Source organism: Hyperolius riggenbachi, chromosome 8 (genome assembly GCF_040937935.1).
Source record: "Hyperolius riggenbachi isolate aHypRig1 chromosome 8, aHypRig1.pri, whole genome shotgun sequence".
In the NCBI taxonomy this organism is placed as follows: domain Eukaryota; kingdom Metazoa; phylum Chordata; class Amphibia; order Anura; family Hyperoliidae; genus Hyperolius; species Hyperolius riggenbachi.
In genome coordinates this window covers 107826668-107898756 of record NC_090653.1, presented here as the reverse complement: position 1 = coordinate 107898756, position 72089 = coordinate 107826668, and the positions used below count along the sequence as shown (strand labels likewise).

Sequence of the window (72089 nt, the reverse complement as noted above, 5' to 3'; positions counted from 1 at the left end):
CATCAAAAATGAGATTTTTGAGAGGCTGGAGGATACCTTCTCCATGGTGGTAGTGGAGAGATCCATGGTATAGAGGTAGATCTGGGTGTCTTCTGCATATAGGTGGTAGTTGAAGCCCAATTTGTTGATGGAGGCAGTTTGAATTGAGAACAACAAGGGGCCATGAACAGAGCTTTGAGGGACTCCGACTGCGAAGGGGGTGGAGGATGAGAAAGAACCATTTAAGGAGGTCTTAAAGGAATGATTTGAGAGGTAGGAGGAAAGCGAGGGCTTGGATGCCTGCAGATTGCAGGGAATGGAGGAACAGGGAATGATCAAATGTGTCAAATGCTGATTAGGTCCAAGAGGATGATGGAGTATTTGCATTCAGCCTTGGCTTACGTGAGGTAATTTACAACCTTGGTGAAGGCAGTCTTGGTGGAGTAGGCAGGCCGAAATCCTGAATGTAGGTGGTCGAACAGGAAGTTGAAGCTAAGATAGTAGTAAGTTCCAAGCAGAGGAGGATTAAGAAAAAATGGGTCCCTAAGGAAGATAACAGTTTTTGTCTACTGCTAATGATCTACTAGCTTTTTTTATAAGATGTGGTGGGGGCTAATATCCACCAGGCCAGCCGCTAGACTCTCTCCAGGCCTTATGCAACTGCCTAAGTTTGCCTTGTGGATGATCCGGCTCTGGTTTGGAGTTCTGCCTATACTTGTCATACATTTTAAAGCAAACATGTGAACCATCTGAAAGTTTAAGTGGATTACATGAAATCAATCCAATTTCAAAATCGTAATTACGTATAATCGTAAATTGCGAAATTTTCTGCAAAATTTGGCGTAAGCAAAAAAAGCACATTACAATCATTACTAGGACAGAAAAAGGTGCAAAACGGACAGGGGGTACTGAGGGAACAGGGAGGCAGAGGTGACACAGTGGGAGGGCAGAGGTTTCACAGAGGGGAACACTGAAGGCACAGGGGAATAGAGGTAACACAGAGGGACACTAGAGGCATGGGGGCACAGAGGAGATACAGGGGACATTGATGGCACAATGTTGCAACTTAAGAACAGATTCAGGATGAGAATAAACATATAGTCCCTGTCTCATTCGTTAACCAGGGACTACCTGCATAGATATTAATAAAACCTTATTATACAGTTTACTTTGTTTGAAATATAGCTGGATGTTTTTCCCACAATAAGTCCAGTGCTGCAAGGCAGTGGAACTAATCTCATTAGAGGTCTCCCATAAGTCCATCTGATCATGTTGCCACATAGTTATACAGGAGCTCATACAGAGTTGTTTTTTCACAGCAATAGAGATGAAAAGGACCAAAAAGTTCCCACTACAAAATTTGCAGATGGACAAAAATCATTTTAATAAAAAAACCTTCCTTTTTTTTCCTTTTTCCCCATAGTAGTATATTCTGACCAACGTATTTCTCTGAGAACGCTTTCCTCTTTATGGAATCTCTAATATATTTTGCTTGATTGGAAACAGGATGACATTCTTCAGAATACCCTTTCCTAATTAGTTGCAGCATCCATCTGTCTGTGTTAGTACTCAACCATTTTTCATGGTCCTGCCATTCTCATCTTCCTGTGATGTTTGAAGACATTGTGTCTGTTTTCCACTTTCTATGAAAAGTATGAATACATTTATCTGGACGGCTCTCTCTCGTGTTATCCTTTAAATTAAGCTCAGTTGTTTGTATAGTCAGTTTACGTGTATAGGAGGCGGGGGGTATACTGGACATCTATGGCAAGATAAAAGATGAGATTCCTGACTCCTTGAAATTTTTTTTTCTCTTTATCACGTTGAGTCTGCCAAAAAAAGAAAAAAAAAAGAGCAAAGATGTTCAAAATCAAGTTGTGAAGAAACTTTTCAAACATGTTTTCTTTGAAAGTGATTCTCATTATTAATATATATATTTTTTACAATTTCATAACCGTACATGGTAATTCAGCGACCAGTGCCGAGTGTGACTGTAAATGGTTAACTTGGGTTTACTTGCATAAGGAGACTTATATACAAACATATCCTATTCAGAAAAACCTGGGAAGAATTAGGGTCACAGGTCTCACAGCGGGTAGCCAAACAGACAAGTGAGCTTTCTATTTGCTACTTGTAGACATATAGATAAGTAGACAGATCAACCAACTGGCAGGTTATACTAGCTTTCTTGTAACACTTTTGAAAGACTCCAACGAGTAGATTCAATAGCCAATAAGTATTCATGAATGTGCAGGAAATACATTTTGGTGCAGCCTGGGAGGGGGTAGGAGCCATTCTCTTATATTTTTAAGGAAGTTTTAAAGAAAAGCCCCATTTCTGTTAAAAAATAAATACATACATTGCATATTATTGCTATGAAAGGAGTTTTTAGTTAATGTAATATAAAAGCACTCTGCTGTTTGAATTTACCATCTAGGTTTGGTTGTGTAAAAGTGGAAAAAGTTGGATAATGTGCTTCTGTGCAACCATGGCAACTGTGGGCTCAAGGCCGGATTTATACTTTTTATGTTCCCTAGACCAAGTATGTTGTGGCTTCCCTTTCTTGTGCAGCAGCGACCCTCCTATTTCATGTGCAGCCACCTCTTCCATGTGTATCCTCCATGTATGTAGCCCCTCTCATCAACAGCTTCCTTGAGCATCTATTTCCCATTTCCATGTGTTGCTCCCCACTTTCAGCCTCCTCTTTTATATAAAGCAACCCCTCTCATGTCCAGGTGCCCCCTTGGGCTTCAGCCACCTATGGCCCGGGCCTTTGTGGCCTTTCCAGAAATCCGGCCCTCAGTGTGCTGCTTGTATGCAGGACTTCCCAGAGTGCTAAACCATAACTAGACACGCACACAATTATTCCAGGGAATTTAACGTTTTGTTGCTATGGAGAGGAGGAAGGGGGCACGGGGCTCATAAGCAGCTTCTGGCAGATGTGGTCAGTAAAGAGAACAAGAAGAACGAGGGTGGATTGGGCATGGACATTACTAAAGATCTGGTATGACAAAACTTTAGGCAACAGCGGGGGGCTCCTGTACACAGGCTAGATTCAGATGCCTGGAGGAAGAAGAGTCCCGATACAGTGTGGACATGGACTAGATAAATATAGCAATGCTCTGTTGGCTTGCTCTGCAGGGTGGGGGTGGTATTGTTACGCCGTTACATGGGGCCTCTCAGCAAAACTTTGATGTTCACACCCTTCCTTTGCCTCTTCTTGGTGATTATCACAGCCTAGGGGCCCATCATTCAAGGGTCATAAAAGAAGTGTCTTCACACCCATACAAGTGTAGACATAAAAACACCTGATCTGGAAGCTGTATAAGATTGAAGTAAGGTTGGTATTTATTATTATTATTATTTAGCCTTTATATAGCGCCAACATCTTATGCAATGCTTTACTGAGGAGCAGGTGTTACCGACAGGGCTGCAGTTGAGCTTCACCTGAGGGGCAGGTGAAAGACTACAGATCCCTCACCAGTGGCTAGGCCCACTGGCGAGGACAGAGAGGTCAGACAAGCAGAGTAGGCAACGTACGAACAGATAAGGTACAAAGACAGAAGACTGATTCAGTGTTGAGTACAGGCAGGGTCGGCAACGTGAATCTGATGGGCAGAGGTACAGAGTCAGTAAGCAGGAAAATAGTCAAAGGAAGCAGAAGGTCATAACAGATAATACAATGATTAGTACTTTAAGCTATCAACAGAATCTGATCCCCATCTCCGGCTGGTTCTAGGAACACTTTGGGATCTGACTAAGGTCTGAGCACTCACACGTTAGCATTTGCAACAGCAGACACGGACACGGAGCAACTGACAGACTACCACTATATATACACAGATGCTCCACAGCGCCGCCCCAGTCACTCAGCCAATCCGAGGTAGCGTCTGGAGTCAGCTGACCAGGCATATCAGCTGACTCCCTGTGTATTCGCATAACGGTCCTGTCGCCGAGCGCGCGCGCACACGTGCGTAGCCCTCAATCTATGTGCAATAGAAGGACCAGGCAGAGCACCAGCATGTAACTGCACGGCCGAAGCCGCCGGCTGATACGCGGAGATAGCCGCCATGCCGCTTGTCTCTGCGGCGGCATCTCCGCTATCCTTTACACACTGCAAGGTGAAAGTGCTATCCACTACACCACCGTGTTGCGTATTTAGGGTCCCTGCAACAGTATTATTATTTATTGGGTTTATATAGCGCCAACATATTACGCAGCGCTGCACAATACATAGGATTACAGACAATGATAACAGGGGTGGCCAACAGCACAATAATGGTAATAGACAATAGATACAACAATACTGGTAATAAAAAAACAATAAGACGTACAACACAGGTAGTAATACAATGTAACCTCCTCATCCTAACTATTAACTCTATCCTGCCCCTGCCTTTTCCCCTAACATTATCCTGTCTAACATTAATACTAAACTAACTAACTTATGACCCTGAAGAACTACCCAGAGCTCAGCTATATAGTAGTCAAGCTATGGTATCTGGTAATATATTGTTACTGGTATCCAGTGCTTAGCTGTATACAGTAATATCTGTTGCTCTATCAATCATAGCACTGGGTGCCCAGTTTAACTGAACCTCAGGTAGGTCCTTTTGCTAGGGTCCCATTAATACATTAATATATATCCTATAACTTCTACCCTGCTGCAGTCACTCTTATGTCAATGGTATCAAACTGCTATTTTAGCCCAAATCCTGGACATTTAGCCAAGAGCCTATCAGAGCAGCTCTGCAAAAACAAGCTTTCTGATTGCCTGGCATTGGTAATGTCGGTCTGACCAAGTGATAAGCCTATGTAAATACAGACTTCTCACTGTGCATCTGTCGCTCTTGATCTGCAAACAAAGAAAAGTAGTATAAAGGTCCGTACACACGCCGGACTGGAGGCAACGACGGGTCCGTCGTCACCTCCCGCTGGGTGGGCTTTCCAGCGACAGTCCGGGGTGTGTACAGTCTGTCGGCGGACTGATACGACGGGCGGATCGCTCAGAAACAGCTGTATTAGTCTGCAGACAGACTGTACACACGCCGGACTGTCGCTGGAACGCCCACCCAGCGGGAGGTGACGACGGACCCGTCGTTGCCTCCAGTCCGGCGTGTGTACGGACCTTAAAGGTGACAATAGGTATCGTTATAATTATAATAATTTAAAAAAAAAAGATTTTAAAAATACAAACATGAGTCTACTATAATAAGCAAAACAAGCATAACAATTAATTCAAATAATATTTTGAAAACATTGCAAAAGCATCAGTTTAAACCACATATAGATATTTATAGTTAAATACTTTTTAGTGTTTAGCATTGCGCATTGAGGTTGAAACAAATTTGGCAGTTTTTAAAATACTAGATACCATAACAGACACCAAATTTAGTTAATCTATGCATAAAGATATTCAAATGATTATTTGGGACAAAACGTTCACCCATACTGAATGAAACACCCAAATTGTTGGTATCTTAGAAATCAGCAGGATAGGAGAATGTGTTCATGGCCAGTTTTAGGGGAAATGAGCTCTGTACGAATATAAGCATGGACTGTACTAGATGTACTAAGTTTAAACGAAGAGAACACAGGGATGCCGAGAGCCCGATATAGTGTAGAATGTATGGATTCAAGGGAGAGGAGGTGATAAGTAAGTATAGAATGCTCACAAACCAGGGTTACCTCACAGGCAACCACTGTAACGGCAGGTGGGGAGAATAAGCCTGTCCCCACTCAGGGTTAAGAAGTCGCTCTCTGTAGATAGGAAGAAACGTAGAACGCTTTCCACCCTTCCACCAGGGGTGGATTGTCAATGGATGCAGTCGAACAGAGGCGCCAATAGAATAAAACAATAAGATAAAAGGTTTAAAACACGGACATGGTAGAGGTGGATACCTAGCCACTCCAAAGGACACTTTAACAAGTGCGTTTTAAAGTATAACACAAAAAGGAATTTATTTATACACTCCACAATATCACAACGCGATCCATGGGCGTGACCCCACTTCTTCAGGCAATTCAAATAGGAGTATATAGCAATTATCGTTCGGGTCCATGGGAGGCGCTTAGACTGGACCCGGATGATAATTGCTATATACTCCTAATTGAATTACCTGAAGAAGTGGCATTTGTCCCCTATCCCTCCACACAAACAAACACACACACTCCCAGAGAGCAGCATTACGTGGCCTTTGTGCATCACCTCCCCAGGCTACAGTTGTTTGATCTTTTATCAGGATCCTCCTCAGCAGTGTCAGCCAACCATGCAGGTTTCTTTCATGAAGAACTGGGTCATCACTGCTGAACCTTCGCCTCCCTCTGTACCCCCCCCCCCCCACTCCTCCGATGTCTCCTTCGGGTTAATAGATGGTGCAAAGTGCGACTAGTGGCGCCGTAGTATGGCAGCCTCGGTTCTTGGCTTTGGGACACTATCCCCCCCATCCTTCCAGAACCTGTATGAGCCAAAACCAATTCTGGGTACTAACCAGTACTTGGTGAAGTAAATGATTCTGATCTTTGTGCCCCTCATATAGCAGTATTGATGTAGACTTTGTCGTACCCCCTTCAACAATGCAAATTGCACAGAAGAGTATTTGCGCCATATGTCCCCTGTCTCATGCTACACACTCTGTTCCTCCCTCCTTCCTCAGCGCATTCCAGCCTCTTGTATCTCTCTGCCAGCACTTTTTCTTCATTTCTTGCGGCCATATACGCACTGGCCAGACAGATAGTGATGTGATGATCTCTTGTGCACATTGCATTATTGCCTACCTTTCTGATGGTGACAACCAGTGAAAATGGCACCCCAATGCTGACACCTTTTAATGTGGTAGACTTGGGGCCCCCTACAGGTTCTTGGGCCCTGTGTAATTGTCCAGCTTGTCCCTATGGAAGTTCTAGCCCTGAATATGAATATAATAGTATCTAAGCTATACTGTAGATGATGTTGTTGAAGTCCGGAGTGACATCACGCGGCGGACAAAGTAAGTGAAGAGAGCAATGCTATCCGCCATCAGATGACCAAAACTATCCACTAGGCAGATCGCCGGCCGAGTGACCAAGAAGGATTGGAGTCTGCTGAACACACGGGATCCTCGGCAGAGGGGGTCATTAACGACCGCCTTGGTCCAGTTTCTCCTAGTGTGTGGATAGGGCTTGAGTACTAAAAAGTATCAAACTCTGTTCTCAAGACCAAGGAAGCCAATAATGTCATAATGAAGAACTGAGTCTATTGTGCATGAATAGTTTGCTCTGCAAAAAAAGTTTTTCTTGACTGTCATTATCAAAAAAAAAATAGTTAAGAACATGGTTTAAAAAGTAGTGCTATTTTTTTCATGCAAAAATGTGCTGAAAATTAAAAGTCAAAATAAACCTACACACGTCATACTTCCCTCCCGCATAGTCTGCTCATGAATCTTTTTCTCCTCTCCTGCGTCCTGCTTGTCCACTGCGATCAATGGAATTCTCCATCCTCCATTTTAAAAATGGTGATGACCCTGTAAAAGCTTCCAGGTAAGCACACTGCTAAACTGTAGTATTTTGAGCCTTGAGGAAATATGGACATTATCTTGCACATCAGTTGTCCTTTCAGTTATAACTGACAGCAGCTGTTATATACTGTAACTGAGTGCAACTGATATTTCAGTTCTGAGAAAATCTTCTCAGAATTGGAAGGAATCATTGTTAGAAGAAAATGGTGAGCTTCTGAGAGCAACTGAGGGCGTGGTAACTAGCATGTAATATTTATTTGCAGGTCCATCATGTGTTTATTTTAAATAATTTTACTCAGTTCAGGTTCATTTAACTAGTCATTTAATCCCCCATGTCATATCTGTGGTGTAATTTCAATATTCGGTAGCAGGAAAAAATGGCGCCGGCTGAGGATTGACGAAAAGGGCGCCGCCATAGACTTTAAGGAAATTATCGTTAATACGGCGGAAAAAGCAGAAAAAAGGGCGCCGCAATAAATATCGTTAACAACATTAGAACATTAAAGTTTTTGAACTAGGTATCGTTTTAGAAGCTTGCTACGTTATAGTTTTTGTCATATTATTTTGTTAGTATGTAAAGATTTTACATTATCAAAGATATTATCGTTTCTATGTGTAAAAGGGAGTTTCTGCGGAGGGAGTGGTTAGGGACCACCAGGGGGAGTGGTTAGGGTTAGGCACCACCCGGGCAGCGGTTCGTTTTAGGCAACACCGGGGGGGGGGGGGTTAGGCTTAGGCATCACCAGGGGGGTGGTTAGGGTTAGGCACCACTGGGGCGGTTAGGGTTAGGCACCACTGGGGGGGTGGTTAGGGTTAGGCACCACCGGGGGGTGGTTAGGGTTAGGCGCAACCAGGAGAGTGTTTAGTTTTTGGCACCACCAGGGGTAGTGTTCTGTGTGAGAGTAGGGTTGGGTTAAGCTGTATTGTTGAATTACGTAGCGATTTTTAACGTTATTATATTTTCCTTATTATTTCCCGTCTGTTTTTACAATGATATTTATCGTTAACCAAGTTTGACAATGATGTTATCAGATTTCATTATCTACCAGCGCCATTTCGTTATCCAGCTGGGCCCTTTTTTCACTGCGCCCTTTTTTCATGCATGCCTTAAAGAGACACTGAAGCGAAAAAAAAATTATGATGTTATGATTTGTATGTGTAGTACAGCTAAAAAATAAAACATTAAGATCAGATACATCAGTCTAATTGTTTCCAGTACAGGAAGAGTTAAGAAACTTCAGTTGTTATCTCTATACAAAAAAGCCATTAATCTCTACGACTTTCAAAGTCGTGGAGAGGGCTGTTATCTGACTTTTATAATCTCAACTGTTCCTTAACTATTTACTTTTTCTCTGCCAGAGGAGAGGTCATTAGTTCACAGACTGCTCTGAAAGAATCACTTTGAATGCTGAGTGTTGTGTAATCTGCACATATTATAGAATGATGCAATGTTAGAAAAAACACTATATACCTGAAAATAAAAATATGAGAATATTTTCTTTGCTGCTAATCTTCTAGTAATTATTCATAGTACACAACCAATTCATTATATCATATATTTTTTTCGCTTCAGTGTCTCTTTAAGTCTTTTGCATTCAGATGGACACGCAGCAGAGATTCCCGAGTATATATTATGACGGCACCGCTCAGGTAGGCGCAGGGAGAGCCGAATTACGGCTTTCCCCACTGCCGCTAAACTCCAAGGCGGCGTTAAATACTATTCCCCCTCCGAGTTGTCACAACTCGGAGGGAGATGTAATTCGGGGTCTGGCAGCCACCAGAGCACCGAATTACCGCTACGCGGGGCGTGCATCATAGCATTGCTGCTATGACGGTGCCCAGCTTCGGCGCTCGGCTCTCAGAGCCACGCGCCGAAATGAACTGATCCGGAGATTCCCTGTTTGTCTTTGATGAGTTTGATGCACAGCTCCTTACCAGTGAAGCCTTCTTTCAGTATTCAGCTCAGTCCAATTAGACTGCATGTTCCAATGACCACAGCAAGCTGCTACTTTACAGAAACTCTGTAACAAAAATGTCATCCTTTTTTCTACTATCCTACAAGTTCCTAAACCTATTCTAATGTGCTCTTGCTTACTGCAGCACTTTCTACTATCACCGTCTCTGTAATAAATCAGCTTATCTTTTCCCTGTCGGACTTGTCGCCCTGTGTCTGGAAGGTTGCCAACTCTTCAGTGTTCATCTGCTATGCATGCCCCCCTCCAGGGCCCTCTATGCACACTCCCCTGTGTGTTATTTACAATTAGGCAGCCTCTCTGCTCTCTTATCTTTTACAAGCTGGATAAATCTCTTCCTCTGTTAGGCTGTGAAAGGAGCTAGCTGGGCTTTCACATACTGAGGAATTACTGCCTGTCACTCTTCAGTGGATGAGAGCTGCAGGGGAAAGAACACACAAATGATCTGTTGAGATTCAAAAGGAAGGCTGTATACATCCTGTTTGTGTATGGATGTATTTTCTATGTGTGGACATACTGTACATCAACCTACTTCCTGTTTTGGTGGCCATTTTTTTTGTTTATAAACAAACTTTTTAAAACTGTTTTTGACTACTTTTAATGCAGCGGGGAGCAGCAAAATTGTGACAGAGGGGAATAGGAGATGTCCCCTAACGCACTGGTATGTTTACATTTGTGCAATTTTAACAATACAGATTCTCTTTAATTTTGTCACAAAGTGTCTGAGGATAAATAAACATGTGGAAAGTGTTCTAATGCACTTGGAATAAGAACTGGAAGCTCAAATCAAATCAAATCAAATATAGCTTTATTGGCATGATCAAGCTTTATTGGCATGACCAAGCTTCAATACAGGCATTGCCAAAGCAGGGGGAATAAGGGACATGTTCCTTTCCTTGCCATGTACAAATGTAAGTAACTTTGGTCAGCTGCTCCGATTTAATAGCATTGCTTATTGATGTTTATGCAGAGCTTCTGTTTGGTTTCAAGGTGCATTTGTAGTTTCTTGAGGGGGCTCAGTGCACTTCTGATTGGTGGCCATTCGGAGGCGGCCTGGTGATGCGCTGATCCACCTTTGCGCAATTTTGAATTTTTATTTGGTATCGCACCCAGGCTATGCATATGCATAATTTAGGATTAGTTAGTGTTAGGGCCCCTCCCATGGGGGATGACTTATTTGCAGTGGGAGGGACGAGTATTTAATAAGTTGCATGCAAGCTATTATGGAAACCAACATCCTCCAATGGTAGACAGGTGCATTTTACTTGAATGCTGGGTGTGTATTTTATCCCACTAGTGGGGCTTGCGCTCTCAAGCAGGTAGTCATAAGGATGCAATCTGTATTTAAGTAGCGCTGTTCCTTTCCTCGCCATGTACAAATGGGATGGGATTAGAGATGGTCCAGTCTTGGAGAACTCATGGAGAAGCATGTGATCAGTTTGATCAGCTGATAGATTTGTAAGCCTCTGATTTGCTGTTATGGCTTCCTGGTTTAACACATGATCATGAGTAGCAACTCAGAGCCTTACAAATCTATCAGCTGATCAAACTGATCACATGCTTCTCCATCAGTTCTCCAAGGCTGGGCTATCCCTAGATGGGATGGGGTGAGGGTGCAGTGAGTTAGCAGTTCGTGGACATTTGGGGGGGGGGGGGAGTTTACAGTTCATTTATGCTCCTCTCAGTCTGTGGCATGCTGTGACAGTGTGCAGCGATTGTCACTGTGGATTTCTCTTCTCCTAGTAGAATGCCGTGTTTCCTCTCATCCTCTAATGTGTGAAAGTCTGGAAATAGTTCCATCAGTTTCTTAAATAAGGTTCCCCTAATAGTGGTATATTTGGGGCAGTGCAGCAGGAAGTGAGTTTCGTCCCAGAGGGTCTTCTGCTCACAGTGTTTGCATAGTCTCTCCTCCCTGGGTTTGTATGTCTGTCTGTGTTTCCCAGACTCTATTTCGAGGTTGTGAGCACTGTCTGTAGATGCTCAGGATTTTCCTCTCTTGAGGGTTTTGGAGCTTTTCCAGGTATGGAGCTGTTTTATATTCTCTCTGTAGAGACTGGTGTATGGTTAGCTTTTGTGACTGTTTTATTTCATTCCTCCGTTTATCTACATAGTCCTCTTTGCTCTTGGCTGTGGTGTGCTTTATCTGGGCTCTTGATGGGACTTGTGGATCTGAGTTTGGAGGGACCAGAGAGTATACAACGTCTTTCAGGGCACATGGCTTTTCTTGGTCTTCATTGTGCAGCATGGCTTTGTAGTGGGGCGAGTCTGGCCTGCTGCTCTGTAGATGGGCCCAGTAGGAGAACACTCTCTTCTGTATCTCAAGCAGTAGTGGGAATCTACCCAGCTCAGCTCGGCAGGCATTGTTTGAGGTACTCCGATTGACCTGGAGGAGGTGTCTGCAGAATTCCAGGTGGAATATTTCTGAGGGGCTAGATTCCCATTTTGATTGATCTGGGTAGATGATGGGGCCCCATATTTTGCTTCCATAGAGTAGGATTGGGGTGATGACACTGTCAAAGACTTTCAGCCAGACCTTCACTGCTGGTTTGAGGTGGTACAGTTCTTTCCTGATGGCATAGCATGTTCTGCAAGCTTTGGCTTTCAGGGCCTCTATGGCTGATTTAAGACTTCCAGTTTGGTTGATTTCCTGATCAAGGTAGGTATATTTGTCAGTTCTGCTAATTTCGCAGTCATTTAGTGTAAAGGATGGGCTCTGGGCTGTCCTTGTGTTTTTCCTCTGGAACACCATGGTTTTGATTTTCTTCAGATTAATGAGGAGTGCCCATGTTTCTCCAGGATTTCTAGGCTGTCTTGTAGACCTTCTTTGGTTGGTGATAGCAGTAAGAGGTCATCTGCGTACAGTAGGAATTTCACTGTTGTGTCATGCAGGGTGAGTCCTGGTGCTGGTGAGCAGGGATGCTCAAATTCGGATTCGGGAGATACCCGGATAGTTGCAATCCGGATATCTCCCAGTAATGCTGTGCGGGCTGGGCGGGGGGGTCAAGCTTACCTCTCTGACATCTTCTTCGCTCGTCCCTCGGCGCCTCCCATGATGCGGTCCACGCACATCACATGACTACAAACACTTCCTCCTTCAACCCAGAAGGAGGAAGTGTTTGTAGTCACGTGACCGCCTCGTGGACCGCATCGTGGGAGGTGCCGAGGGACGAGCGAAGAAGATGTCAGAGAGGTAAGCTTGACCGCCCCGCCCAGCCCGCACAGCATTACTGGGAGATATCCGGATTGCAACTATCCGGGTATCTCCCGAATCCGAATTTGAGCATCCCTGCTGGTGAGGCCTCTAGGGCTGAGGCTAATTTGTTGATGTATATGTTGAAAAGTGTTGGACTCAGGCTGCAACCCTGTCTTAACCACTGACCCTGGAGGAAAAAAGGTGTTCTTTTCCCATTCACTTTCACACTGCACTTGTTCCCAGTGTTTGAGCTCTTTATGACATCATATGTTTTTCTTCCTATTCCACTCTCTAGGAGTCTCAGGAACAAACCTGGATGCCACACTGAGTCAAAAGCCTTTTTAAAGTCCACAAAGCAGGCAAATATTTTTCCCTTTCTTCGTCTGTGTACATGGTGCTTGATAAGGGTGTGCAAGGTGTAGATGTGGTTGGTGGTGCAATGGTTTGGTATAAAACCTGCTTAGCTCTTACTGATAATATTGTGCTGTGTGAGAAAGGTGAGGATTCTCTTATTCAGGATGCTGTTGAACAGTTTTCCCAGTGTGCTGCTCACACAGATGCCTCTGTAGTTGGCTGGGTCATAGCGATCTCCACTTCCACTCTTGTAAATGGGAGTTATAAGTCCTTCATTCTAGACTTCAGGGAAGTAACTGGCGTACAGGAGCAGGTTGAATAGTTTCCACATTGCAGCATGGATTTCTGGGGTGCCAGATCTGATCATTTCTGATAGGATTCCATCTGTGCCACTAGCTTTTTTGCCTTGCATGGATTTTATCTTCCCTTTTTTTCCTCCAGTGTGAAAGGTGTGTCAAGTGGGTTTTGAAAATCTTTCACCTTCTCCTCCAGGTTCTTTAATTTGCTGAATATTTGTGCTTGTTCTGGGCTGAGTTATTTTATAGGAATATCTCTGTAAAGGTCTTTGAAGTATTGTAGCCAGACTTGGCCATTTTGGATGTGCTGATTATTTTGTTTGGGTTTTTTGCCAATTTGTTTCCAGGTCTCCCACAAGGAGGGATTCTTCAAGCCATTGGAGTCGATTTTGGACGTGGTTTTGTTTTTTCTTTTTAATGGTCGCTTTATACTGACGTTGTGCGGCGTTATGTGCTGTCCTCCATTCTATGTTGTTTGGATGTCTGTGTTTTTTGTTTGATAGGGCTCGTAGGTTGTTTCTTAGTGACTTGCATTCACTGTCGAACCATTTGTTTGAGTTTTTCTTTGATGGTCTCTTTTGGGCAATCCTTCTTATGTTGGCCATTTCTGCAATGGTGTGTAATATCTGGTTGAAGTCCTTTGCTGCTTGCTGCACACCTCGTTGATCAGGGTTGTAGGCATATGTTTGATAGTCCAGAAGTAGCTGTATTGCTTCTGGTCTGTTGAGAGTCTCCTTGTACTTTATAGTTGATTCTTTGGACCATTTAAAAGTGGGTGGTAGGTTACACAGGCTTACTGGATGTTGTTGTATGGAGGGTTTGCTTGAGGAATTGATGTATAGTAGGATTTGGTTGTGGTCTGACAGATGTGATTGTGGGGTGACTATGAGAGCACGGATGCTTGCAGGGTCCATGTCACTGATAGCATAGTCCACCACACTACTACCTTCATGGGAGTTTAGTGTATATCTCCCTAGAGAGTCCCCCTTGGTCCGGCCATTAAGGATGTGAAGTCCTAGAGACCTAGACCTTTGCAGAGGTTCAGCAGAAGCTAGCGAGGCGGTTAATGGACATGGGAACCACAAAGCCCGCCGTTTGTCCATGACAAGCTGGTGGAATTCTCACCTTGAACATGAACTGTCCCTCTAAAAAGTCTCAATGCTACTTTGGCTGCGCAATGTAAACAAATTAAGCTACAGCCTAAACCACCAAGCTGGGAGATTTATTGCCAGCTATAACCTCTTTGCCCCGGGGTGAGACTTTTTTTTGTGAAATAGTAGTTGTGTTTAGAATGGAAATATAAGACATCTCCTGGGAGTCCATATAAGATCATTTCCTCCACAGTTTGGATTTTACTTGTTGTCACTTGTTTTTGTCTGCTTTTATTTATTTATTTATCTTTGCTTTGTTTTGTTTTGTTTTGTTTTTAAATCAGAAGTTAGCAAAATTTTACATACGTTAAACTATTCATGATTCATGAATAAAGCAAATTATAATATCAGACCTCCAGTTTTTTTATACACAGAAACAATATATTTTAGCGTTTTGAGATTTACATCAGTGTTACTTGCAAATTTTCGCCCAAGTCATTTTCGCATCGAAAATCCCGTTTTCGAATTCAGTAAATTTTTGTGAAAATCTTCAGAAATATTCGCGTTTTTGACCAGCATCGAAAATTGAAAAAACTTCCCTGTATGAGTACGCTTATGCCCTTATGCGGAAAAATGTCCACAATAATCCGCAAGAAACATCGCTTTATGCAGACGCTTATGCCCATATGCGGAAAAATGTCCACAATAATCCGCTAAGACATGCATGGCAAAGCTTCGCATAGCAGTACTACGACTACGCGGAAATACGTACGCGATGAACTACTAATTTAACGTGAAAATAATGGGCATTAGGCGAAAATTAACGTGAAAATATTAGATCAAAAATTCGCCTGTCAAAACGAAATTAGGCGAAGATTTGGCAAAAAGAATTTTTGCATTTTAGCTCATCACTAATTTACATGATGATAAGCTAAAATCCGCCCAGGAAAGTCAACACTGTTATTCTGATCACCATTTGCAGCTGTTTGAAAATACAATTTTCAAGTGCATTGCATTACAATTTATCATGCAATCGTCAATATGTGCTGCGTGATTGCGATTTTTTTCAGAAGACAAGGAGTGGAGCTTCACGCTGCATAGATAAATTGCAGAAAAATTGCAAAGTGCCCCACAGGGACATACTTAACAGGGCAACCTCCTGCAAAAATGATAGCATGGGGCCCCCTCGGGTCCCGAACCCCATGCGAATCATGTGACTGGGAGCCGGCGAATGGCAGCAGAGAGTCTTCTGCTGTGAAGCAGCCTCTGGAAACAGGAAAAAATGACACATGCTTCTGCACACGGTTTTCGTGAGCGATCAGGGAGGGGTTTTTCTGCTAACTGGCTGAACTTGCGGTTGGGGAGCGGGAGGAGGAGGGCCTCCCAAAGCCTCTGGGCCCCCATGTGATGGCAGGGGTTGCAGGGGTGATTGTTATGCCCACTGTGCCCCATTTGCTATGCAATTGATTTTCATCTACCCCCATAGACTAATAAGTGCATTTGCACGAAAAACTGCAACAGGCAAAGCAATTGCACTCAGGTACAAATCGCAACGCATGCACAGCTGACACAGTAGAAATTGTAGTAATCATCATGGTGCCTTTGCAATTTCCAGAATGTTGGGAAAGCACAGGTAATCCAATTTTCCGCTCACAACTTGCCTAGAGGAAAGGGGCTTAACCTCAATCTCAATTCCCCACCATGTCACCTATGAAAACAACCAGTGAAATTTCAGTAAAAAATGATGAATACTCTTTTTCATTCCAGAAAATAGCATTGTTATGTTATTCTACTGCATCTTCTACTGTCAAGAAAACTGCACCTTATATTTTGTACCTGTAGTCTATGGCTCCAGAGGAAGGAAGAAAACATTTTTATCACTAATTTTCGTTATGTTTTTATTTCATTTTATTTGTAGCGATGATCGGAAAGAGCAAATTCCGTTCCACCGGAATGACGCCAGCGCTAAATTCCGTCGCCATACATTTTCGTCGCCATTACATTTCTGCGGAATTTTGTGAATTTCTGTGGAATTCCGCATTCCAGGCGGAGGAGGAGGAGAGAGAGAGATTTTTTCTGCTGGATCATCCTTACTCCGACTTGAAAACATCCCTAGAAGAAATCTTGTTGTTTAAACTTCTTCTAGGGGCTTTCTTGTGATTGGCGAACGAAATTCCGCATTCCACCAGAATTACACATCGATCCGCGGAATTTCCGCTATAGCTCTACGGCAATTCCGTTCCGTTGCGACGGAACGGAATCATCAAATTCCGTCCGGAATAGCTGAAAATGGAATTCTGCGGAACAATTAGTGTTGGGCGAACAGTGTTCGCCACTGTTCGGGTTCTGCAGAACATCACCCTGTTCGGGTGATGTTCGAGTTCGGCCGAACACCTGATGGTGTTCGGCCAAACCGTTCGGGTTCGTCCGAACTACTAAATGCCCGGCCGAACAGGGCCGAATACCGCCCCCCTATGGGGTCGCAGGCATAAGGGGGGAGCATGCCCCGATCGCGGGGGGGGGGGGTCGGAAATTCCCCCCACCCCCTCCGCTAGCGCTCCCCCCTCTGCCCGCTTCCCCATAAAAAAGTTGGCGTAAAGTTAAATATTACCGGTGGTGGCTGCTGCAGTGGCTGGCTGGCAGTGGTGTGAATGAGGAGGAGGAGTCCGAGTATGACGCGTTGAGGCCAGGCAACGGGCGGTTCAGCGGTAGTACCCTTGTGGTACTTCCGCCCTTTCTCTGACCTCACGTCCTCTACGTGATGACACATACGAGGGTACGCGTCACGCGTACCATCGTATGCATCATCACGTAGAGGATGTGAGGTCAGAGAAAGGGCGGAAGTACCACAAGGGTACTACCGCTGAACCGCCCGCTGCCTGGCCTCAACACGTCATACTCGGACTCCTCCTCCTAGTCCTCACTCACACCACTGCCAGCCAGCCACTGCAGCAGCCACCACTGGTAATATTTAACTTTACGCCAACTTTTTTATGGGGAAGCGGGCAGAGGGGGGAGCGCTAGCGGAGGGGGTGGGGGGAATTTCCGCCCCCCCCCCCCCGCGATCGGGGCATGCTCCCCCCTTATGCCTGCGACCCCATAGGGGGGCCGTATTGCGGCATGTTCGGGTCCCCATTGACTTGCATTGAGTTCGGGGTTTGGGCCGAACATGCCGAACATCTGGCCCATGTTCGGCCTGTTCGGCCCGAACCCGAACATCCAGGTGTTCGCCCATAACTACGGAACATGGTGAGCATCCCTATTTATTTGTCATTTCTGTATTGGTAGGTGATCAGGCAGGGAATTGTGTTTATCATTATTATGTTGTCCTTGTAGGTAAAGGAAGATATTTTGCATTTCTCCTTGTCCTTTTAAAGGGAACCTAAACTGAGAGGGCTATGGATGTTTCCTTTTAAACAATACCAGTTGCCTGGCAGTAGTAGTTGAATCACACACCTGCAACAAGCATGCAGCTAACCCAGTCAATCAGAGCACCTGATCTGCATGCTTGTTGAGGGGTTGTGGCTAAAAGTATTAGAGACACAGGATCAGCAGGTAAGCCAGGTAACTGGTATTATTTTAAAAGGAAAAATCCATATCCTTCTCAGTTTAGGTTCCCTTTAAAGTAAACCTATACTCAAAATTGGAAGCTTTTTTTTACAGCTTTATTACCCTGTAGGATTTTGGAAAAGCAACCCAGTGGCTAACTCTGTAATCTTTAGTATAGTTTGCCTTCTTAAAACAGAAGGTATTTGTGATAATTCGGCTTTAAAGAGACTCAGAAAAGACATAAAGTCCAGCTCTGATATTTTTCCAAAAAGTAGCCTGCGCTCATTCCATGCAGCCAGGAGTTAACTTGTTCCCAAAGTTTCTTTTCCTCTCCTAGGCACAGATACACCTCAGACACAAATGAGAAAAAAACAAATAATAGTGCAGACTGTTATTTAAAGCAAACACCCTTACTGGTGTAGATACGCTGCAACTTCACACTACATGTGAGGGTATGGGGGCGGGGACCACCACCACCGACCTAGCACAGACTCTCCCCTCCGTTTAGTTATCCACCCTGCTCACCCTCAGGATTTGCATAAGTGCCCAATACAGAGTAGTGGAGTTCAGCCAGCTGCTCGATCTATTCACAAGTCATATATCCAGTCACAATCCGTATCCTTTATACAGCCTCAAAGCAAAGCACAAAAGATGTCCATGTGTAAAACCATAACATTTAATATCACCAATAAAAAGTATTATGCGTACATCAAGTTAGAGTTTAAAAAGCATGTCACAAGCATACTACCGATCTCCCCTCCAGGGCCACGGCTCAGCTCGTTTCGGTATCTCCCCGTTTGTCCGGCGTCTCCCACGCTTGTTGTCCTCCTCGCCGCTCAGAGCCACGCCCTACCGGTTTCGTCACTATTGTGACTCATCAGGGGCTAATTGAGCATGCGTAAGGAGGAACTATAAGTACCCACACTGATATTTACCCGGGGTTTCCTCCCGTCCCATAAACACGTCTAAGTCCCACGCTTTCCTCTTGTGGTCCTCCATTTAGCCGCGGTGAGCTCCGTTATCAGGCTCAGTCGATCCCAGTCAGGGTCTACTGCACATGCGCAGACCTCCCGCGCATGCCCAGTAGTCCTGGACTGGCGTCACTGCGCCTGATAACGGAGCTCACCACGGCTGAACGGCAGACTGCGGGAGGAAAGCGGGGGACTTAGACGTGTTTATAGGGAGGGAGGGAACTCCAGGTAAATATCAGAGCTGGACTTTATGTCGTTTCTTTAAGTGAGTGGTTATGGTCTCCCACAATGCATCACTACTGAACATGCAAATTATCTCTTTATGCCCATGAAATCAGGCTTACATCCAGAACCTTTGTATGTAGAACAGAGGCACCAGCAGAATAAAAGTCAATAACATTTTTAAAAATTGCTTGGAGGAAGTGGAGGGCTTGCCTCCCAAAAGCAGACATGAGATCCTGTCTTCATATAAATCAATGCATTTATTATACGGTACCCCAAAAACAGTGCAATGCGTTTCGCAGGCCCAGCCCGCTTCATCAGGCAATGAACGTGGGGACAAAACAGAATTTCGGCAATAGCAGGTGTAGCGCCTCAGTCAACAGTTAGGCAGATAGATAGTTAGATAGATAATTTCTGACATGTCCGCTCTCCCGTTCGATTGTTTTGCCGCTCGATTCCTGATAGAGGTGCATGGAAAAAGATAAGAAAAATGAGTGGAAGATAAGAAAATCGATGGAGAATTTAGCAGCAAAATCGATAGATCGAGTGGAGAATCGAGCGCAAATAAACGACCAATGTATTACCAGCATTAGTTTGTCTTCCCACCTTGTTTTAAAATGTAAATAACATGGACTTGCCTTTCAGATGATATAAGGACACTATAACCAGAAGGTGATTGAATCACCCACCCTCTCTTTTTGAAGAGTTTTCAAAGTGATTTTGCTTGTGGGAGGGACAGTAATCTGTAAAAGATGCAGTAAATTAACACTGAGCTGGGTTAAAAACATAAGAAAAAAAGAGCAGAAGTTATGTCCCTTTTGGTATCACAGAGAAAAGGTAAAGATGGGAAGATGGAAACCAGTAGAAATATTATTTTCTTTTTATATGTCATATTTCTCTTAAATTTGAGGTGACAGAATACTAAACATTGACATTTGACAGAATACTAAAACAACCGGATAGGCAAGCTAAATAAAAAAATGTTGATTGGATGATTTATTTTATTTTTTGTTCGGTTAATATGGAGTTTCATAATACTTTAAATGGAACAATCTCCATCCAGTTCCAATCCTAATCAGATTGCTTTAGAGCCTATAATTAAACTAATATGGAGTCCAAATACATAATACTGAACATTGACAAGATACCCACAGGTAACTGATGTAGAGAATGATCTTGAACTTTTCACCTCTCTTACTCTACCACAATTCTACATGTTCAAGATACTCATAAATGTGAGCAGAAGAGTATTCCTTGATGAGACATAAGTATAATATCATAAAAAGGAAACAAAAATATATTGAATTTTAATGAAACAGATTTAAAAGAAAGTGAATGAAAGCAATAAAGACAAACAGACATAAGGAGCGAGCGAGGGAGACAGAGAGAGAAAGAGAGAGAGTGCAAAGGGAGTTGAAGAAGTCATGTTCTATGGCATATATATACTATAGCAAATAGCAGTCATTATCAGTCATTATCCTAAAGCCAGACCATATAATCAGTAGGAAGTCAAAGGTCAGGACCAGAGAGAAGAGCCAAACAAACAAGGTTCAAAGCCAGTGAGAGGAAAAGATGGGACAAATGAACAAGAGGAACAGAAAACAAACTTAAGCTAGTTGAGTAAAATGAGGCCAGAGCAGAACAAACATGCCTGCCAACCACGTCAAAGTTGGAAAACTAGAAACTCGCATATGCATCCTTTATTAAATGTATACATGAGTTAGGATATGCCCAAAAGAATAAATAATTCAAATCCAAAAAGGAGCCTAAGCTTATTATTATTATCATTATTATTATTATTATTATTATTAATAATAATAATAATATTGATTAATATTGGCAGCATGGTGGCATAGTGATTAGCGCTCTCGCCTTGCAACGCTGTGTCTCTGGTTCAAATCCCAACCAGGTCAACATCTGCAAGGAGTTTGTATGTTCTCCCCATGTCTGTGTGGGTTTCCTCCGGGTACTCTGGTTTCCTCCCACATCCCAAAAACATACAGATAAGTTAATTGGCTTCCCTCTAAATTGGCCCTAGATGATGATATATGCATGACTACATGATATATACATAGACAAATTAGACATATGACTATGGTAGGGATTAGATTGCGAGCCCCCTCTGAGGGACAGTTAGTGACAAGACAATATACTCTGTACAGCACTGCGCAATATGATGGCGCTATATAAGAACATAAATAAATAAATATAGCTCCATCATCTTCTGTGGCTCCATACAGACACAAGTTCATAAAAAAATATAGACACTAGAAGAATAAGTAAAAATACAGATGCTGAAGTTGTAGACAACATAATAATGACAATGTTATAGTGAGTACCAAAATGTACAGCAACTTACAAGACACGAAATGGTTTCTAGGGAAGGAAAAAAGAAGGTTGCATACAGAGTGTAGATTACAGTTTGGGTGGTACTTGGAGACTAGTGCAGAGCTGTACTGGGGAAATTGTTGAGAGAGCTTTGTAAGTTAGAGTTAAAGGTTTGAAGTGAATCCTCAGGTAAATTACCAGTTAGTGAAGAGCTTCTCGACGAGTAGCAGAAGCTGAGGAGTGAGAGAAGTTGTGGATGAGTCCAGTCTATCTAGACTGGAGTGATGTGGGTCTGTTAGTAGGTAGGCCACTGCGCAGAGTTTTACAGAAGTCAAGTCGAGATATTATTAGGGCATGCATTAGCATTTTAGTTCTGTCATGAGAGAGAAAGGGTGGATGTGTGATCTGTTTTTGAGCTGATAACAGGACATGGTTTGGAGTCAAAAGTCCTTATTCTATTCACTTTATCTCCTAAGGTTTTGCAGAGGAGAGAATTTTCCAAGAAGACAAAGCAGGCAGGCTTGTCTCTATTTCATTAGGAAATGCGATGGTAATTAATTGCATTTTGATTGCATTTCTTTTCAACTTCCACCACCTCAGTTCTGTGGCAATTGGGCTGTGATGCGTCAGGGTGTACGGCAAGATTACAGTACATTTTGCATTTGTGATTTGCATTGGGGAAAACAAACATGAAATTGCCATGCAATTTTCCTTCACTCCTATACAAAGCATAGGAGCTGAATCGCACAGAAAATGCACCAGGGTGATGATTGCACCTAGTGTTGGGCGAACAGTGTTCGCCACTGTTCGGGTTCTGCAGAACATCACCCTGTTCGGGTGATGTTCGAGTTCGGCCGAACACCTGACGGTGCTCGGCCAAACCGTTCGGCCATATGGCCGAACTAAGAGCGCATGGCCGAACGTTCCCCGAACGTTCGGCTAGCGCTGTGATTGGCCGAACGGGTCACGTGGTTCGGACCCGAACGCGCTCTGATTGGCCGAACTGTCACGTGGTTCGGGTAAATAAATACCCGAACCACGTCATATCTCCGCCATTTGTCTGTGGGTTTAGCTTTGGGTAGGCAGGCAGGGTAGTTCGCGCTCCAGCCACGCTAGCCAGGGTCCCCCCCAGTCATTGTGTGTCGCTGCTGGGAATAGTAGTACACCGCTCGCTCAGCATTCTGTTTACTGCCACTCTGTGTACCTCGCTCAGCCACACTATATAGCATTCTGTTTACTGCCACTCTGTGTCTGCTGGGAATAGTAGTACACCGCTTGCACAGCCACACTATATAGCATTCTGTTTACTGCCACTCTGTGTACCTCGCTCAGCCACACTATATAGCATTCTGTTTACTGCCACTCTGTGTCTGCTGGGAATAGTGGTACACCGCTCGCTCAGCCACACTATATAGCATTCTGTTCACTGTTCTGTGTCTGCTTGGAATAGTGGTACACCGCTCGTTCAGCCACACTATATAGCATTCTGTGTACTGTTCTGTGTCTGCTGGGAACAGTAGTACACCGCTCGTTCAGCCACACTATATAGCATTCTGTGTACTGTTCTGTGTCTGCTGGGAACAGTAGTACACCGCTCGCTCAGCCACACTATATAGCATTCTGTTCACTGTTCTGTGTCTGCTGGGAATAGTGGTACACCGCTCGCTCAGCCACACTATATAGCATTCTGTTCACTGTTCTGTGTCTGCTGGGAATAGTGGTACACCGCTCGCTCAGCCACACTATATAGCATTCTGTTTACTGTTCTGTGTCTGCTGGGAATAGTGGTACACCGCTCGCTCATCCACACTATATAGCATTCTGTTCACTGTTCTGTGTCTGCTGGGAATAGTGGTACACCGCTCGCTCAGCCACACTATATAGCATTCTGTTCACTGTTCTGTGTCTGCTGGGAATAGTGGTACACCGCTCGCTCAGCCACACTATATAGCATTCTGTTTACTGCCACTCTGTGTACCTCGCTCAGCCACACTATATAGCATTCTGTTTACTGCCACTCTGTGTCTGCTGGGAATAGTGGTACACCGCTCGCTCAGCCACACTATATAGCATTCTGTTCACTGTTCTGTGTCTGCTTGGAATAGTGGTACACCGCTCGCTCAGCCACACTATATAGCATTCTGTTTACTGTTCTGTGTCTGCTGGGAATAGTGGTACACCGCTCGCTCAGCCACACTATATAGCATTCTGTTCACTGTTCTGTGTCTGCTGGGAATAGTGGTACACCGCTCGCTCAGCCACACTATATAGCATTCTGTTTACTGTTCTGTGTCTGCTGGGAACAGTAGTACACCGCTCGCTCAGCCAGAGTATATAGCATTGTGTTTACTGCCACTCTGTGTACACCGCTCAGCCAGACTATATACCATTGTTTACTGACACTCTGTGTACACCACTCAGCCACACTATATACCATTGTTTACTGACACTCTGTGTACACCGCTCAGCCAGACTATATACCATTGTTTACTGCCACTCTGATTCTGCTGGGAACAGTAGTACACCGCTCGCTCAGCCAGACTATATACCATTGTTTACTGACACTCTATGTACACCGCTCAGCCAGACTATATACCATTGTTTACTGCCACTCTGATTCTGCTGGGAACAGTAGTACACCGCTCGCTCAGCCAGACTATATACCATTGTTTACTGACACTCTATGTACACCGCTCAGCCAGACTATATACCATTGTTTACTGCCACTCTGATTCTGCTGGGAACAGTAGTACACCGCTCGCTCAGCCAGACTATATAGCATTGTGTTTACTGCCACTCTGTGTACACCGCTCAGCCACACTATATAGCATTGCGTACTCTGCCAGTCAGTGTGTATATTGCTGGGATCAGTAATACTCCACTCACCGTCAACCACTATATGAGCTCAACATGAGTTCCCCAGAGACCTCCGCTGTGAGCAGCACTCCCAACAACAGCAACAGCCAACGCCCCACGCAAGCTATAACATCCACCCCAGCAGCCAGTGGTCAGCAGCAGCCCTCCCCGGAGGAGAACGTTGTGTCCATCAGTCCGTCGCCAGAGCGATTAATGAGGGCTGCCATTGAGGAGATGATGGGGCCTGATGTGGAGGAGGAGGTCTGGCTCAGGCCAGCATCCCAAGTTAATGTTGAGGACGATGAGGGGTCTGTGTCTGGGGATGTTGGGGTGGCAGAGGTGGTGGGTGGGTCAGACTCAGGAGAAGAGTTGTATGATGAGGATGATGATCGGGACCATCTGTATGTGCCTCAGAGTCCGACCCCGGAAAACATGTTGTATCGTGTGTTTAGGTACTAAAATCTGCGTTCCCTCCCAGTAGTGTTGGGCGAACAGTGTTTGCCACTGTTCGGGTTCTGCAGAACATCACCCTGTTCGGGGTGACTATATAGCAGACTATATAGCATTGTGTTTAATGCCACTCTGTGTACACGGCTCAGCCACACTATATAGCATTGTGTTTACTTCCACTCTGTGTCTGCTGGGAACAGTAGTACACCGCTCACCCGCCACTGTATAGCATTGTGCTCTGTGTCACTGCTGACAATAGTGGTACACCGCTCACCCACCACTGTATAGCATTTCTGTACTGCCACTGTACTGCTGCCAGTCAGCGTGTACTTTAAGGATAAGTGAAATGAGGAAGAAATCCGGTGAAAGAGGGAGGGGCAAGGGAAGAGGTGTTTCCCCTGACGGTTCACGTACAGGCCACAGGGGAGCACCCAAGAAAACCCACTCAATACTGCCCATGTTGTCCAGGACAACAACCCTCACAGATCCAAAAGAACAGGACCAGATAATTACTTGGATGACCTCTCAAGCGTCCAGCAGTGGGTTAAGCAGCACCAGCACATCACGCACGAGGTCCGAGTCCTCAGCCAGTTAAAGTCTGGGCTTTCTTTGAAGACTGCACTGAGGATGTTACCATGGCGATTTGCAAGGTGTGCAAGACCCGCCTGAGCAGGGGGAAAAGTATTAACAACCTCTCCACCACCAGCATGAGCCGCCACATTCTATCCAAACATCCCACTCTGTGGGCAAACGCGGCAGGACAGGGTACCACCAGCAACACTGCCTCCCTTGGGTTCACCAGACTCACCACCAGACCCGCCTCAGCAGCAGCAGTAGCCCAGCCATTGCGTGGTTCACAACATTCACAAACATCAGACGATGCTGACACTGTCACTTTCCGGACTAGTGCTCTTGAGGTCTCCCAGTGTTCATCAAACACAACAACCAACAGCCCTTCGGTGTGCAGCGCTACGGTTGAGTTGTCTGTTTCTGAGATGTTTGAGCACAAGAGGAAATTGCCAGCAAATGACCCCCGGGCCGTGGCAGTAACAGCCAGCCAGCATAGCCAAGCTTCTGGCCTGCGAAATGCTGCCATATCGAGTGGTGGAGACAAACAGCTTCAAGGGCATGATGTCAGTGGCCATCCCACGTTACGTGGTTCCCAGCCGCTACCACTTTGCGCGCTCTGCAGTGCCTGAGTTGCATGAGCACGTGGTCAGCTAAATAACCCGAAGCTTGAAGAATGCCGTTGCCTGCAAGGTTCACCTCACCACTGACACCTGGACGAGTGCGTTCGGCCAGGGTCGATACATCTCCCTTACCGCGCACTGGGTGAACCTTGTGGAGCCTGGCAGCGATTCCTCACCTGCTACGGCGCGGGTGTTGCCCACGCCGCAAACAGCTGGATAACAACAGCAGCACCTACCTCTCTGACTCCTTCTCCTCCAACGCATCTCAAAGCTGTACCTCATCCGGAAATGCTAACCCAGCACCAGCAGCAGTAGGATCGTGGAAGCAGTGCAGCACAGCTGTTGGCATGCGTCAGCAAGCGTTGCTGAAGCTGATCTGCCTTGGGGATAAGCAGCACACAGGGGAGGAAATTTGGAGGGTAATAAAGGAACAGACGGATTTGTGGCTGGCACCGCTGGACCTGAAACCGGGCATGAAGCTAGACACCTGGCACGAACTGGCAATGTACGCAATAGAGGTGCTGGCTTGCCCGGCAGCCAGCGTTATGTCGGAACGCTGTTTCAGTGCTGCCGGAGGCATCATCACAGATCGGCGTATCCGCCTCTCCACAGAAAATGCAGACCGTCTGACTCAAATTAAAATGAATCAATCCTGGATTGGAAACGACTACGCAACACTCCTGGACCCCAACCAAGTAACATGACCGATGAACATCTGGGATGGTTTAGCGTTTCCGGTCCCTGTTTATTGAACCTCTCATCTGTATTACATTTATGACTGCATGGCGGCAAAAAGCATTGCTGCTATATCCGCACGCTTTTTGTCCTCATGCAAGGCCTGGGTTGTTGTGTCTCACAAAGCGTGGCCTTCTCCTCCTGCGCCTCCTCCTGTTCCATCACGTGTGCTGCTGCTGCTGCTGGGTTACCGTTGCCGCGTGGTCCCTGTTTATTGAACCTCTTATCTTTATTACATTTATGACTACATGGCGGTACAAAGCATGCTATCCGCACGCTTTTTGTCCTCATGCAAGGCCTGGGTTGTTGTGTCTCACAAAGCGTGGCCTTCTCCTCCTGCGCCTCCTCCTGTTCCATCACGTGTGCTGCTGCTGCTGCTGCTGCTGGGTTAGCGTTGCCGCGTGGTCCCTGTTTATTGAACCTCTTATCTTCATTACATTTATGACTACATGGCGGTACAAAGCATGCTATCCGCACGCTTTTTGTCCTCATGCAAGGCCTGGGTTGTTGTGTCTCACAAAGCGTGGCCTTCTCCTCCTGCGCCTCCTCCTGTTCCATCACGTGTGCTGCTGCTGGGTTAGCGTTGCCGCGTGGTCCCTGTTTATTGAACCACTTATCTTTATTACATTTATGACTGCATGGTGGTACAAAGCATGCTATCCGCACGCTTCTTGTCCTCATGCAAGGCCTGGGTTGTTGTGTCTCAAAGCGTGGCCTTCTCCTCCTGCGCCACCCTCCTCCTGTTCCATCACGTGTGCTGCTGCTGGGTTAGCATTACCGGTCCCTTTTCCTGGAACCTCTTATATGTATTACATTTATGACTGCATGCCGACAAAAAGCATGTTACCTGTGCAAAGAAAACAGACATTTCCCGCATTTAAAAGACAGTTTTCCCTTTGAAACTTTAAAATCGATTTTCTCAAAAACTATAAGCTCTTTTTGCTAAATTTTTTTTTCCTCTTGTACCCACTCCCAAGGTGCACATACCCTGTAAATTTGGGGTATGTAGCATATAAGGAGGCTTTACAAAGCACAAAAGTTCGGGTCCCCATTGACTTCCATTATGTTCGGAGTTCGGGTCGAACACCCGAACATCGCGGCCATGTTCGGCCTGTTCGGCCCGAACCCGAACATCTAGATGTTCGCCCAACACTAATTGCACCGCAGGCAGATCGCAGTAATGGAAACGGTTGCTGTGGTTTCTCAGCATCAACATGGGTTTACTAAAGACAGGTCCTGTTTGACTAACATGCTCAGGTTTTATGAGGTAGTGAACGCTAATGTGGATATTGGGAATGCTGTAGATACTTGGACTTTGCAAAGGTCTTCAACACTGTTCCACACAAAAGTCTGGTGCAAAAGTTGAGGATGCAAGGAATGGGGAAGAGTCTGTGTGCATGGATAGGGAACTGGCTAATGGACAGAAAACAAAGAGTTGTGGTCAATGGATCATACTCAAAATGGGAGACTGTTAGCAGTGGGGTCCCACAAGGGTCTGTACTGGGTCCAGTGCTCTTCAATTTATTTATTAATGACCTAGTAGATGCAGTAGTGAGCAATGTTGCTATTTTTTCAGATGATACAAAATTGGGCAGAATCATCAACTCTCAGGAAGATAGTGTCATATTGCAACAGGATCTGGATAGGATGACTATATGGGCACATACATGGCAGATAAAATTCAATATTGACAAATGTAAAGTCATGCATTTTGGTCGTACCAATGGTCTAGCACAATACAAAATAAATGGGATACAGTTGGGGACAACAAACTTGGAGAAGGACTTAGGAGTACTCATCGACAACAAGTTAAATAATCGTACTCAATGCCAAGCCGCTGCAGCTAAAGCTAACAAAATTTTGGGATGCATTGAAAGGGAAATAAAAACTTGAGATGCCCCTGTTTAACTCTCTAATAAGGCCACATCTGGAATATGGAATTCAGTTCTGGGCACCACATTACAAAAAAGATATTGCAGTTTTAGAGCAGGTGCAGAGACAAGCAACAAAATTGATACGTGGGATGGAAGGTCTCATTTACCAAGAAAGGTTAGATAAACTGGGTTTATTTAGTCTAGAGAAAAGATGCCTTAGAGGGGATCTAATTAACATGTATAAATACATCAGAGGGCAATATAATAGCTTGGCGGATGAGCTTTTTGTCCCTAGACCTTCTCAAAGGACTAGAGGACATGATCTGCACATGGAGGAAAAACGTTTTAGCCATTTATTTAGGAAAGGGTTCTTTACAGTAAGAGTGATTAAGATGTGGAATACATTGCCACAGGAAGTCGTTATGGCAAACTCTATACCTGCATTTAAAGGGGGCTTAGATGCTTTCCTTGCGTTGAAAGACATCCATGGCTACAATTACTAGGTAATGCCCAATGATGTTTATTCAGGGATGTTATCTGATTGCCATCTGGAGTCGGGAAGGATTTTTTACCCTTTTGGGGCTAATTGGACCATGCCTTGTAAGGGGTTTTTTGCCTTCCTCTGGATCAACAGGGATATGTGAGGGAGTAGGCTGGTGTTGTACTTTGTTCTCTGGTTGACTCGATGTACGTATGTCTTTTTTCAACCAAAATAACTATGTAACTATGTAACTATGGTTTTCATCAGTTTCTTTTTATGCCTAGCATCTTTGCCATCTGCTTGCGATCCCAGATAACAAAACGCTGGTAGGAAAAAGGGCCCGCAACCAGGAGTGCATGAAAAGATGAAACTCAGGTCCAAGGCTGAGAGGTACAGCTACATATGTGTAATCAGCTTACAAGTGGTAATGAAAACCAAATGAATTTATTAAGTTGCTGTGGTCATGCATATAAATAGAATAAATAAGAGAACAAAGAGCAGAGCACTAAGGTACTCCACAGATAGCGGGCATAGAGAGGACTTGTTATTTGATTAAAATACAGTGAAAGATCTTCCAGAGAGATAGGAAAATATCCAAGAAAGGGTGGGTCTCGCGGGCGTGGCAGAATGACATGAGACTAGCAGAGCCTGGCATACAGTGCAAACATTGGGTAAGTAGTTGTGAACCTGTCTAGCGACGGATGTGTGCGCATCTCCCAGGAAAGCGAGAGCTGTGGTGCTGAAGGACAGCTCCTCGGCACAAATGCCTCTTCCACATCGCTTAGCATGTGCTCGGTTTACAGTAGCATCGCTAAGGCGAATAGCAAGTATTCACCTTAGTCATGCTCTTAATGCTCCGACATCAATCTGGTGAAGTAATTGAATTTTCCGGTAAATTCTGAGGTGTTAGTTTTCATCTTTTTATCAGCTCAGATTGCATATAGCACATATTATCATAGGCGCCTATGGCAACGCCCATTTTTTCAGCTGGCAGGCATTGGTGGAGGGTGGGTTAGGGTTAGCCATAGGGGGGGAAGACTTAGGTTCCGGTATTGTTGATGAGGGTTAGGGTTAGCCATCATCAGTAGAGTTTAAAGTTTTAGGCATCAGAGAGAGAGAGGTTGGTAGGTTTAATTATCGGAGGGGAAGTTGTTAGGCTTAGACATCAGAAAATAAGGTTACGTAAGGCTATAATAAAATATGGGTAAAACTTACTGATATTTTACTATCAGAATAACCTACTGATCTCTAGGAGAATGTACCAGTATCCTACTTGTGGATATTGCCAGTACCAAAATTGCCGTTGATGAAGGATTTGAGTCTTTGACCAGGGTTTGAATCCCGGTTCAAACCAGTATGTAAACCAGTATGGAGTTTTTGGGCAAAGCTCCCTGATGGAGTGTGCCATAAGTGGCTGAAGCCCTGAAGCGCTTTGAGTCCACCTCCACCAAGAGAGAATCACAGTATAAATGTTATGCATCTTGTCACTTGTCCTTTCAATTGTAGGAGGTGTGTTTGTACTAAATGAGGATTTAGGCAGCTGGACCCATCAGGGCTGAGGAAGATTTGTAAGCAAGTTTTTTTGCCACTTTCCCTTGGGTTAAGGCTTATTAAGTTCAGTTATGCTACAACACCCTTGTAAAAGTCTACTTTTCAAATGATGTTTGCTTTTCACACAAACAAAATACATTTATCTCAAATATTGTCCCCTTTTCATGGGAAGATGAGCAAAAAATGATCTCTTCTTTTTGTTTACCTGTAATGTTGACATTCGCCCCCCTGATTTGTGTGAAGTGTAATTTTAGTAATGGATCTATTTTCCGTACTATACCAAACAAATCTTTTCCATCCACTTTATCGAGGGAGAGATACACTGCTTGAAAATACACACAATGGACATGTCTGGGGCTCTCAGTTCTTTTATATCTAATCTTGGTTATATCTAAAATCATTACGGGTAATGTAGTATAAAGCTAAATGGCGTGCTGAACGTTGTCAATAAATTGTTTAATATTTTATGACAACTAATGGAACCCACAGAAAAAAACATTCAAATTAAAAGGCTATTCCTGAAAAACAAAACATCAAAAGCTAAAATACATTTTACACTTTTATTTAAATGCGATGTCTTTTTTGTTTTGTTTTATAAGAGCGCTGTTTAAAGCCATGATTTCATGCTAATAATAAACTTATCTAATGGGAAACAGACATTTAATAACATTTTGATTGTATTTACTTGAAAAACTTGAAGCACATTCAAAATGCCACAAAGGAGTTCTTGAAACTGATCACTTTTGAGAAGAAAAAAACATAAAAGGCACAATACGTGTTCTTTGTAATTTATGATGATGTCATTTATTATTACTTTTTGGACAGAACTGGAGTAAGAAATGCATACTTCATATGGAACACTGACAGATGTCATTTAGTGCTGACACTGACTGTTCATAGAAGATCGATGGATGGATAGAGAGAGAAAGAGAGAGAGAGAGGGAGAGAGAGAGTCTCCAAGTTGCTATTTATCATCTATGCTGAGACATGACAATTTACCTGTATTACCTTAAAGCGGACCTGAACTCAGAATGTCCTCTTGCTCTAAAATATAAACAGCATAATAACCTTTAAACAAAAAAAAAAAACATTTCTTTGTTGCAGCTCATACATATCCTAAAATAAATCTGCATGGTTTCTACTTCCTGATTCATGGAAGCAGACATTCTGTTGACATCCTGTGCATTCAAATAAGCTTATCTACCATCTCTGTCATGGCAGTCATGTGACATGGGGAGAGATCAAGTTACAATTTGTGATTACACAAGAAAGGCAGAATTAGACAGGCTAAACTCTCTAAATACATACAGGGTTCATTTCTTTATGCTTTTCTTCTGTCCTGTGCAAGAGTTCAGCTCCACTTTAGGCCTTGTTCACACGGACGTTTTGTTGGCATTAAAAAGTTATTAAAAGTAACATTTTTAGCGATCTACCGCTGTCCCATGCAAGTGAATGGGGACGTTTAGTACAAGCTTTTGCAGCCTTTCATGAAAGCCTGGCAGTTGATCCCGGGATCTCGTCTCATCTCAAAAGCAACATGCAGCTTCTAGAAGGAGTTTTAAAGCCAACAAAAGCCACTGAAAGCCATCGAAAGCCAATGAAAGCCCATAAAAGCCCAGCCTTTCTCTATACTTCCAGCAAAAGCCACCTAAAGCCCAGAAAACGCAAGGCTCCCGTGTGAACCAGCCCTAAAAATAAGAAGGAAACTGCAGAACGCTCACTTAATATAATAAAGTAGTAGCAGGGTGTTATTCCCATCACATGAAAGCAAGAAGTTTTGAATCAAGATGATTCCATTTATTGGTTAATTTAAAAGAATAAGAGGAAGTCCCTCTTGTGTGGCCCTCACAGCCTGGGGGCCATCTTGTAAGGGTCAGAAAACAAATATCTTCACACCCATAACAAGTGTAGTTACAAACCCCCTGATCTGAAGGATGGACCTCGTTATCAGAGTGCGTGAAGTAGTAGTTGGGGCCTCCTTATAGCTCTGGGCCACCCTGCAGTTGCAGGGGCTGCTGCCTTGTAGTTACACCCCTACCCAGGCAGCTCATGGGGATCCAGGACCATCAGGAATGTATAAAGGGCTAAAAGTAACCAAAAAGCAATGCTAAATGTAATTGTGTCTTCTTAAAACAGAATGTATTTGCAATAATTCAGATCTAAGTAAGTAACGTTGGTTACCCATGATGAATAATTCCTGAATATACAAATCATCTGCTTCTGCCCCAGGAAGCAAGGCTGCATATCCAGGACCGCTGTTAGCTCCTGCCCCAGGAAGCAAGGCTGCGCATCCAGAACCGCTGTTGTATAGTGAGCCTATAGCTCCTGCCCCAGGAAGCAAGGCTGCGCATCCAGAACCGCTGTTGTATAGTGAGCCTATAGCTCCTGCCCCAGGAAGCAAGGCTGCACATCCAGAACCGCTGTTGTATAGTGAGCCTATAGCTCCTGCCCCAGGAAGCAAGGCTGCGCATCCAGAACCGCTGTTGTATAGTGAGCCTATAGCTCCTGCCCCAGGAAGCAAGGCTGCACATCCAGAACCGCTGTTGTATAGTGAGCCTATAGCTCCTGCCCCAGGAAGCAAGGCTGCGCATCCAGAACCGCTGTTGTATAGTGAGCCTATAGCTCCTGCCCCAGGAAGCAAGGCTGCACATCCAGAACCGCTGTTGTATAGTGAGCCTATAGCTCCTGCCCCAGGAAGCAAGGCTGCACATCCAGAACCGCTGTTGTATAGTGAGCCTATAGCTCCTGCCCCAGGAAGCAAGGCTGCACATCCAGAACTGCTGTTGTATAGTGAGCCTATAGCTCCTGCCCCAGGAAGGAAGGCTGTACATCCAGAACCGCTGATGTATAGTGAGCCTATAGCTAATCAATTTACAGAGGACCAGCATGTCTGAACCAGTTTGTGTGCATGTTGGATTAGTGGGGCTCTGTAAAATTTAAAAGCACAGTTTAGGAAGCCCTGACATAAAGCATTACTGACTCTGCTGTCTCTTTTGCTCAATCAGTGGACCAATGGTATGTCCCAGCAGGCAATTTAAAGTTGATTTTGTTTTCTGAGGCTCCTGTTCATTGTATTGTATCAGAGTTTGAGCAGTATTAGCAGGTCTGTGTCTGAGGTGTGGGTTGTAGCGGTGGTCCCAGAGGTGCTCGACTGCGGTGCAGCATGGAGGGGAGGTGTAGGTGGGCCCTGCAGACATACAGCAGCGATCCAGTGGGGAGCAGCAGGCAGCGGTGACCATGCAATCAAAGAACAAGAAAGAAAAAGATGGTGGAATAAGAAGAAAGAAGGATACAGAGCAAAGTAGCAGAAGAATAAATAAATACAGTATACAGAAGAAGATGACGTCAGAAGAACGAAGTATGCAGATTATATTTTTTCCCTTGAACAATATTTTATATCTTATAACTTTTTTTCTAAATAGGTGGGGAGTAAAAAATGACCTGCTATGCTTTTTTATCTAGAACTCGAGGATAGGCATCTGGGGGTCCCGATATTATTAAAAGAGCAAGATGGGAGTAAGCCCCTTGTCCTTGACATGGACAGGGCTTTATTGAAGGATTTCTGCCCCTTTTCCCCTCCATGTCCTAGAGTCTAGTGACCAATCAGAATGTGGGCCAAGAGTTTAAAAACAATGAGGGATAGAGGAAGTGAGCTTGTCATTTTTTGTTTTGTAAAAAAATAAATAAATACAAACACTGAGAAGAGTAGCAGTGCGCGGGATTGAAGAAAGATCCATCACCTAGCATCTCTACTGGTTTGTTCAGGCCATTTCTTGATTGTGCCTGTCACAGACTAACCTCAGAGAAACCTCAGGAGCAAGATGCCAGTAATTGAATCTGAGGGTAATTTGTGCCCAAGAGATAAAAGACTTGCACTGTGTGAATCTTTATCTCTTGGAATTGCACAGGGGCCCGTAAATCTTTGCTGCTGACAGTTTTGGAATGATTGACCACTGGCCAAGCAGCATGTTGTGCTCTGTGGAGGGGGGTGGGGGAACCACAGCCTGCAGCAGTAAACAACAACATTGATTGGCATGATTTTCCAGCATGTTGGGTCAATAATGAGGTATTAAAGGAAATGAAGGATACCTATGCACACTTGGGACTTGTGGAGATCAGCAAACCCATGCATTAGCTGTTTACATACAGGCCTTGGTTTCAGTATCACATGCAAGTTAGTTGGGCCATCTGTGTAGAGTTTAATATTTTCCAATCCAGCTGCACTAGCAGTTGAAATAAGAACGATGGGGAATATAGTAGAACTGCTATTACTAAATTGATCCTTTAAGCAGCATTACCAAATACAATCACCTTTTGTACTTGTTTAAATCTGAAATTAACAGCGAACTTAGCTTCATTGAAGAGTCTGAACAATAGTTCCAATTCATTATATTAAAGAAAAGGAAGAGAAAGAGTTTCTGGCCAAAGGAGATTGCTAAATTCCCAGGTAGCTAAATCACCCGGTGGTACCATCATTAGCAATGACTCAAAGAAAGAGAAGGTGCCTGGAGGGTATACAAGGTAGTTTTTCTTGCTTTGTGTACAGGAACAATCCTGGTTTTAGTATCAGCGATTGTAACCAGCCATCTAATCAGCCATCAAGAAAAGCCATCTCATTTGCAGGCATCATTGCTGGAAATATTTCCGATCAATGTCAAATAAACAGTAGCCAGTCTGAAAATGATGACACTTTCAATACACCTGTAAAGGACCACTATCACCAAAAATGTTAATATTTAAAATACATGCATACACATACTTATAAGAAATACATTTTTCCTCGATTAAAATGCACTAAAAATTACTTTTCTCCTATGTTCCTGTCCCTTACAGTACACAGTAAAAATCTGACAGATTTTGGACTAGCCCATCTCCTTATGCGGGGCACTCAGGGTTTTCTTTCTTTCCAGAAGCACTTACTGAACAACAGTTGCTCAGTCCAACTGCCAAAATAGTCTACAAATGTGTTGGTAGGCTGGATAACATCTTTGTATAGGTCCTTTCCAGGCAGTGCTTTAGTAAAGAATGGAGGAAATACTCCTCCATAAGGAACTGAACTAGTCCAAAACATATCAGATCTGTCAGATGTTTACTGCCTACTGTAAGTGACAGCAACACAGGAGCACAGTAATTTGTAGTGCATTGTAATCTTTGAGACATGTACTTCTTATTATAAGTATGTGTATACATGTATTTTAAGTTTTACAATTTTTCGCAATAGTGGTCCTTAAAAAGAAAAAACAAACAAAGCCACAGATAGGAAGAATATTGTTCTTTTGTGCTGTGTAACATTTGCACCAGATTTCGTACCATTCCCCTTGCAGACATTTGTAGTCAGCTAGAGTGTGCAGCAGCCTCAACTTGGCAGAGTTTTGTAATCCCACAAAAACAACACAAAAAAAAGAGCAATCCAGATGTTGATTTAGGGCTTTGGTGCAATTAAATATCCATTTAATCCATATGAAGCATTTTAGAATACTCACAATATTTTATAAAGCTTTAGCATCTTGCAAAACATGTGGAGGACAAAATAAGTTGACATATGTATGTAGTTCAGGTTGGATGCAAGCTATGAATACGAATGCTACTATTGTGGAGGATATTACAGTATTCATCTCCGACGTCAATCTAATGCTAGATATTGGGTCACATTTATCGGGCATGTTGCAAGATGTAGGGCTGACTTGCTCAATCGGGTGGGTGGCAGAAACGGCAGTGGCAACAGTAGTGATTGCTATGGGACCCGTCCTCAGCCCTACGCTACAGGAGGCCAGCAGCTGAGAGGACTTTTTAAAAAAAAATAATTACTGAGAGGACTTTTTAAAAAAAAATAAAAATGTATATATATATATATATATATATATATAAATATATATATATATATATATTTATAACAAAGCCGGCCCCTCATTCACGGGCTGACAGCTGTAGCTCTCCCACTAGCAGCAGGGGTAATAGGAACCAATAGGCAGGCAGGCAAGCACTCACTCACCTCTAACTTGTTCCAGGCGATGCAGGTCCATCTGTCTCCTCTGTAGTGTGGCTACTCTGAACTTCTTGCTCCGCCATCTGGGCTCTAGTGCCCAATCTCAGAAGCAGGAAGTGTAGAGCTTCACTACAGAAAAGAGAGACAGGACCTGCAGCCCTTAAAACAACAAGGAGGAGGTGAGTGTGCTGCCCGCATGTCCTCCCCACTGTGCAGCTCAGTAATGCTTAGAGGGGGGTGGAAGAGCTACCACACTGGAAGGAGGGGGGTTGGGACACTTCTAGCTAATACCCTGTGTGTGTTGGAGGGGGTATCAGGGAACACATCTAGCTATTATACTGGGGGAGGGCGGAAGGTACACATCTAGCTACTATCCAGTGTGTATGGGGGGAGGGGTGGATTAGGGGAGACATCTAGCTATTATTCTGAGGAGGAAGGGTGTCAGCTACTATTTCTGCTACCTCCAGTATGTACAGTAAAAGGTGATACTCTATCCCTGTACTGATAGTATACTAGCTGCAGTGTGCGCTTATCTCTGCTACCTCCATTATGTACAGTATAAGCTGTTACTTTGTTCCTATACTAATAGTAAACCAGCTGCAGTGTGTATTGATCTCTGCTACCTCCATTATAAGCTGCTACACTGTGCCTGTACTAATAGTAAACTAGCTGCGGTGTGGGCTGATCTCAGCTGCCCCAGTATGTACAGTATAAGCTGATACTCTATGCCTGTACTGATAGTATACTAGCTGCAGTGTGTGCTGATCTTTGCTACCTCCAGTATGTACAGAATAAGCTGTTACTCTGTGCCTGTAATAATAGTAAACTAGCTGCAGTGTGTGCTCATCTCTGCTTCCTCCAGTATGTACAGTACTGGGGAAGAGTAGGGTGGGGTTGGTTATATGGGGGGGGGGATTTGCTATGCCATGCCACAAAATTTGCTATGGGGCCCAGTGAATTGTAGCTACACCCTTGAGTAACGGCTTGGATGAGCGATGTCACACATGCACCCATGTATACGTCAGCAACCACGTGGGATGCATGTATGCAGACGGCCTGCAGACGGAGCCCGGAGACAGTGGCGGACAGGTAAAGTATACTGCACAGGGTAACGGGGGGATAGAAGGGGCATTTTACATTGGGAGGACAGTGCGGGGGCGGTGAAATGGAGAATGCTCAGAAAGCAAATTACTAAGAAATTTCATACTGAAATTGATCAGATATTGACCTGTTTTGTGTGTGGGCAGGCAACAGATCTCTCTCAGATCAGATTCAATCAGAGAGAGAGATCTGTCTCTTGGTTGATCTGCCCATTCATCTTTGGAAAAGGCTCTGTGTGATGGGCCCAAGGCAGAAGCCGGGGGGGGGGGGGGGGGGGAATAATGGTTTGTGGTACAATCGATGTTTAAAAGATTTCTGTTGAAATTTATTTGGCTTGAGTTTGCTTTGTGGTGTAGGAATCAAGCACTAGCCAATTGAATTCCACATGGATATGCATCAAATGGCCTGTCTTATTGTGCTATAATCCACTCATGTATGTCTAGCTTATAGAACATTTCACCTCGCTTCTCCTACAGCACGTCATGAGCCCCACCCATTAGCTGCTTTCCCGATGGCAAACTGTCAGATGACAGTGTCATGGGTCAAAATGTTTTTTTACTCTTTGTAGACAGCGTTGCATTCATAAAATAGGTGAATACTTCTGTGCTTGCGTAGCAGGAGTGAAAAAAATTTCTACCATGACATCCTGGCCTAATGCATGTCTACCACTGGAATGCTTGCAGCCAACTGGCCATAAACTTCAGGCTAAAAACCAACAAAGCACTGTAAAGTGCTGCATACATTGTCTAAACATGTGGTTCAACTTTTTGCTGATAATGGCTGTCCTCTGGGTAGGGGGGAGGAGAGGTCAGTAGGAATCAACTGTTCCCTTGAGAGCATTTAGGAAAGACCAACCATTTCAGGCAATTCTCACTTCATGTCTGTAACTACCTTAGTGTTCTCCAGCTTTTCATAAAAAATGAACACCATCTGATACCTTACTCTATACTGTAGATATTTAAAAATGCATATGGAAGATTGAATTAATATTGTATAGCTAATCATTATTATTATTATTATTAGTATTATTATTATTATTATTATTATTAAAGGGACCCTAAGCAGGACCATACAACAGGCAAATGAACTTACCTGGGCTTTCCTCCAGTCCCTCGTAGTAACGGAGCCACCGGTGTCAGAACAGATGGAGCCCTGAAGGAAGCCCCAGGTAAGTTCATTTGCCCATTTTATGGTCCTGCTCAGGGTCCCTTTAATAAGCTTTATTGTAAATAGGAGAGACATTACAACATTAAACAATGTTGCACAGGAACATTATTGCATTTAACAATGGTACACAAAATAGTGATGTAACAATATAGGGATAAATATAGCAGACAAGTCACTGAGCCATATGATGGCGAAGAAGAGCCCATGAGGAGGAGGGATCTACCATATAGGCTCACAATCTAAGGGGTGAGGATGAGGGACAAATAATGAGGGGTTGGGTGGAAGTCCAAGGAAGGGGGTGAAGCTAGAAAGATGGTGAGTAAGTAATGGTGAACAGAGGTGTCTTTAAGGAACTCTTAAACATGGGGGTGTACCAGATTGGGGGAGTGAGGGAGTTACAAAGAGTAGAGACTTCTTTGGAGAAGTTGTGGAGCCTTGGGAGTGAGAAAGTGATGCAAGGGGTGGACATCTGAAGAATGTTGGAGGAGCGGAGAGAGCAGGTTGGGAAGTATCTCTGGATGAGATCTGAGATGTACTAAAGGGAGGTTTGGTGGAAGAAATTTGAATGCCAGAGATGGAGCAGTGTGAATTTAATTCTTAAGGTGGCCACACACGATACAATAAAATGATCCGATTTTACAACAATTCGATAAAAACGATCGGATCTCCCGAAAAAATTGAAAGCTTTTTTTTCATTCTACTGAAAAATCTGATCGGATTTCCCGTTTTTTTCTATTTTAATCGAATTGGAATGCCAGATATTTTTCTTCAATCTTTCTAAAGATTGTATGATGTGTGTTAAATTGTCAATTTATTAATATACACACCCTAGCAATTTTCTCAGAGTTTCTAATCATTTTTATCATAATTGGGGACAAAATTGAACATACATGTGTGGTACATTTGTCATATTTTTGAAATGTTACAATCAGTCAGAAAAATTGATTGCAATTCTTAAATTGAACAGACATTTAAAAAATTGAATGGTGTGTGGCCACCTTTAGGGGGACAGGAAGCCTGTGAAGGGACTTACTAAAGAGGAGTAAGGGGAGGAGTTAATGAGACTATGTGCTGTGTAGATTGCCTGAGAATATAAATTACCCAATTAACTCGCATCTATAGGGTAGGAGCAGGTGGCAGTGCTCAAAAGTGCCTATGATGGCCTCATGAATGTTTTGCTATGGGGCCTCATAATCTCTAGCTATGCCTCTGCTCCAGTCCCCCTCCTGGCCTAATTCAAATCATTACTTAAAATGTCACACAAATAACAGTATTTGACTTAGAATGTTGGTGGTATACTTAAACTTAAAGCAAATCTGAAGTAAAAAAAAATAAAAATGAAAAAATACTCATCAGAGGGAAGACTCTGGATGCTGCAACGATCCTCCTTGACCTATCTGCTGCCTAGCGGCTGCGATCCCCTCTGCATATGAGTAGGCTACACTGTGTGGCATGAGTCCTGGCCTCGCAGTGCAGTAGCACAAAGTCATTTATGCACAGAGTTAAAAGCTGTGCATAAGCTGGTTGGTGCTACTGCGCTGCCAGGGTCAGGACTGATACATGTCTGAATATGTTCAGGGGACCCCCCAGTGCTGAAAAGGAGGTGTGTAAAATTGGAGAAGCCCCTGGACTATCCAGAGATTCCCTCTACTGAAGTAAGTATCTAGTTTATTGTTTAATGTGACTGCTTTAAAGCAGAGCAACTTCTTAAAGAGAGTGTAAAGCCTCCCAAAAAAACCCTGTTTTTACTTTACAGTCCTCTTCAGCATTAATGCCCTAGCTGAAACGCTGCATACCTGCGGCTGGACGCTCAGTTAATACCCACCAAAATCCCGGGCCAAAATTCCATGACTTTCCAGATTGTGGATTTTGCTTTTTTTTTTTTTTGAGGAGGGGGGGGGGGGGTAAAGCTTACACCCAAATTACCTTGATGCCCTTGTAAATGTACACCTCCTGGGACCCACTGCTAGCATGGCCAGTTACACACTCCCTTCCCCCCACACACTCTTTCAGTAAGCGCAATAAAGCTGTGTAATTTCTACATGCTCCAGAACTGTCTCCTGCTCTGCATGCTCTATGCTGCATACCCAGCTTCCGATCATGTGACATGCAGTGGTTATTGGACGATGGCAGCACAAAACTTATAGCTGCCGGAAAGAAGAGGAGACCTGACCGAGAGCTGGAGCAGGTAAATATTACACTGCTCCGCTGCGCTTACTCTGCAGAAGAGGGAGGAGGAGCGACCTCCCATAGACCCCAGCATTACCCACAAACGAGGGTGACCCTGCAACTAGTAATAAATCCAGGAAACTTTTGCACTGCAGTTGCTGAATGTGACTACAGTAGCATGACTACAGTGGCATGACTGCTGTTTCACAAACCTTTTTTGCAATTTTCACTTTTATCTGATATGACACAGTTTAAAGTTGCAACCTTTTGCCCCCAAATAGCACATCATTTTTAGGGTTAATTCAGTCAAGACTTATAGATGACACAAGATCTTTACTGCTTACCAGTCTTTATCATGCCTCCCAAATTTTTGAGATGAGAAAAAGGGACACTTAAGCCACGCCCTGCCACACCCCTGACCATGCCCCATCACACCCCCTAGTCACGCATACCATAAAGATTTCATGGGAAAAATATGTTGTATTATATTTCAAACCACACTGGTCTTTTCTATCCTGGTTCACTTTCCCTCATATTAAACATTTTAAAATTAGTAATATATCAATTTAAAGGATGGAAATAAAGTTTAGAGTCAATAAAACACATTTTTTAGTAGAGAAATATATATATATTAACATAGAAAGAGCGACAAATGTTCTGAAAGAGGGACAAATGAGGAGGAAACAGGGACAGAGGGACTAGGCTCCCAAAGAGGGGCTGTCCTTCCAAAAGAGGGACAGTTGGGAGCTATGCTTTATATATCAAAGAACATAGTTTCTGGCCAGTGTTAGATGAATATTGTACATTTAAAGAGAACCCAAGGTGGGGTTCTGAGAATGATATCTGTACACAGAGGCTGGGTCTGCCTAAGTTCCCCCCGCGCTTTGCTGTCCCTCATAAATCACAGTCTCGCCGCTCCCCCCGCCTCCTGCATAGCTCCGGTCCCCGCCCGCGTCCCTTCCCTCCAATTAGCGGGGAGGGAAGGGACACGGGCGGGGACCAGAGCTATGCAGCAGGCGGGGGAGCGTCGAGACTGACACTTCATAGGTAAACACAACCGCTGCGACACGCTGCGTGTCGACAGTGCGGCTGTGATTTATGGGGGACAGCAGAGCGCAGGGGAAACTTAGGGGGGATTTAGATAGCAACAGAGGCTGGGCAATATAGGCAGACCGAGCCTCTGTGTGCAGATATCATTCTTAGAACTCCACCACGGGTTCTCTTTAAGTTCTCAGGGCAAACACATGTCTGTCCATTCCCAATTGGGAATGTTTGCAAACAGGCGAATCCCTTTGTGAACAAATGTCCATAACTGCATGGTTGCACACATAAGTTTGCATGTTAACATTTGGCAGAAACACTAGTGGGCATGCACACATGACTGCCCATGCACTCTAGAGCTCACTTCCGATTGGCCATCTCAGCCCAGCTGACCATTATATAAGGATATCACTGAGTATTATGGCTAATAGGTTTGCTACTGGCAAATGCTAGCCCTCCTGGCGGTAACCCTGAGCTACACTTGGGGTAGCCGCCGCAGAGGATTTCTCTGCCCTGGGAGGGATTTTTGAATAAAAGTTGTTTTAGCCTTTGTATCTAGCACTTTGCTAGCTACCATTGTCCCCCAAGTCCCTCCACTCCTTATTGATCGCCCCCGATCGCCGCCGATATGCGTACCGCCCCGGATCACGAGATGGCGTAGCCTCTCCAATCAGCTCCAAGCTGCGCTATGGGGAGGATCGGGATTGCGCATGACGTCAATGACGTCAGACGACATGTCCGATCGTCGCCTTAGTGACGACTGAAGCTGATTGGAGAGGCTGCGGCTCTCGTGGGATCGCGGCTAGGTAACGTATAGCGGCAGCGATCGGGGGTTTCAGAAGGGTGTGGGGGGAATTGGGGGACAATGGTAGCTAGCCTAGTGCTAGCTAAAAATGCTACAACAATTTTAATTCAAAAAACCCCCGCGGACGCAGCCTCAGAAACTGCGTACCGTCAGGGAGGCTAGCATATTACAAGCACTGCAGCAAGTAGATTGGAAAAAAACGAACAGCTGATGTTCTTTTTAAAATGAATGACAACAAGGACAACAGTGGCACAATTTAGAATGCAGTATATACTGTGTAGGCTCACAGCTGATGCCTCTGGCTTCTGACATGTCACATTTATACTGGGTAATCAGTTACATCACATTTATATGTTATTTTATTTAAAGCGGACCCAAACCAAACATTTTTTTAATTCAAAATATTTAGTTGCACCACTCTGACACATACAAAGATAAATAAAAACTCCTTCAAGCCTATGAGCATTTTGGTGCATACTTTTCACCCTTCTCTTTTCATTACTAGGGTTATACAAGTGGCAGCCATTAGCAATTCCTTCTTTGCTGGAGACCACCTACTCCACCAGTCTGCTGGATTCTGTCCCGGCAATATGAAAGGAAGGGAGGAGTTCCCCAATAAATGTAAAATATTTTATATTTCTCATCATGCAGTCAAAAAAAGGCTGCTATTTATTATTATAATTTAGAAAATAGATTGTATTTCTGAAATCTTGTATTTTTAATTTGGGTCCACTTTAACATTGAAAACTATTCATTTTTTAAAACTATGTAGCATAAAAGCTTGTATTACCCAACATTTCTGTTCCTTTAGTACTGCTAATTGCAATAGTCTTCCGAATGGCCTTTCTGCATCTGTGTAGTTGCCTTACATTAAGCTGGTGGAAAAGAAAACCAGAAGCTCTTCATGCTCTGCTGAATACAATCTGTCTCTCCCTGCTGAGTGAGAAGAGTGCAACTATGAACAGAAGTTGGAGTCGAGCACTTTCAAGCTTATTCATTAAACAGTGCAGGTAGCAAAGCGCTATGTGCAAAGTGTAGTGACCCACAGTAACCAATCAGACTTCTCTTCACCAAAATAAGAAGGATGCAAAGAAGGCATCTAGTTGGTTACTATGGATACTGCACTTCAGGAGTTTTCTAGCACATAAATTAAGCCTTGTGGCAGCATTTGGTCACAGGCTTTGCTATGCAATTTGACTGAATGTTGGCAAGCATCACACCATATAGAGGCACTGTAGTGATATATAGTAGAATGCAGTACATTTTTCAGGATACCCAGTTTTATATTAATTATCCTGGTTTCAGCATCAGGAGGAACACTTCCTACATCTATATATTGCTGGATATTGATATGTAACTCCGCCCTCCCAGTGATGTTTAGCCTAGCAGGGGCGTAGCAATAGGGGCCCCGAAGGGGCCCTCCCTCAACTACAGTATTAGCTCTCTGTTGGTCCTGTGCACATAATACTCACTTCTATAGATGCTTTGAATAGTAGTTATCATTAACAAACTGTTCCCCATCCCCTTCTTGCACCTCTGACACTGTAGTTGCCATTGGCAAGTTTTGGTGCGCCGTATCAATTGTTATGTACAGAATGCTTGGAGGGCCCGATGTAAAACCTGCATCGGGGCCCACAGCTCCTTAGCTACGCCACTGTAGCCTAGGCTATGATGTCACAAGGCCTTCTCCTCCCAATGCACTCTGGGAAACCAGGTGTTTCTGCACCTTGCCAGCAGTAAAGATGTTGTCATCTGTAAATGTAAGACTGTAAAGCAGGGAGAGGGAAGATTTTACAATGGTCAAACAGTGACTAAATAATTTATCAATGACTGAGAAGGGAGAGATACACTGCCTGATGTTGTAAAGCTGTGTAGGCCTGTAATTGAACATTGAATGAGATTTGTGACATTAAAATAGGGGTTTATGTGAAATCTAGATTTTTGCCTGGGACTTTTGATGTGTATTTCACTCACTCATGTCTTCCTCCAGATATTAGATCCCTTGAATCATGTTTTCTATCATTTTTCCAGCCGGTAGAAATTTTTCAAAATGTTTAAGTTCGCCTCCCCATTGAAGTCTATTGTGGTTTGCGAAAATCTGAGGTTTGCGACATCTCTAGCGATGACCCCTGAGCAAAGGTACAACAATATTTTTATTTAATGTTACACATATATGAGTACAACATGGCTTTTCACTTTTTCCTCCAAAGTTCCTCACACGTCCCAAATTTTTTGAGATGAGAAAGAGGAACATCTTGAAGACTCGCCCCTGCCACACCCCCATTCACACCCTCAGTCATGCCTCCATCACACCTCTAGTCACACATACTACAGAGAATTCATGAGTGCAAGAAATTCTCTCATAATTTAAACCATGCTGGTCCTTTCAATCATATATTTACCCTCGTTTTACCTTTTGAAATCTGCAAAATAATAATTTTTAGGATGAAAATAAACTTTAGAGCTATGTAAATGTGTTATTTTGGCAGAGAAATACCTACAGTTATACACATCTGTATATCAGTCTTTAGAGAGAAAATGAAGAAGAAAGAGGGACAGAGGGATTTTGTTCCAAAAGAGGGACTGACTTTGAAAAGTGACAATTGTGAGTTATGTTTGCAGGTGAAGTGCAGGCCTCAGGCATTTTAGTTATTCTGTGTTACCTTTATGCAGGGGCGTAGCAATAGGGGTTGCAGAGTTTGCGACCGCATCAGGGCCCTTGGGCCAGAGGGGCCTGAAGTGCCCTCCTTTAACTACAGTATTAGCTCTCTATTGGTCCTGTGCTCATAATAATCATTTCTATAGATACTGTGAATAGTGCTAATTATTAAAAAACTGTTCCCCATTCCCTTCTTGCACCTCTGACACAGTAGTTGCCGTTGGCAGGTTTTGGTGCGCCGAATCAATTGTTATGTATAGAGTGCTTGGGGGGCCCCATTGTAAGACTTGCATCGGGGCCCACAGCTCCTTAGCTATGCCACTGCCTTTGTGGACTTCAGCCTGGGATTTGCGGGTAGAAGGCACAGTCTTGGGAAACTTACAGAGGTGCTAAGTGCAGCTTACAGCGGTCTTGATTTACATATACAGGTTGGCAATAAAGTGGAAGCACATGCAAACATGCAGCAATTGTGGCATACGTCAAATCAAAGCGCCTGGAAATTTGGGTGCCCAGTAATTAGGGCCGGATTTCTGGCAAGGCCACATAGGCCATGGCCTAGGGCACTAGAAATTTAGGGGCGGCTCATTGAAGGGCAGTAAAGCTGTTTTATGCAGCCATCCCTATCTACAAGGACAGCTTTAACATTTGAACTCTCTGTCCTGTACTTGTCATCCCTGCAAGACATGTAAGCTCTATCCTGAAGGTACTGTACACATCAGCCTAACTCACATGGTAACACAATAAATGGGCCCATCATTAACAAGATGGCAAACATAACTTAAAAAAGTTCTTAAGGAAAACATAACTTATAATCTATATGCGTATTACTAAAATAGCTCTTGGCTGTGAAACCAATGATGGAAAATAAGGAGAATTCTCATTGGGGCACACAGAGGTAACAACCATACAGACGGCATAGTTGGCCTAGGGCGGTAAAAAGTACAAATCCGGCCCTGCCAGTAAAGTAGTAAAACATCGGTATTAAAAACCAATATTTTATTATCAAATGTAAAATATCGGTATTAAATACCATTATTTCACTATAGCTAAACCTAAACCTACTCTCACACAGAACCCTCCCCCCTGATGCCTAACCTCCCACCCTGTACAAACAGCCTGCCTAACTCCTAACCCTTAACTCCCCCACACATATTAACTACCTTATACCTAATCCTTAACCTCCCTCCCCCCACTGCAAAAACTACTTAGCTAATGCCTAACACTTAACCCCCCTCCCCCCCCCCCGCACATACTACCTACCTAATGCCTAATCCTTAACCCCTCAAACTATCTACCTAGCACCTAATCACCTGACCACCCCCCTCCAGCCCTTCACCACCGCCAAACCTCAAATTCTTGGGTGCTGCCATAGTAGCCTTGAGACATAATTTAGGTGCTGTACCAGCACTCGCTATTTATTGGGTGCCCAAATTTCCACTCCGGTGCACAAATACCGCTAAGAAACACTGGCGCCTATGGCAGCACCCCTAGTCAGAGGCTTGCACGGGAGAAAACTGGTAACAAGTAAGTATGCTATACAGTCTTGCTACTTCAGCATGGGCTGAGTGTAATACTTAGGCCTCTTTCACATTACAACGCGTGCAGGAGCCGTTCTCCTGCACGCGTTAATAGTCTGTGGCGTGTCGTCGGGAATATGCGGTGCGACGTTGAGTAGCGGCAGTGGTAATTAATTAACCCGTTGGGGAAATGCTGATTCCTGACTTTAAAATGCTCCCCGGTGCATTGTACCGCAATGCATCGAAACGCAGCGTAGGGTGTGAAAGGTAAAATGAACGTCTATGGACTTTCATTTTGCCTTGGTCAACGCAAAGTTTCGACTTTGCGTTGAAATGCTTAAAAAGGGCTGTAGTGTGAAAGAGTCCTTAGTACCCACATAGTTACCTAGTTACATGTAACTAGAGTTGGGCCGAACGGTTCGCCTGCGAACGGTTCCATGCGAACTTCAGTGGTTCGCGTTCGCGTCCCGCAGGCGAACTTTTGCGGAAGTTCGGTTCACCCCATAATGCACCATGAGGGTCAACTTTGACCCTTTACATCACAGTCTGCAGGCCCAGTGTAGCCAATTAGGCTACACTAGCCCCTGGAGCCACTCCCCCCCAATACAAGGCAGGCAGCGGCGGCCATTACGCTCACTCGTGTGCCTGCGTAAGTGAGAGTAGGGCAAGCTGCTGCAGACTGTCTCTCATAGGGAAAGATTAGTTAGGCTTAGCTTGTTCCTGGCTGCATACCTGTTCTGTTTAGTGAGCCCACCATACCTGCTCTGTTCAGTGAGCCCACTGGATACCTGCATACCTGTTCAGTGAACCTGCCACTGCATGCCTGTTCTGTGAACCTGCCACTGCATACCTGTTCAGTGAACCCACCACTGCATACCTGTTCAGTGAACCTGCCACTGCATACCTGTTCTGTGAACCCACCACTGCATACCTGTTCTGTGAACCCACCACTGCATACCTGTTCTGTGAACCCACCACTGCATACCTGTTCAGTGAACCCACCACTGCATACCTGTTCAGTGAACCTGCCACTGCATACCTGTACTGCTCAGTGAACCCACCACTGCATACCTGTTCTGTTCAGTGAACCCGCCACTGTATTCCTGTTCAGTGAACCCGCCAATGCATAACTGTTCTGTTCAGTGAACCCGCCACTGCATACCTGTTCTGTGAACCCGCCACTGCATACCTGTTGTGTTCAGTGAACCCGCCACTGTATACCTGTTCTGTTCAGTGAACCCGCCACTGTATACCTGTTCAGTGAACCTGCCACTGCATACCTGTTCTGTGAACCCGCCACTGTATTCCTGTTCAGTGAACCCGCCACTGCCATCACTACACAAACAGCTGTTTGCGGTGCGTTACACGGTGAGTTTGGTGTGTCAGTGTGAAGCAGTACCTTAATTACACTACCTAATTGATGTATACACATGCAAGATGTTTTAAAGCACTTTAGGCCTGTCATTTAGCATTCAATGTGATTTCTGCCCTTAAAACGCTGCTTTGCGTCAAATCCAGATTTTTCCCGGGGACTTTTGGCGTGTATCCCACTCCGCCATGCCCCCCTTCAGGTGTTAGACCCCTTGAAACATCTTTTTCATCACTTTTGTGGCCAGCATAATTTTTTTTTTCAAAGTTCGCATCCCCATTGAAGTCTATTGCGGTTCACGAACTTTAACGCGAACCGAACCTTCCGCGGAAGTTCGCGAACCCGGTTCGCGAACCTAAAATTGGAGGTTCGACCCCACTCTACATGTAACTAGGTAACTATGTGTGTACTAAGTATTACACTGGAATGGATACATGTAACCAGGGCCAGTTTAATGGGGCCCCAGGGCAAAATAAACCCCCCCCCCCCAACTGATACCCCAGAACAAAAAACATTTTAAGGGACCTTTTTCGCAGCTGTTATAGTCAGGGTGTGAAGCCCCAATCGGTCGGACTCCACATTCTGGATATCCCAGCCTGCATGGGGGACAAGGGATTAAAAAGTTTCAGGGGGGGGGGGGGGATCCCACATAATTTAAAAAAAAAAAATTCCCACACTCTAAACATGAAAAAAAATTGGGAAAATAGGAAAAAATGCCAGGGATCTTCATACATCCATATTGCGGCTGTATAGCGATCCCTGGCCAAAGCGCTGTGGCTGCGTATGGACCCCCTGAAAACCCCGTCAGGAAATTTATTGCTCTTTCTTTTGATGCATGTAAAATTACACTACCATTAGGTTTGCTACTAAAAGTGACATTTACCGCATTTAAAAGTATACTTTTTTTCCTTCGAAACTTTAAAATCGATTTTCTCAAAAACTATAAGGTCTTTTTGAAAAATTGTTTTTTCTTCTTATTCCTAATGATCTCCTTAATATATCCTGCAGGGTTTCTAGCATTTAAGGTGGATATGCTATTAACCAGTAAAGTCGTCAGGTTTTTAAATGTGTATTTTTTTTCCTTTGAAACTTTAAAATCGATTTTCTCAAAAACTATAAGGTCGATTTAGAAAAAAAATTCCTCTTGTAGCCACTGGGGGCCCCTTCAAGCTCTGGGGCCCTGGGGCAATTGTCCCCTTTGCCTCTATGGTAGCGCCGGCCCTGCATGTAACTATGTAACTATGTAACTATGTGTGTGCTAAGTATTAGGCCACATACACACATCAGACCAAAGTCTTTTGAAAATGAAAGATCACAGGCCAATCTTACCACCCTTCATGTAGTATGAGAGCCATACTCTACACAGTCTTTTCTATGGAGCTGAACTCCCCATCAGAAAAAAATCTTTGCAAGATGCTGCACACACAGATGCTGTACAGACACAAAAGATCAGTATCTGCAAAAGATCTGTTCCTGCCAAAAATCCATTCCTGCAAATTGCAATGATAGTCTATGAGATCTGCAGATCATCATACACACATGATTTAACTGACATTCATCTGCAGATCAGATCCACCAGGATGGATTTTCAGATCTGCAGATGAATGCTTGATCTGCAGATGAATGTCAGTTAAATCATGTGTGTATGATGATCTGCGGATCTCATAGACTATCATTGCAATTTGGAACAGCATCTTGCAAAGATTTCTGTCTGATGTGGAGTTCAGCTCCATAGAAAAGACTGTGTAGAGTATGGCTCTCATACTACATGAAGGGTGGTAAGATTGGTCTGTGATCTTTCATTTTCCAAAGACTATAGTCTGATGTGTGTATGAGCCTTTACACTCAGCCCATGCTGAGACTGTATAGCATACTTACTTGTCACCAGTTTTCTCCCATGCAAGGCTCTGGCTAATTGGGTGCCACCACAGGCGCCAGTGTTTTTTTAGCGGTATTGATGATCAAATTGATGATTTCTGACAGGTCTGATCTGATTCGCAATCGTTTTTTTTCTGATCGAATTTCTGATCACTACTATACCAAACTTATCAGAAAAACGACCGGGAATGAGATCGGAACTGGCAGAAATAATTGGTTTGACCATCAATCTGATAGAAAATTGCATTGTGTGTACTGAGCATAAGAGGCTCTGCTGCTGATTTTGGTGAGTTCTTGTATTTGGCAGGGCATTCCTTTTCTGCAGTACAGCTACATCCCTTTCTGCCTAAGCCATTTCTCTCACACCCCATTAGAAGTCCCCACAGTGCCAGCCACAATCCATCCTGGCACCCTGGTCATCTCATCACCTGAGACCTGACCTCTGAACCAAAACAGAGATCAAGCATCTGTCATATTGGAAGAGGGGAGTCTGCAGTGATATACACTTCCAACTCTACAGACTTCCCAGGGTGTGGTAGAGGTCTGTTTGTAACAGCAGTGAATGCTGCTGAGGTACAGTAGTAAACATACATATACAGTATAAACAATTGTACTTCTAATAATACATAATATTAATAATAATATTGAAACAAAATGTTCAATATTGGAGTATATTTACTAAACTGCAGTAAGCAGAATAATGCAGCGAGTTGGGCGCAGGGTGAGCCAAATGACAGCTCTCCCTGCTGCCGCTCAAATCCCCAGCGGTGTAAAATTCTATACCCCTCCGAGTCGTCGCAACTCAGAGGGAGATGTATTTCTGGGTCTGGCGATCACCATAACCCTGAATTACCCTTATGAGCCCCACACAGTATAACATTACTACTACAGCGACACTCGGCGCTGAGCACCGTGCAACAAAACCACCTGCTCTGGAGTAATGTGCGTAGTTTTATTCATGCTGAACAGAGTGCAGTGCATTGTATGTAATGTATTGCATTATGCTATACTCACTGAGCGGTAAAACTTTGCCCACATTATTCTGCTTACCGCAGTTTAGTGAATACACCCCATTGAATATAACAAAGATCTATACAAAATTAGGAGTCTTTGGATCAATATTTACCAATGATTCTTGTTGATAGCAGGGGGGGCGGGAGCATGGTAAGGGGTGGGTGAGTGGGAGAGATACATAATCAACAGCTGTATAGCGTTTTACTGCAATGAGATGGCAAGATCTTGCAGGGAAAGTGGTGAGATCGATATTAGATTAGATTCCCACTGTGTGGCCATGGGCCCACCGGGCAGCACAGTGGCATAGTGATGGTTAACACTCTTGGCTTGCAGCACTGGGTCCCTGACTCAAATCCCAGCCAGGACACTATCTACACAGAGTTTGTATTTTCTCCCCGTACTGCACGAGTTTCCTCCAGACACTGGTTTCCTCCCACATCCCAAAAGCATACAGATAAGTTAATTGTTTTCCTCCTAAATTGGCCCTAAACTATGTTGCATACACTACACGATACATACATGGACAAATGACTAAGGTAGGGATTAGATTGTGAACCCCTCTGAGGGACAGTTAAGTGACACGACAATATACTCTGTACAGCGCTGTGGAAGATGTTGGTGCTATATAAATAATATTTCCCAGATCTTGCATTGAGTGAGGGTAGGAACACACTAGGCAGAATCGCATATACGTTTTCCATAGCACATAGTGGAAAATGCATATGTGATTCTGTCTAGTGTGTTCCTACCCTGAATCATGGGAGCAGATAAGGGAAACAATTGATTTCAGGGAGATATTGGGCTTGATTCACAAAGCGGTGCTAACTGTTAGCACGCCTGTGAAAACCCCCTTAGCACATCTAAACAAGCTTTTCGCGCATAAAACTTTATGCGCATAAAACTTTACGCGCGTAAAACTTTACGCGCGCACTGCACAGAGCACAGGGCGCTCCGCGCAAAGTGCCCATTAAAGCCTATGGGACTTAGCGCGCATAAAACTTTGTGCGTGTAAAACTTTGCGCGCGCAAAGTTAGCGTGCGATCTGATTGAGAAATCCGGTGCTAACCTACTTAGCACCCTGGTTAGCGCATCTAAAGACTTTAGACGTGCTAAGCAGGTTAGCACCGCTTTGTGAATCAAGCCCTTTGTTTATTCCCCTGATTTGCTAGTGAATAGCTGACTTAAAGCTACCTAATGTACCTCCTTACTACCAGATAGCTACACTACCCATAACACTGTAAAGGTGGCCATACACTGGTCGATTTGCCATCAGATCGACCAACAGATAGATCCCTCTCTGATCGAATCTGATCAGAGAGGGATCGTATGGCTGCCTTTACTGCAAACAGATTGTGAATCGATTTCAGCATGAAATTGATTCACCATCTGTGCAGCTGCCGCTGCTGCCGCCTGCCCCGGGGCCCCCGTATACATTATCTGATACGGCCGGCGTGAGTCTCCTGGTCTCCGCTTTCTTCTTCTCCGCTCTGGGCTCCAGCTTCACTGTACTTCCTGTCTGGGGAAGTTTAAACAGTAGAGGGCGCTCTACTGTTTAATCTTCCTGCCAGGACAGGAAGAAGTGAAGCCTACCGGACTCGGAGCCCAGCGGGGAGAAGAAGCAGCCGTGACAGCGGGGACTCGCGCCGGCCGGATCAGGTGATGTATTGCCGCTAGCGGCCATTCGAACGCCACTATCGATGCACTCCCGACCCGCCGGCGAACGAGCAAAATCTTCCGTATGGACAGATCAACGGGAACGATCGATTTCTGACAGAAATCAATCATTCGGTCAGCGTTTGCGCAACGATTTCACAGCCGATTCGATCACAGTGATCGAATCGGCTGTATATCGACGGGAAAACATGCATGCTACATATTAAAAGTTACACTGGAATAGATAGGTCTAGTTTTCTAGTAAGCGTTGCCTTATCTTATCTGTTCACTTTGACTAAGGCAGGGGACACACTTGTCTTTCAGTTTTCTGCGTGCGTTTTTCTGCATGTATTTTCTGCACACCATGGGCTCGATTCACAAAGCGGTGATAACTCAGTTATCACGCCTAAAAGACTTTAGGCGTGATAACCTTTGCACTAGCAAAGTTATCACCGCTTTGTGCTCTAACTCGCGCGCGCGCAAAGTCCCATAGTGCTTAATGGGAGCTTCGCGCGAAGTGCCGGGTGCTGCGCGCGCGCCTGCGCGCTTGCGCACGCAACACTTTGCACGCGGAAAATTCGCGCGAGTTTCTTCTTATCATGCCTAAACTGAGTTTAGGCGTGATAAAGGGGTTTTCACTCGCGTGCAAACACTTTGCACCGCTTTGTGAATCAGGCCCCATGTGTGTTTGTATGCAGAAAAATGAGTGTGTGTTTTCACAGCAGCTAATGTAATTGGTAGAGAAAACTGACAGGATGTGCAGAACTATCCTGCAAGATGTTTTTTTCCGCGCACGAAAAATCAGTAAGTGGAAATTAGCCCACTGGTTAACATGAGTTCTCAGTTTAAATCAGTTTTTTCTGCGCAGAAAAAGCCCTTCGAAAGTAAACATGTGTATCCACAGCCTAATCAAAAGTAGAAAATGTTTTACACAACAGAGGCATTTTTCTGGAACTTAGGGCTAGTGCACACCAAATCGCTATTGCAATAGCTAGCGCTTTGCGATTTGCGATAACGATTTTATGAAGCAATTTTCAGAGCGATTTTTAAATGAATGAGAGTTTTTGCTCATTCATTTAAGCTGAATCACTCTAAAAAATGCTACATGCAGTGCGTTCCCGATTTTAGAAAAATCACAACGCTGCTGTGGGAACACCCTCATAGGATTTCAATAGCCAAGCGCTTTTCAAAGCGCTGGCGATCTGAAAAGCACTCAGAAGCGCTCTTGGTGTGCACCAGCAGCACCTACACAACCTTCAGCTAAGTTATACTGATCATGGTATGCAGTGGGATGCTGGTAACTCTGCTAATGCACAAACTTTAAATATTACATTTAACAAGACTTATTTATAATTCCGTAATTTGCTTGCATATAGGCACCACAATCATGCTTGCTAAAAGCTAAGATGAACGCTTTGTAAGCTCAACATCACAGGGTATGTGCATCCATCTAGCCACCATATTCAGATGACATATTGTAACAAAAGAATCTTCTTTTTAGAAAAACTGCCAAATGAGATATCCTTCACTTTATTTTTCCTTAATTGGTGATCGCCTGTGTGGACCTGCATGTGTGTACCCGGCAAACTGAGTATTGTGTGGCTGGATGAGCTAAGCGAGATCTTGCCAGCACTTGCTGCCAGCAGGCCTTCAGCCTTAATAATTCAGGCCCAACGAGTTGCTGAAATAAATCTTCCACACTGCTGTTAGTGGACAAATATACTGGTGCTCATTGAATACACACTAAAAAGCGATCAGGTCACCCTATAAAAGAAGTCTTAGAAGCAAATAAAAACATACAGTGCCTTATTTTATTGACTGGATAGCTGCAAAGATTAATAATGTGGGATTGTCCAATCTGAAAGCCAGTTTCACAAGTCTGAAAGCACAGCGTGCTATGAAAAGAACACAGGTTGGTTGCTGGGGTGGCAGTGGAACTTGACACAATCGTGCGCACTGCGTAAAACTGAAACTATTCCTAATAATGCACAAAACCCAATGTTACTACATTGCATTATATTACCTGGCTGGGAATGTTTACATAGTATAACCTTACCATATATGTATATATATATACACATACATAATTTTTTCGACATAACAGACATTGGCCTCGATTCTGGTAAGCTTACCGTCCATTTTACCGCATGCGGAAAAACAGTTTGCTATTCTGGTAGGTTTTAGTCAGAATTTACCACATGCATCACATGTGTGGTGAAATGTGCGGTATTTTGCAATATTTTACCAAAAATTGGAGTTCTTATGAAAAATAGGGGGCATGTTAGCACATAATTTGCTGATCAGTGTAAGACCTGCCTGTACCTGGCAGTAAAGTCAATTTGAATGCATTCTGCAGTAATAGAAAATAATAGTGGAAATAAAACTTCAAATATTTACTGTTTTTTGTTTGTTTGTTTGTTTAATAGGATGCCTATGAATATACTTTCCATAGGTTGCTACACAATCAAATACACCTCCCCCCCCCCCCCCCCCCCCTGTGAAAAAAAAAACCTTCCAAAGACTTTCATTATTATAATTATTTACTGCATGCTTACCGCTGAAATACCGCATGATTTACCACAATTACCGCACGTTTCACCGCATGTTTTATGGCATTTTTGGAACTGAAACTCTTTCAGAATTGCCAGGGAAAATACTGAATGAGGTCAGCGAATTAAGACCATTATGGTGGAATATATGCAGATCAGTTCCCAGCAATGTAAATTTACTGTATTTTATATCAATTTCAGCATGCGACCACAATGAGCAGCAATTTCATTTTTTTTTTAATCCAGGTTTGCTATGGAGCATCATACAGTTGACTTTTTGTTCAGATCACGTTTTATATTCTATTATATTCTGGCACTGCACCATCGTTTAGCTGCCTCCAGCACAACCCATACAATTATCTGCTAGTGTTGCAATGTAACTATGATCTCTGAATTTGTATTAATACTGCATTGCAACTTCTCTTTTTTGATCAGCAGTGATCAACACAAACCAAAATGTCATGCGCTACTTATAGGCTATTCTACAGCAAGTTTAACATTACCATTTCAATCATATTTTTCCACCGAGAAATCCAAACCCTGTGCAGAGGAAATCAGGTCATGTACTAACTTAACATTAACATTTTTGCCATTCCTTAACCACATAACGACCGCCCCCAGCCGATGGGCGGCGGCAAAGTCTGGGCCCAAACGACCGCAATACGCCCATCGGCGGGGGCGGCTGCGGGAGTGGCTATGCGGCGATCGCGTCATTCGTGACGCGATCAGCCGCCGGGGACTGGCTCCGCCCCCCGTTCGCCGTAACCCGCCGGCCGTTCGGAAGCGCCGGCGGGTTACTGGCATCCGGATCGCCGCTGCAACAGTGTATAATAGGCTTTGTAATGTATACAAAGCCTATTATACTGGCTGCCTCCTGCCCTGGTGGTCCCAGTGTCCGAGGGACCACCAGGGCAGGCTGCAGCCACCCTAGTCTGCACCCAAGCACACTGATTTCCCCCCCCCCTGCCCCCTGATCGCCCACAGCACCCCTCAGACCCCCCCCTGCCCACCCCCCAGACCACTGTTTGCACCCAGTCACCCTCCTAATCACCCATCAATCACTCCCTGTCACTATCTGTCAACGCTATTTTTTTTTAAGTCCCTAATCTGCCCCCTACTCCCTCCTGATCACCCCCCCACCCCTCAGATTCTCCCCAGACCCCCCCCAGACCCCCCCCCCCCCGTGTACTGTATGCATCTATCCCCCCTGATCACCTGTCAATCACCTGTCAATCACCTGTCAATCACCCGTCAATCACCCCCTGTCACTGCCACCCATCAATCAGCCCCTGATCTGCCCCTTGCGGGCAATCTGATCACCCCCCCACACCAATAGATCGCCCGCAGATCCGACATCAGATCACCTCCCAAATCCATTGTTTACATCTATTCTCTCCTCTAAACACCCACTAATTACCCATCAATCACCCCCTATCACCACCTGTCACTGTTACCCATCAGATTAGACCCTAATCTGCCCCTTGCGGGCACCCAATCACCTGCCCACACGCTCAGATTGCCCTCAGACCCCCCCCTTATCAATTCGCCCGTGCAATATTTACATCTGTTCTCCCCTGTAATAACCCACTGATTACCTGTCAATCACCCATCAATCACCCCCTGTCACTGCCACCCATCAATCACCCCCTGTCACTGCCACCCATCAATCAGCCCCTAACCTGCCCCTTGCGGGCAATCTGATCACCCACCCACACCAATAGATCGCCCGCAGATCCGACATCAGATCACCTCCCAAATCCATTGTTTACATCTATTCTCTCCTCTAAACACCCACTAATTACCCATCAATCACCCCCTATCACCACCTGTCACTGTTACCCATCAGATTAGACCCTAATCTGCCCCTTGCGGGCACCCAATCACCCGCCCACACCTCAGAACGCCCTCAGACCCCAGCCCTGATCACCTCGCCAGTGCATTGCTTGCATCTATTTCCCCCCTCTAATCACACCTTGAGACACCCATCAATCACCTCCTGTCACCCCCTAGCACACCTACCCATCAGATCAGGCCCTAATTTGCCCCGTGTGGGCTCCTGATCACTCGGCCAAACCCTCAGATCCCCCTCAGACCCCCTTCCGATCACCTCCCCAGTGCATTGATTGCATCTATTTTCCCCTCTAACCGCCCCCTGAGACACCCATCAATCACCTCCTGTCACCCCCCTAGCACTCCTATCCATCAGATCAGGCCCAATACATCCTGTCATCTAAGAGGCCACCCTGCTTATGACCGATTCCACAAAATTTGCCCCCTCATAGACCACCTGTCATCAAAATTTGCAGATGCTTATACCCCTGAACAGTCATTTTGAGAAATTTGGTTTCCAGACTACTCACAGTTTTGGGCCCGTAAAATGCCAGGGCAGTATAGGAACCCCACAAGTGACCCCATTTTAGAAAGAAGACACCCCAAGGTATTCTGTTAGGTGTATGATGAGTTCATAGAATATTTTATTTTTTGTCAAAAGTTAGCGGAAATTGGATTGTTATTGTTTTTTTCACAAAGTGTCATTTTTCACTAACTTGTGAGAAAAAATAAAATCTTCTATGAACTCACCATACCCCTAACGGAATACCTTGGGGTGTCTTCTTTCTAAAATGGGGTCACTTGTGGGGTTCCTATACTGCCCTGGCATTTTAGGGGCCCTAAACCGTGAGGAGTAGTCTAGAAAACAAATGCCTCAAAATGACCTGTGAATAGGACGTTGGGCCCCTTAGCGCACCTAGGCTGCAAAAAAGTGTCACACATGTGGTATCGCCATACTCAGGAGAAGTAGTATAATGTGTTTTGTGGTGTATTTTTACACATACCCATGCTGGGTGGGAGAAATCTCTCTGTAAATGGACAATTGTGTGTAAAAAAAAATCAAAAATGTGTCTTTTACAGAGATATTTCTCCCACCCAGCATGGTTATATGTAAAAATACACCACAAAACACATTATACTACTTCTTCTGAGTACGGCGATACCACATGTGTGACACTTTTTTGCAGCCTAACTGTGCTAAGGGGCCCAAAGTCCAATGAGTACCTTTAGGATTTCACAGGTCATTTTGAGACATTTGGGTTCAAGACTACTCCTCACGGTTTAGGGCCCCTAAAATGCCAGGGCAGTATAGGAACCCCACAAGTGACCCCATTTTAGAAAGAAGACACCCCAAGGTATTCTTTTAGGTGTATGATGAGTTCATAGAAGATTTTATTTTTTGTCACAAGTTAGCGGAAATTGATATGTATTGTTTTTTTTTTCACAAAGTGTCATTTTCCGCTAACTTGTGACAAAAAAAAAATCTTCTATGAACTCACCATACTCCTAACAGAATACCTTGGGGTGTCTTCTTTCTAAAATGGGGTCACTTGTGGGGTTCCTATACTGCCCTGGCATTTTAGGGGCCCTAAACCGTGAGGAGTAGTCTAGAATCCAAATGCCTCAAAATGACCTGTGAATAGGACGTTAGGCCCCTTAGCGCACCTAGGTTGCAAAAAAGTGTCACACATGTGGTATCGCCGTACTCAGAAGAAGTAGTATAATGTGTTTTGGGGTGTATTTTTATACATACCCATGCTGGGTGGGAGAAATCTCTCTGTAAATGGACAATTGTGTGTAAAAAAAATCAAATAATTGTCATTTACAGAGATATTTCTCCCACCCAGCATGGGTATGTGTAAAAATACACCCCAAAACACATTATACTACTTCTCCTGAGTACGGCGGTACCACATGTGTGGCACTTTTTTGCACCCTAAGTGCGCTAAGGGGCCCAAAGTCCAATGAGTACCTTTAGGATTTCACAGGTCATTTTGCCACATTTGGTTTCAAGACTACTCCTCACGGTTTAGGGCCCCTAAAATGCCAGGGCAGTATAGGAACCCCACAAATGACTCCATTTTAGAAAGAAGACACCCCAAGGTATTCCGTTAGGAGAATGGCGAGTTCATAGAAGATTTTATTTTTTGTCACAAGTTAGCGGAAAATGACACTTTGTGAAAAAAAACAATTACAATCAATTTCCGCTAACTTGTGACAAAAAAAAAAAATCTTCTATGAACTCACCATACATCTAACGGAATACCTTGGGGTGTCTTCTTTCTAAAATGGGGTAATTTGTGGGGTTCCTATACTGTCCTGGCATTTTAGGGGCCCTAAACCGTGAGGAGTAGTCTTGAAACGAAATTTCTCAAAATGACCTGTGAAATCCTAAAGGTACTCATTGGACTTTGGGCCCCTTAGCGCAGTTAGGGTGCAAAAAAGTGCCACACATGTGGTATCGCCGTACTCAGGAGAAGTAGTATAATGTGTTTTGGGGTGTATTTTTCCACATACCCATGCTGAGTGGGAGAAATATCTCTATAAATAGACAATTGTGTGTAAAAAAAATAAAAAAATTGTCATTTACGGAGATATTTCTCCCACCCAGCATGTGTATGTGTAAAAATACACCCCAAAACACATTATACTACTTTTCCTGAGTACGGCAATACCACATGTGTGGCACTTTTTTGCGGCCTAACTGCGCTAAGGGGCCCAAAGTCCAATGAGCATCTTTAGGCTTTACAGGGGTGCTTACAATTAGGCACCCCCCAAATGCCAGGACAGTAAACACACCCCACAAATGACCCCATTCTGGAAAGTAGACACTTCAAGGTATTCAGAGAGGAGCATAGTGAGTCCGTGGCAGATTTCATTTTTTTTTTGTCGCAAGTTAGAAGAAATGGAAACTTTTTTTTTTTTTTTTTTTTTGTCACAAACTGTCATTTTCCGCTAACTTGTGACAAAAAATAAAATCTTCTATGAACTCACCATGCCTCTCACTGAATACTTTGGGATGTCTTCTTTCCAAAATGGGGTCATTTGGGGGGTATTTGTACTATCCTGGAATTTTAGCCCCTCATGAAACATGACAGGTGCGCAGAAAAGTCAGAGATGCTTGAAAATGGGAAAATTCACTTTTGGCACCATAGTTTGTAAACGCTATAACTTTTACCCAATCCAATAAATATACACTGAATGTTTTTTTTTTTATCAAAGACATGTAGCAGAATAACTTTCGCGCTCAAATGTATAGGAAATTTTACTTTATTTGAAAAATGTCAGCACAGAAAGTTAAAAAAGTCATTTTTTTGACAAAATTCATGTCTTTTTTGATGAATATAATAAAAAGTAAAACTCGCAGCAGCAATCAAATAGCATCAAAAGAAAGCTGTATTAGTGACAAGAAAAGGAGGTAAAATTCATTTAGGTGGTAGGTTGTATGACCGAGCAATAAACCGTGAAAGCTGCAGTGGTCTGAATGGAGAAAAAGGCTCTGGTCCTTAAGGGGCGAAAAGACTGTGGTCCCGAAGTGGTTAAAATACATTTAAACTCCTGAACTTTTGTTTGGCTTCATCGTAAAGACATATTTTTACTGCAGAGGTTGAATGATTTTGCTGAATTAATAAATCATAATTAATAAAAATGAGCAGGTGCTGCAATATCATAAAAAAGAGAGAGAAAAGAAAAACACAGAGGGAATATAGTAGATTGAGATCGATAGGAAGAGAGACACTGAGATAGATAGATAGATAGATAGATAGATAGATAGATAGATAGATAGATAGATAGATAGATAGATAGATAATGACTTTCCAACTTAGAAATACAGTGTTTAGAAATGCGATAATCACAGCACCTTAATAGCTTATTTCATCTGTCGATGACCCTTACTCAATACAGTTTTTCTCCAAGTTTTCTCCTAGGAGATCACTTTTCATCCTCTGTTTAAAAAAACGCTTTGGGCATTCTGCAATTGAAAAAGTACCAAAAAAGCAGGTGAAAAAGTACATAAAAATTATTCTGAGTTTTTCTTGCTTGCTGGTGGCTTAAAAGGTATTTTATTTCTAAGGTGTAGGAGGAAACTTGGGAGACAACGTGAATTGAATAATGGTCTATCTATCTATCTATCTATCTATCTATCTATCTATCTATCTATCTATCCATCCATCCATCTATCTATCTTTCTATCTATCCTTCTCTCTCTCTCTTTCTCTCTCTCTGGTCTATCTATCTATCTATCTATCTATCGATCGATCGATCGATCGATCTATCTATCTATCTATCTATCCCTCTCTCTCTCTCTCTCTCTGAAACATCTATCTATCTATCTATCTATCCTTCTGTCTCTCTCTCTCTGGTCTATCTATCTATCTATCTATCTATCCCTCTCTCTCTCTCTCTCTCTCTCTCTCTCTCTCTCTCTCTCTCTCTCTCTCTCTCTCTCTCTCTCTCTCTCTCTCTCTCTCTCTCTCTCTCTCTCTCTCTCTCTCTCGCTCTCCCTGGCCTGAATTAGGTGAGTTTCTTTTTACTGTATATGAACTGAGACTGTATGGTGTGTTTCTTCAATAATATTTTTAGGGCCTAGTGCTCATCAAAGCACTGGACGAACATTTATTCCACAGGTTTTTTGTTGTTGTTGTTTTGTTAACCACATTCTCAATATTAGATTAAATGTAATTGACTATCAGATATTGGATAGCGTCCTCAGGCACCTCACTATCATTCAAATGCATAGAATTACCTTTCGGACTATCTGGCTGGGTTGGAGGATTTTATATATTGTACATGACAGCCATTTTAGTATGTAACTGTATATGTTCAAACACATATATAATAATAAATATAAATTAATAAATACCTAAGCAAGCACACACACTTTAGATGTTATCATACTGAGTCCTAGCTTACTATCTTATAGTATCAAGCCACAAGCATAATGAAATACATCCAGCTAATGCTCCATAGATGAGATACATTTTTTACAATTAATTTTCAACTGTTTACAGGTAAACATTCATAAAACAGGTCTAAAGAGGATTTGTAAAGCCTGTAATCCTTACATCTAGACGTAATCTAAAAGTAGAAATTCCATAATTAATGATAAAAGTACACAAGTATCAGCATGACGCTCATTTTGCTTTCCCATAAAGCCAAGTACAATTAATAACTTGCTAGTTCGCGTGACAAAGTAAGAACATTTGAAATGGCGGAGGTTATGGGTTGCAAAGCGGTGTCTCAAGAGCCTAAACAACTTTGCAAACGGTACCAAGATCTCTGGCGAGAGGAAAAAAGAGCCAATCATGTTTTCCTTCCGGTGTTGTGAAGATGAAAGGCTTCAGTGCAAGTTAAGCGTATTCAGAAGATGGGAGGAGAGAGGCTCAGCGCTTCTATGAATCATCACTATACGCAGCAACAGGGCGTGAGACAAGCTTTTTGAATGACAACTGTATCAAGCATATATTGAGGCCTGTGTTTTAATATCAAAACAACTAGTCTGAAAGTATCCCCACTGTATAGTAGTACAAAGTATATACATATACAAGCACACACGTATATACTCACACACGCACACACACATGCATGCGCACACACATGCACGCGCACACACACACAAACAATATATACACATATACCCATATACTTGCATGCACACATAGACACACATGCACACACACATACAAACACACAAACAACATATACCCATATACTTACATACACACATGCATAAATGCGTGTGCACACATACACACACATGCACGTACACATACACACACACACACAAACAACATATAGACATATACTTGCATGCACACATGTGCAAATGTGCGCACACATACACACACACACATGAACAGGCCCTTGTGCACATAATTGTGTCAGTCTTAGCCTGTACCAATAAAACTGTTAATCCCTACAACCCCCCCCCCCCCCATCTCTCTGTCTATACAAAGGCACTCCTACACATGCAGTGGAAAGTATATTCTCCAATAACAACTACTTCATTGTCCCACAACCAAGCAAACATTTTCTTGATGCATTTGTAAATTATTTGTCTACATATTTTTAGTTGAACATGTTTGTATATTCCCAGTATCCCAGTAAGTAAAACATGCAATTCAAAAAAGAAAAAGAAAAAAAAGCTTTGAGCCATTTCCATATTTTCATGCTTAGAACGCTGCTATTCTATAAAAAAAAAATACACACACACACACTCACACACACACACACACACACACACACACACACACACACACACACTCACACACACACACACACACACACACACACACACACACACACACACACACACACACACACACACACACACACACACACACACACACACTCCAAATGCTATGCATGTACCAATAGTGTAACAGTAAGGAAAGAACATTTGGGATTACCTGCCTCTATACAGTTGAATAAAAGATTAAGCAAACATAGGTTGATTAGGCACTAATATTTCATACCTAGCGATACCATAACTTTCTGTGTATTGACAAACATTTTTGAAAAGTGCCCTTAAGGTTTCACCAGAAGATGTTATTTTAAATTTAGTAATGATTTTTTCCACTTTTAGTCGATGTGAAAGACCTCAGTTACTTTATTCTCATTGCACTGTAATCGATAGCTTGTGATTTTCAAAAAATTAATAGGAACTCAATACTACAATATTAAGCACTGTTAAAACAAATGCAAAAAAACTAAATATTTAAATTTGCCATGTGATTAAATCATCAACTGTCTTAAAGCCTAAAGCTTACATACATTCAATTAATATAGCAAATCTGCGTGTCATTTCATTTCTGTTACAAGTGCAGTATTAAGTATTACTATTCATAATAAAAAAAGGCAACCGCCATCTTACCAGACATTACAACTTTTCAAAAAGTCATAAATCACTGCATCTTTTCTTGTGCGTGAAAAAGCCTGTGTGTGTTTATATATTTCCAGTGACCAATATAGCAGTTTCAAGGGGTGGAGCCAAATGATGGCTACCTCATTCTCATAATCCCAGCAGGAACTGAATTTCTATACTAAGACAAAGCTTCTGTTTTAAGGCTTTTTTAACAAATAAAAGCATTTGCTGCAACTTAGGTTGGGCTGCAACATATATATATATATATATATATATATATATATATATGTATAGAGAGAGAGAGAGTTAGAGACAGCAGCTCACTGATTAAAAAAAAGATTTAAAAAGGATCAAAGGGAGACAACAATGCTCATCTATTATTCATATTTTATAGAAGAACAGAGCCGATTGGTCAAAAGAAAAAAAAAATCATCCTATCATCCTTAAGACCAGTCAGGTAAAGGGAATATAAAATAGAAATCACCACAAAACTTGACTGGTGAGTAGAATTTCATCCAGTCTAGGTTGAATAGTACACTTCACTCTATGAGGCTCACTATGTCATTTAGGCCAGTACATAAAATATGAAGTGTATCATCATTACATTAAGCAGTTCCATTTTACTAATGCTTAATTCTGTTAATTTATTAAAATTAAAAAAGAATAAAACTGTAGCCCTAATTGGAAAATAAAAACAATAAATCAAAGTGCTTTAGGTACCGAGGGCCAGATATATAGCTGACACAACCTGGTACTTTTCAAGGATAAAATATGATCAGCAATTGTTACGTAAGTGATATACAGATTTTTTTTTTTTTAAAGATTCAGCTGAACTTTTTAGACCCATAGAGAATGGCAGCCTGTCCTGATTTGTTCTGATGCTTTCAATAAAGATGTCATGGTACTCAACTGAATTGATTAAAAATATTTGAATGTGGTGATGCCTATTTTTTACTATACTCATAACTTAAAATAAATATTAGTTAGTTGACATCTCTTAGATGAATGTCTGAGGTGCCTGAAAAACTACAGGAAACTATTGAATCGTTCTTTAAAAAAATGAAATAAATTGCTAAAACAGTGTAAGTCTTCTTTTTTTTTCCAAAACAATAATTTTTTAATGCTAAAGCAGTTATAACCAAAAGCTATACAGAGTTTTGTTAGAAAATTTTTTTCATAAATATTGTTCAGTTCCCGGCACTTGTATCAATACTTAAATTACAAATGATAAATATGGCATCATGGATATATTTACAAAAGTTCTTACAAAAGGCAACTGTATACTAAACGGTCACAATCTGTGAATGAACACACACCCCCATCCTGAAAATATACCCAACAGCTTTGACCCTATTAGACAAGGAATACATTCACAAGTGTAATGCTTTGAGAGAGTTCAAGACAGAACAAGACTTTGGCACTGTTTTAAGAATGTGAGAGTTTAACAATCACCGCAGAGGTGTAAAGATTTTTTTTACCTGTTTATACACCATTTAAGAACCTTCTATAATCTGTTTAGCAAAATAAAAAGTAATATTGTTAAAAAGAAAGGAAATGTAAGAGATAGGGAATGTAAATGCCAAAATATGTTTTAAGATCCTGAAAATAGGATTTAATTAGTCCATAGCCTCCTTCTTTAGAAAAAAAGAAAAAAAAAGAACTCCCAGGGTAAACTCAGTTTACAAAACAAAGCCCTATACTTTATTTTTGTGTGATAATCTCCATTTCCATTTTGGCAGAACAACCACCTCAGTCTCTGAGTTTTATTTGGTCCTTTTCTTGAGGGTGACAGTACTTTTGAATGTTTTTCAGTTTTTTGTTTTAGACATACCACTCATTAAAGTTAGGTGGAAGTAATCCTGGATTGTGAGTGTTGCTGTTAGTCTGAATTACTGCTGAAGTAGTTTTAGAAGGCTCCTCGCTACTGGCAGATACCATAGTTGGTGGGGTAGCAGATTCATAACCTGAACTGGCAGCTGGTGATGAATCAGACCCTTGAGATTCATGAACCTAAATACAAAAAAAAAATTACACTGTAATTCCTCTAAATGTGACAAAATGTTATGAATCACATAAAATTAATTACACAAATAGATGTAATGTAGAGCAAAAAAAATTAATATATTTTCAGTGCCATTTACAGCTGCCTATATTAAAAAAAATGACTATGACGAATGCTGTCATTCATTATAAGAGCTTATCTCATTTAAACTTTGGTTTCAAGTTGTTAAATATACATTTATATAATAAAATAACAGTCTTCACGTGATTCTACACATGCAAAAAGTTTTTTTTTTCTATAAATCAGAAGGTATTATTTTACAATCCAAATTCAGTGTTCAATATTTTGGTTCTATTTCAACAGTTACTTTTCATAAGCTAATAATAGCAGCAAAAACTAGTCTTAGTAGTAGTAAGGATAATGATAATAGTGACAATAATAATTACCTTCATGTGTTTCCTTAGGGAGCTGGGATGTGTGTAGGACTTATCACACACTTTGCAGATGTATGGCTTGTCTGATGTATGCACGTGCATATGTTTCTTCCTGTCACTGCTGTTTGCAAACCGTCGATCGCATCCTTCAAACTCACACTTGAACGGCTTCTCACCTGATGGGAAAATATACATACAACAGAATGTTGTGAGGCTGTAGTTCCAGACTGTATATCATTCTGTTTTTTGCTGGCATACATTTTACAGTTTTGCCCCTTTGGATTCCCCTTAATGAAACTCACATTGCTGGCCCAGACTAGACAATTTCCTTGCTAAATATTCCCATACGTTATCTGCATATCACATTGAAATATTTAGCTAGCCAAGGTGACATTTAATAAAATACACAAAGGAACACCTATGCAAATCCAGTAGAACCTTTCAGATAAACTGAATTTAATTATTTTAGTCTGCAAATAATGGTAGTTTAAGGAGAAGATTACAACAACAATGAACTTGGAGATTTTACTTTTTCCACATTGTGTATTAGGAAATTAACTCAGTTCAAGGAATCAAGACAGGCATTTTTTTTCTCTCTCCAGACAAGTTCTACAAGGGCAGAAATTAAATGCAATCCTGCCCTTGCTAAACTCACTTTGCTTGCAAAGAGTTTAATTAAACACAGGATTCCAAATAAAAATACTTTGACAAAAGTATCACTGCTTTAATTAGGAGAAGTGCCAATCAAGAGTAAAAAAAGAGCGGAAGTTAGTGAAAATGAGATTTAATTAGCATTTCTATAGTTTACTTAACAGTATGCAAAGGACCAAACTGCTTGGAAGTGAATCATCACTCAGCTAATTCTTGTTCATTGTTGTATTTGTGGCAAGACAACAATGAACAGAAAAACTACTAATAGTATTGTCTTAAACTAATCAAGTCAGTTTTGTTTCTTGCCATGGTCTAAAATGAAAATGCAGTATTTTATAATTAAATAACAGTAGTAATAATAAGTAAATATTGTATAGATGCAATATCTCACCTGTATGGGTCCTTTTGTGAATCTTCAGATTTTCTGATCGTGCAAAAATTTTTCCACATCCAGGGAAGGGGCATGGAAAAGGTTTTTCGCCAGTGTGAACCCTTATGTGATTAACCAGTTTGTACTTTGCTTTAAAAGATTTTCCTCCCCGAGGACATTCCTCCCAATAGCAAATGTGATTAGTTTGTTCTGGTCCCCCAACATGTTCCATTGTCATATGTGTTACAAGCTCATGCATGCTGCTAAATGTCCTGTCACAGGATTTCTGCGGTCGGTTCATTGGTGATTCCTCTAGCCACTTGCATGATAATTCTTGTTTGATAGGTTGCCTCATATATCTAAAAAATGCCCCTGGGCCATGGTGAGCTGCTACATTCATGCCCATATTCATGTGGTTGTAGTTGTGGAACTGGGCAGCAGCGTAGTGATCTGTTCGGGGACTGGGCACAGCTCTGTATGGATCTGGACGTCCAAAAATGTCTCCCCTAAGACCTAAATGCATTTGTCCATTGACCACATGTCCATTGGGAGAACTGTGGCTGGAGCTTTGTTCGTGGAGCGCAGGGAAGATCAGGTGTCCTGGGGGTTCGGTAATTGCAGGGGGGCCATGGCTAGCAAAAAGTCCATGCTGACCACCTGGTGAGGTGGCATCTCCAATTCCAGAATTCCGATTTCGGAAAAGAAAATCTCTAGTGGAGTTAAAAGCAGCTCCTCCGTAAGATGGCACTTGCCCAGCGTGGTGCCCAAGCGCATTGGCATATCCAGACGCCTGTGGGGTAAAAGCTGAGCTCTGGCTTGAGGAGAGGTCATGACTGGCTGGACTGAGCTTAAAAGCTGCAGCATGTGAAGGTTCAGCAAATGGATTAAGCCCCATGCCAGCATCTCGGTTGGACATTTCATGATGGCGAGATGTCCCATACCCACCAACTCCCAGGGTGGGAAACTGAGGTCCTCCATCTAGAAGCATTGTAATGAATAAGCCTTTGCAGGGCAGGCGTTTTCTATAATCAGCTCAGGATGTAGTTCATGCAGAAGCTCAGATAACAAAAAAAAATAAGTTTAGCTTTTTTTCCTTTTGCTTGTAGAAATCCAGAAAACAGTTCACCCTCTCCAACAGAGTAATGTCCTTGGACTGATAAAGTCAATCACTCACTCCTCACACATAAACCAACTCAGGAGGCAGTCTGAATTGCACCAATAGAAACTCAGCTGGGGGAGTGTCATACGAGCCCAGCCCCAGGCACCCATTTGCCTGTGAACTCTTGATTGACAGAGTTTAGCATTGAATATGGCAGCTTCACTAATATCTGTACCCTGATTGGTCTGCTCACGTTTAGTATTTGCAGGTAAGCTTAACCCTTCTGGTGCTGCAAGTAATAGATATAGATGGCAGAGACATATGTGACAGCCTTATCTAGCACTGCATGTGTTAATGGCAGAAGAGGAATCCAAATATTTGTCTGTAAGATCCCTAATTTAAGGATGCCTCTAACCACTTTCCTAAACATCACAGACCCATGATCAGTCTTTTAAACCGTTATCTTTTAAGTGACCCTGTTTAAGACACTCTGAAACCATTCACGAAAAATAACAGGGAACTTTAGCTGCACACAGAGAAAGGGATAAATATCTTATCGTTGTATCGTGGGGTTGTTTACGATTTTGTTTTCTCTTTATCCCAGCTTATGCTTTAGCTGCCTTTTGCGTTTAGCTTGTGTTTACTGCTGAAATAAAAACTCAGGCAGGACTGGCATAGTGTGGGGGAATACATATAAATCTAGATCTCTCTTTCTTTTCATATTGTTGCTGAATTAATATAATTGACATGCTTGCAAAATGTAATCTCTCTTTTTTAATATACAGACAGACATTTGGTTTCATTTGACTGCTGGGGACTCCAGTATTACTAATCTTTTTTTTTTTTCTTCCCCCTTGGTGACAAAAAAGAGTAAAGAGTTAAACTGCCTGATGCAGACAAAAGAAGAGAGGGACTGTATTAGGGAGAATCCCTGTTGTGTTTGTTTTTTTGAGTTAGGATTTTAAAACTTCAGAGAGCAGTTTTATGAGGAAAATGCATATGATCACACAGTACTTTCATCATATAGCCTGCACTAAGACACAGAGAAAAGGTTTAAAAAAAATTCTGCATTTGTCTAGCAATGATTATAAGCTTTAGACAGCTCTATAAATTCCGTCCTTTTTCTGTATGGGAAAGCATTTGCAAAGAACTATAGGGAGTAAGATGGAGAATAAAGGGGAGAGAGAAAGATGGCCGTAATTGTAATATCCTGAGATTTGCTGAGCCCAAAAGTCTGTCTATTGAGCCACTTTCACAGGATTGTCGCTGTCTCTCTGCAGGAAACATAAAATCTGATCAAGTTCAGAGACGCATTGAGAGACTGCTTCAAGCAGTGCTTTATAACTGCAGTCTTTTCACATCCTTCCCCCCAATCAGCCCCAGGAAAGAGTTCACATTCTTTATTTTAGAGTTTTGCAGGAAAAAAAACTCCACCCCTATAAAAATCAGCCCCACTAGTAATACCATGTCCCATCAAAACCAATCAAAATTCATGCTGCACATCCAGCAAGAACACACTTAAAGTTGAAAGGTGAGTCTCTCTCTTGTCTTAAACCGTTGCATCTTAAACTGTGCCTAAGCCTAGTTTACTGTATGTTTGTTAGTCCTGATGTTGGCAAAGCATGTCTTCCTCAAGGATAAGGCAGGAGTTGTAGAAAGATCAGTGATCTTATTTTTTGGACTGCATGAGAGCCTCTATTTGTAGCTGGTATGCCTGGGAACTTGTTTTTTTTTTTTCCTTTTTTTTTTTTTTTTATTTGATGGACGCAAAGCTTATCCCAATGCAGTTCCAGGCTTTGATGTGCCTTTGGTGAATGCAGTACGTTTCAAATACCCTCCTAGTCACAGAGACTCCTATAGAAATCTGCAAAGGTTTATGGTGATTCTCTTGTTCTTTCATAGGTGTCAGCAAACTTTTTTAAAACATATCCCCTTTCAGTAGTTTATTGGCCTGCTCCAAAGCAAATTGCTGATTTTTGTTACCTGTTTATGTGGCTGTGTACACAATCGACATTGTCTCAATGAGATAATTCATTAGCTCAGGCATATGTCCTCTTGTTCCTTGACAGAAAAAAGGACATAATTTAATTAGACCATCAAGTGAGAATATGTTGTTAAGGGTCTGTGAAGTTGTCGACTTGTAACCAGTATGGATAAATTACCTTTACTGTTTTAGAGGCCTAAGCAGTGGTCCTCTTTGTGTTGTTTGTATTACTTTTTTTAATTTTTTTCTTTGACACCATATAATACTACACTTACTTTCAAGTTAAAAAGGGGAGGAAAAACTATAGCTGAAGACAGTGGTGTTTTGTGACACTCAGTTTAAGCTCCAAAGTCTCTCCTTCAAGGGAGGTAAATTTATCCAGATGTGTGAAGACCTTCTCTGTGAAAGTAAACACTCATTTCAATGTAAAATGTATTCTCTGTCATTTAACCTTCTGTAAGACCTCTAAAGAGCTGTAGCATATATAAGGTGACCGCTGTGATCTAAACAGTGTTCCTAGTGTACACAGCTCGATATGACTTTTTATTTATTGAAAATATGTCTAAGCTTAGTACATCCAAACAGCTATCAGGAAGAGAATGTAAAATGAATGTATCTATCAGAAATAGGAGTATGAAAAATAGATAAATGCGTAAATTCAAGCACGAGTTCCATCTCCGATCACCCGTCTGCATAATTAGCATTAATATATGTTAGGTCGAGCTGGTATGCCATAATTTATATCGATAGATTGTCGCGATAACTCACTGCACAAGTATCAGGACAGATGCAGGCCCCTTTAGCACTACCTTACATTGCATGTGTGTAGTTATGGTGTATGATCATGAGATTATTGAGCCTTTTCATGCTTAAGACGCAATTTGCAACCCACAAATAAATGTAACGGTCAAAATAAAAAGATAACATAGTAATGCCTCCGCCGTTTGTACACAAGTTATGTTGTTGTTTACTATCTTTCAAATGGCTTTATGTCAATTGGTTACTTAAAGTAACTATTCCATTAATTGGACTAATGCAAGATATGTGTTTACTTCATATATTACATTAAATTACTATGGTCACTCCTCTGCATCATGTATCTAACGTACAATACTACTTAATATGGTGTAGGCCATCCACATATACTCATATTAGTCATATCAGGATCAAAACATACATTTTGGCAATCAGTGTGACTCAGAAATATGGAAATCAAAAGTCTAATGTATATATGCCTTGTTCATCTGTAAACAAACTGTGGTCATGGAATAATTAAAGGCAAACTAGGGACAAATTAGACATTTTCATTGTTAGTGTCAATCAATTCAGTCTAATCACATGTACACTTGAACTTCGA

The 72089-nt window shown here is 42.9% G+C and overlaps 1 protein-coding gene and 1 long non-coding RNA gene across 4 annotated transcripts; both read right to left on the bottom strand.

Annotated features, from left to right (window-relative positions):
- Positions 1-19388: 19388 nt before the first annotated feature.
- LOC137528288 (uncharacterized) lies at positions 19389-43879 on the bottom strand. 3 transcript variants are annotated; one of them, XR_011023341.1, is made up of 4 exons: positions 43649-43879; positions 31589-31633; positions 19763-19867; positions 19389-19582 (listed from the first exon to the last, which is right to left on the bottom strand). It is a non-coding gene; the product is annotated as an uncharacterized lncRNA (long non-coding RNA). The 3 variants fall into 3 exon arrangements; XR_011023340.1 differs by having other exon boundaries at positions 31598-31633; XR_011023342.1 differs by lacking the exon at positions 31589-31633.
- A 21445-nt stretch (positions 43880-65324) lies between these two features.
- On the bottom strand, positions 65325-68817 carry ZIC3 (Zic family member 3). The gene is made up of 3 exons (XM_068249581.1): positions 67671-68817; positions 66641-66804; positions 65325-66202 (listed from the first exon to the last, which is right to left on the bottom strand). The coding sequence occupies exons 1-3, from the start codon at positions 68635-68637 to the stop codon at positions 66014-66016; spliced, it is 1320 nt and encodes a 439-aa protein (XP_068105682.1). The 5' UTR covers positions 68638-68817; the 3' UTR covers positions 65325-66013.
- Between the last annotated feature and the right edge of the window lie 3272 nt (positions 68818-72089).

What these genes read in the sequence shown, in the direction of transcription:
- ZIC3 (XM_068249581.1), bottom strand. Translation starts at nt 68,637, where the DNA reads ATGCTTCTAGATGGAGGACCTCAGTTTCCCACCCTGGGAGTTGGTGGG. An exon ending in TCACAAAAGGACCCATACAG is followed by an intron (nt 66,805 to 67,670) that starts GTGAGATATTGC and finishes TTTTCCCATCAG; the next exon opens with GTGAGAAGCCGTTCAAGTGT. An exon ending in CCCTAAGGAAACACATGAAG is followed by an intron (nt 66,203 to 66,640) that starts GTAATTATTATT and finishes TTTTGTATTTAG; the next exon opens with GTTCATGAATCTCAAGGGTC.